Here is a 72089-nt window from a genome sequence, read left to right as displayed (position 1 = left end):
TCACAGGGTTCATATTTTATCTGAAATTGAGGCGCTGAAAAATTTGGTGCTGGGTGGGATTTCAATTCGAATCTCCTCTTTCGTGGTATGTGGCCCACATGGAACGATACCATTCGATCACTTCGTTGTTTTCCCCGAAATTGCACTCTCCCTTAGGTCTCCCCGAAAGGGGCATATGTGGGTTCCAATCATGATCCAGAACAAATGTATTCATCGATACGTTTCAAGCCCTAGCATATGCATATTGAACTACTAGTGATAAATAGTCTTCGTTTTCAATCTCTCTTCATGTGTTGTCAACAATAACGGTAGGGACCGCTATTCCTAGTCAAACATGGACACATAACACAACTGGTCAGCAAACAATTCGGGGATAGAAAACCACGACGGTAGGTGCCGAGTACGATTCCCAGTCAGGCAAGAAAATGGTATCCTCATTGCAAATTCGAATATCTCGCTGCCGGTGAAAAATTTCGCTTTTTAACATCTGATTTTATGACGTTAATACTCTGATCACATGCTGGGTTCGAGACAAAACTTTTAATCATGACACTTTGCTTTCAACACTTGCAAACTTGATTAGTTGAAATTATATTAAACGATTTTCGTGATTAGTTAAGGAGAAGAATGATAGGGGTCTTAACAGGACTCCAGGCAGAGCACAAAAGTTTTCAACATCAATTTGATAACTGATTCTGAAGAAAATTGTCGATATTGCATGCCTCTTCATGCCTCGTCACCAACGACGAGCCTTTCGTGTGAGCGAGTCTTGGTCAGGCACGAAAGCTTTGATTAGTTACAGTGGCTATATGTGCTTAGTTTCAATCCAGATAAAGAAAAGGAATGTTCGTCATGTCATTTAAAGCTAACACGTGTTGACAAACAATTGCCCCATCGTAAGTACAAAGAAATTACTGGTTGTGTGAAGTTAGTGTTCAGGTTTCTATAGAGCGCTTGCCGTTGTTATGAGCATTGTTTTTAACTCGTTAGTTCAACATACATTTTATGACAACCCTCTCGCATCATAATCGATGTTTCACAGATGGGGCTAAAACTTTTAATGAGCAAAAATACTTCGAATTGTCAGTGAACATTAGAAGTCAAGATATTATCTCAAAATTTCTTGCCCATAAAAATAGTTACTTGGCCTAAAGATTGCCGGAATGACTTAACTCAAATTCTAATATTTGTGGTAGTTATTTTTAAATGTCACTTACTGTAATAATAATTAGTTTACAAGCATTGAGGACTGTCTCACCTCCAACAACGGGTTTCCTAGTATTTGCAATAGCGAGATGTTGAATTACATCTTGACTAATTTCCTTACAGAACAATGTTTTCTAGTGACCTCTTGCGATATGCATTTTGTATAGTCACACGACTGTACTTTTCAGAGCTTAGAGGATCTGCAAAACAGCTGCGTTATGTAAGCTGCATTCAAATCAAGCGAAACGCAGTTCAGGTCGTTCGGATACTTTTGGATGTGGCAGTACCATTTTACACCCCTCCCCCCCCCCCCCCACCCCTACGAACAATGGAGCTTGCTGACGGTGGGGTAGCTTGCGTACCTCATCAATACAGATAGCCATACCACAGGTGCAATCACAACGGAGAGGTATCTGTTGAGCGGCCACACAAACATATTGTCCTTGAAGGGAGGTAGCAGCCTACACAGTAGTTGCAGGGGTAACAATCTAGATGCTTGACTGATCTGACCTTGTAACACCAACTAAAACGGCTTTGCTGTGCTGATGCTGTGAACGGCTGAAAGAAAGGGGAAACTTCAGTTCCTAATTTATTCAGAGGGTATAAAGCTCTACGAAATGATTAAATGATGATGGCGTCCACTTGCGTAATATATTCCGGAGCTAAAATAGACCCACATTCGGATCTCCGAGCGGGGACTACTCAGGAGCATCTCATCATAAGGAGAGACAAAACTGGCATTCTACGAAACGGACTTATGAATGTTAGATCTCATAATCGGGCAGGAAGGTTACAAAATTTAAAAAAGGGAAATTGATGGGCTGAAGTAAGATATAGTGCGAATTAGTGAGGTTAGATAGCAGGAGGAACAGGACTTCAGTTCAGAGGAATACAGTGTTATAAATACAAAATCAAATTTTGGTAATGCAAGAGTAGGTTTAATAATGAATAGGAAAGTATGAGCGCGGACAAGGTACTATGAACAGCATAGTGAACGCATCTATCATTCCCAGATAGACATGAAGCCCACACCTACTACAGTAGTGAAAGTTTACATGCCAACTAGCTCCACAGAAGATGAAGAGATTGGACAAATGTATGATGAGGTGAAAGAAATTATTCAGATAGCCAAAGTAGACGGAAATTTAATTGTGATCAAGGACTGGAATTCGAGAGCAGGAAAATGAAGAGCAGGAAAAATAATAGGTGACTATGGACTGGGAGAAATGACTGAAAGAGGAAGCCACCTGATAATATTTTGCACAGAGCATAGTTTAGTCATTGGTAACCCTTGGTTTAAGGACCATAAAAGAAGGTTGTATACGTGTAAGGGATCTGGATACATCGGCAGGTTTCAAACTGATTATATAATGCTAAGACAGACGCTTAGGAACTAGATCTTAAATTGTAAGACATTTCCAGGGGACCACGATTTATTGGTTATGAAGTGTAGATTAAACTGAATAAATAGGAAAAAGGTAGGAAAAATATGGAAATGGGACGAGGATAAGTTGAAAGCACCAGAGGTTACTGAGACTTTCGGTGGGAGCATTAGAGAACGATTGATTAGAATCGGGAAAGGGTATACAGTGGAAGACGAATGGGTACATCTACATCTACATCTACATTACTACTCTGCAATTCACATTTAAGTGCTTGGCACAGGGTTCATCGAACCACAATCATACTATCTCTCTACCCACACCTAAACCTTTCTGTTCGAGCTCTAATTTCTCTCATTTTATTTTGATGATCATTCCTACCTATGTGGGTTGGGCTCAACAAAATATTTTCGCATTCGGAAGAGAAAGTTGGTGACCGAAATTTCGTAAATAGATCTCGCCGCGACGAAAAAGTCTTTGCTTTAATGACTTCCATCCCAATTCGCGTATCATAGCTGCCACACTCTCTCCCATCTTACGTGATAATATAAAACGTGTCTCTTTAGTGGACTTGTTGCATCTTCTAAGTGTCCTGCAAATGAAACGCAACCTTTGCCTCGCCTTCCCCACAATATTATGTATGTGGTCTATCCAACTGAAGTTGTTCGTAATTTTAACACCCAGGTACTTAATTGAATTGACAGCCTTGAGAATTGTACTATTTATCGAGTAATCGAATTCCAACGGATTTCTCTTGGAACTCATGTGGATCACCTCACACTTTTCGTTATTTAGCGTCAACTGCCACCTTCCACACCATACAGCAATCATTTCTAAATCGCTTTGCAACTGATACTAGTCTTCGGATGACCTTACTAGACGGTAATTTACAGCATCATCTGCGAACAACCTAAGAGAACTGCTCAGATTGTCACCCAGGTCATTTATATAGATAGAGAACAGCAGAGGTCCCAGGACGCTTCCCTGGGGAAAACCTGATATCACTTCAGTTTTACTCGATGATTTGCCATCTGTTGCTACGAACTGCGACCTTCCTGACAGGAAATCACGAATCCAGTCGCACAACTGAGACAATACCCCATAGGCCCGCAGCTTGATTAGAAGTAGCTCTAAGAGATGAAATAGTAGATACATCAGAGGATCAAATAGGCAAAAAGACGAGGCCTAGTAGAAGTCCTTGGATAACCTAAGAGATAGTGAATTTAACTGATGAAACGAGAAAATATTAAAATGCAGCAAATGAAGCAAACAAGAGACAATAAAAACGCCCAAAAAAAAAATGCAAAATGACTTAGCAGGAATGACTGGAGGACAAATGTAAGGACTGAAAAGCATCTTTCACTAGGAGAAAGATAGGTATTGCCTACAGGAAAATCAAAGAGATGTTTGGGGAAACGAGGAGCAACTACATGAACATCAAGAGCTCAGGTGTAAAACGAGTTCTTAGCAACGAACGAAAAGCTGTAAGATGGAAGGGATATATTACGGGTCCAAACAAGGGAGATGTACCCGAAGGCAATATTGTAGAATGTTAGATGGATGTAGATGAAGGTGACAAGCGAGATATGAGAGAGCGAGAAGAATTTAACAGAGCTCCGAAACATCTGAGTCGAAACAATATTCTGTGAGTAGACGATAATCCTTCGGAACTGTTGATAGCCTTAGGAAAGCCAGCTGTGACAGAACTCTACCTTTTTGTGTGAAAGACGTATGAGACGAGCGCCATACCATCAAATTCCAAATAGAACATAATAATTTAGATTTCAAAGAAACCAGTTGATAACAGGAGTGAAAATTACCGAACTATGAGTTTAATAAGCCATGGGTGTAAGATACTAACTCGAATACTGTACAGAAGAATGCAAAAACTTCTAGAAGTTGACCTCGGGGAACATTAGTTATGATTTCACAATAATGTAAGATCTCCCGAGGTAGTACTGAACCTACGACTTACCTTAGAAGACAGGTGAAGAAAAGACAAACCTATGTTTATATCATTTGTAGACATACAGAAAGCTTTTGAGAGTGTTGACTGGAATACTCCTTTAGAAATACTGAAGGCTGCAGGGGTAAAATACAGGGAGCGAAATGCTATTTACAACTTATACAGAAATCAGACGCCAGCTATAAAAGTCGAGTGAAGTGAAAGGGGGAGCAGTGGTTGAGATGGGGGTGTGACAGGATTGTAGCCTATACCCGACGATATTCAATGGTAATGGAATGTAGTCGAATTAAATAAGGTGATGCTAAGGGAATTAGATCAGATAACGAGACACTTAAAGTAGTAGATGAATTTCACCATCTCGTGAGCAAAAAACTGATGATAGCCGAAGTAGAGACTATATGAAATGTAGTCTACTAATAGCAATAAAAGGATTTCTGAAGAAATTTGTGAACATTAAATGTATATTTAAGATGTAACGGATGGGAAGGGGGGGGGGATTACAGAAAAGATAAAAAGAATTTTGTATAATTTGCACAAAATTTGTTTTCAAAATCATTCGTTTTCATTCAGTGAGAAGTTTCTATTGGCAAGACTTTTCCTTATCCTTAACGGTCTCTCTCTGAGATTGGCTTTCTAGTAATTCGTGTTGAAACTGTCGCCCTCTAAATAAATTTTGCAATACGATCTGACCATGTACTGAGAAAATAGGATGTCGTTGAGTTATAATAAGAAAAATAACCAAGCCCAAATGAAACTGACTGCATTTAATCCACCACATATAGCATGGAACTCAACGCATTTGTGGAATTAAGGCCCTATATGGTAACACCACACCCAAAACGACAGTGAAAGCGACTGCTGCTGACCGTCTGATTGCGGCTCCCGCGCCTTCGGTTGACGCTCGCTGCAGCTCTGAAACCAGCCTACTCAGACTAAATTGCCCGTAAAACTCCTCTCTGTGAACTGTTCTGGTATCATACCGCGTGCGAGTGAGAAGAGCTGCTTGCCCACTGTTCACATAAAGACACAGTCTCACTAAAAGCACACCACAATAAGGATCATTTCAAAAGTCCACATGCTCTCAGAGCTTCTTAATTTCCCTACTCTGCTTACGGAGTGACGAATATACAGTTCCCTGAAATTAGCTGGTACATCTACTTGATAATCAATCGTAGTCTAGGTGCCGCTCTATTGTGCATAAGATGGTGCACAAAGGGACACATTCTCTTCATTCACGGAGAAGGCTCAGATCCAACTGCTCTTCATATAAAACTAACAGCTCCGCTATTGCAGCAGAAGACCACACTTCCTTGCCCACGTGCATGGCTCGTCTCTAAACGAGTGCCGCCTTCCTACTTCGAGTCAGCTTTCCGCCAGCCCTTGCCAGTCACTTGAGAGTGAACTGGAAATGCCCAGCAAAACTCCCACTCCTTCCTAGTTTTTTAGAAGAGTCAATGGCTGCTTGTTTCTTTTTCATTCTATCCTTTTAAATTCAAAGATGTAGACGTTGGACTGCTGCTGGACTGGAGCCGTTTGACTGCAACAGGCTTAGGATCCTACTCCACCTTCCACAAACTCTCACGGCCTGAGCCCGTATGAAAGTGTTCTGCTAGGAGATAGCTTTCAGCCGGAAGACCTTCGTCCCTTGCTATGCCTTTGACTCGGGAAACCTGCCGCCACTCTACGACGCCACAACAAGGTTCAGAATGGTTGAAACGGCTCTGAGCACTATGCGACTTAACTTCTGAGGTCATCAGTCGCCTAGAACTTAGAACTAATTAAACCTAACTAACCTAAGCACATCACACACATCCATGCCCGAGGCAGGATTCGAACCTGCGACCGTAGCGGTCGCTCGGCTCCAGACTATAGCGCCTAGATCCGCACGGCCACTCCGGCCGGCCACCAAAACAGGGAAGCCCATGTGAAAACGCTGTTCCGTCCCTGCCACGCACTGCGGAGAGACCCGCTTGTTCACAATGTCTGTCTTTGTTTCCTGTGACTTCTCAGTATAAACGTTATGCCGTATTCTGACTGCCAATTATCCCTTGAGAATGTAGTACAGTCGATAGTCGATTGGTAACGCCGGCCGGGGTGGCCGAGCGGTTCTAGGCGCTACAGTCTGGAACCGCGTGACAGCTACGGTCGCAGGTTCGAATCCTGCCTCGGGCATGGATGTGTGTGTTGTCCTCAGGTTTGTGAGGTTTAAGTAGTTCTAAGTTCTAGGGGACTGATGACCTCAGAAGTTAAGTCCCATAGTGCTCAGAGCAATTTTTTTTTTTTTTTTTTGGTAACGTCATCCTCATTGTCCGCACATGTTAATGTTATAAATAACTTGTAATTGATTTTTTTACCGCAGCTATCATTCACGTGCAATTCTAATTACTTCGTCTAAGACACCCAGGAAATGCGACGCCTTACAAAGTGTTAGGCAGTCTTTACTGAAGGTATTTGTCTGGAGTGTAGCTATTTATGAAAATAAAACGTGGATTATAAATAGTTCAGACAGCTTTCGAAACGTGTTGCTACAGAAGAATGCTGAAGATTGGATGGGTAGATCACGTAGTTAACGAGAATGTACTGAATAGAATTGGGGCGACAAGAAATTTGTGGCACCACTTGACCAAAAGAGGGGATCGGTTTATTGGACATATTCTGAGACATCAAGGAATCACCACTTTGGTATTAGAGTGAAATATGAAGTTTAGAAACTGCAGAGGGAGACCAAAAGAGGAATACAATAAGGAGATTTAGAAGGATGTATGTTACAGTAGTTATTCTGTGATGAAGAGGCTCTCACAGGATGGAGTAGCGTGGCATCAAACCAGTCTTCCGACTGAAGTCCACAACAACAAGAACAACAGTACCATAGGCACTGAGAATCTCTGGATGCTTGGCAAACGGACAAATACATTCTTTCTTCTGTCATAGCATTAAACAAACTGGACATTAAATTTCCGGGAATCACAGAGCGTGTGGGCACTAGTATTTGCCGGTGCCTGAGTACATGGTAGAGAGCGAACTTTACGACTGCAAGCGACATGAGACGAAATCAGTATAAATGAACAAAGATAAATATGTCTCAAAGAAAAGCATATGGCCAAAATAACTTTCACATAGACGTAAATGTCCACAAAATGGAGGTAACATTTGTAATAATGAATCGCTTTACGAAAGTTTCAAAGAATATATATAAACATTCGATCTACACGTCTGGTCCCGTTATTCGTTTACCGTAACGGGCAAAGCGCTGTGTAAATGTGACGGGATTGCTGCTATCCCAGGACTCGCAGAAGCTGAAAATCTATACGTTTGGACCACTGCCCATCGGGAGGCTGAATTACAAAAAATTAAGTTGCGGGCACGTGAAGCGGTGAGAAAAGTATGTGGCCGTAACGTAACAGTGAATTTGACAAATAGCAGATTTTTTAAAAACCCAGCGTCTGTGATCGAGCATATAATAAACGCTGAAGGTGGTCGGCTGTTCGCAAGCTATTGTGAGCATCCATGGAAACGGATTGAAAGACGGTGAAACGACGAGTGGGCGGAAAGGTTTCGACGTCCGCGCCTCATCACACATCGTGAAGACCGAATGATTAGCCGCTCAGTGTAGAACGGTAAGTGGCGATGTGAGGTAGACCTGAAGACGCAGTACAATGCTGACGCAAACATAAATGTTTCGGAGCTTACCATTTAACGCATATTGCTAAAGTGATGATCCGTTTCTGATGAATCCCGTGATGACTCAACGACATCGCCATTTACGACTGGAGACGTCATGGAATCATCGGAATTTGACTGTGATCTCACATTGACATCTTCTGTACCACACTATGACGTTACTAGGCGTCTGCGCATCAGTGTATGTGCCATAGAAATAATGTCGCCACCACACCCCGACTGTGTCTTAATATCATGGGAGTGGCGGGATGTGAGATTGAGGGGAAACTGACGTCTTTCGTACCATGGAGCGATCGTATCTCGTGTAGGGTGAATCTCATTATCTGGTCTGCTGTATCTCCACTGAAATGCGGATCATAGCTGCCTATGCCGTCGATAAGTCTCGTTGTGGTAATACCACTTCATGTGTTGAATGCTTGTAACAAGAAGGCACGCCGCAGGATATAGTTCGTGATAGGTGCTGCGAGAGATGCGGTATAAGGTGATGACCACTGGCAACATCACGTGCGACCTCGTCGGACTAACCATTTGGATGAGTGCCGTAACCTTGAAGACATCAGACGTGTAGAGGGGCCATATGGATCTCAGGACTTAAATTCCATTAAACACAGTTGAGTCACGCCACTTTAACCCTGCACTACGTATTACTACGGCATATGGAGTGCCTACGCCCAGCAATCGTATTACCACAGAGAATGATGGACGGCATGTTCGCCAGTAAGACGCCATGCTCTATTGCCATACAAGTACATCACAATCCATTTTATTTGTATTGGCAGCACAGTTTATTATAGGGAAGTTAGATTTGGTGCAATATTTCGGAGCGCACAAGTTACAGCCAGGTGCAGGCCGGATTGCAGTAAGATACGCTGACGAGCAGTTGCGAAACGGAATGGAGGCCACACGGGCCATCGAACCGCTGAAAACAGTAAACGCAACGGTTCGCATGTTGCAAGCTATAGAAAGAAGGGGCCAACTGGTGCAACCGTGGTGTGGGGCGTACGTGACCCGGAGCGATGTGTTAGCGAAACAGAGCCTCAAAGTCGAGTATAAACAGGTGTGGTTTTCTAATGAGATTCATTCAAGTGTGGCAGCTCTCCTGGATGGCGGGGCGTGTCACACCACCGGCGAAATACGGCAACATATGAGCAACAGCGTCTCAGTCCACGGCAGGTCGTTAGTTCGACCCTCTGAGGCCGACGTGGGGGCCGCAGCCAGCCAGGGCGGGCCACTCTTCGGCTCACTACCGCAGGCAGTCGTCTCGGCTCTTGACACACACCGGAGACTTACAAGGCGAGGGCCGCAGGTTCGGACACGGGAACAGGAGCGGTCGTTGCCGCCGCATTCCCAGCTACGCCAGCTGAGGAAGAAGCAGCAGCGCGGCCGGCCTATGGCTCCCAGCGGAGCAGTGCGGAGTCAACGGGGACGGTGGCTGCTGGGTCGGCTGCAAGGGCAGCCATCCTATCCTAACTGGAACTCTGCAGCTGGCGTACAAGGCCGGCTCGAAACAGTACGTTGCACAGGCCGCTGGGGTGCTATCTCAGCAATGCGGAGCCTGTGACGCGGACCCCAAGAAAACAGTATGTCAAAAGATTCCCTTCAGTCTCTGATGTAAAGGTTTTTCCTTCTCTAATGCTCCGCTTATGATATACATTTCTCCCCGAGATGTTCCCATTCGGCCGGCCGGAGTGGCCGTGCGGTTCTAGGCGCTACAGTCAGGAACCGAGCGACCGCTAAGGTCGCAGGTTCGAATCCTACCTCGAGCATGGATGTGTGTCATGTCCTTAGGTTAGTTAGGTTTAATTAGTTCTAAGTTCTAGGCGACTGATGACCTCAGAAGTTAAGTAGCATAGTGCTCAGAGCCATTTGAACCATTTTTTGTTCCCATTGTTGTTTACATCGTACGATTTTCGTTCATGGACTGTACGTGTTTAATACGAAATTCACCGATAAGAAACTTAATAACACGAGGTTGCCACCAAGCTATTTAGTGAGTTAGTTACTTCCAAATCTACCTCATATTACTGTGTGACTTCCCTTGATCGTTGACGTTTTCCAAATTACTGCCGCTTTAGTGCTTTACTTCTCTCCAGTTGGCAAAATTACGAAGTGGTACATCCTGAATGCCTGTTTAGAATTAGTAGGGGTAGACTTACCATCAACACCACATGCCTCATCATACAGACATACTTGGTCGTCTTTCATAATTTCCCACATTAAGTTTTAGTGGAAGAATAAAAGAAAGCTACTCTCCCAGCGAACTGCATTAATGCCATCAGACAGGATGCACTAGTAAAGAGCAGTTATAAAACTTTCGCTACTTGAGCCAGTGCAACGGTAAACTATTTACCTCAAGAGCACCCAATAACGTGAAGACTGCACGCAGCCGGATTTGCAATTTTAGCGGTGTACTGGTACGACGACGCAGGGTTGAAACGGATTGCATTTGCAGACAGTCAACATGAGTCTGGACAAGGCGCGCAGTGCTGTACTCGAACAGTTGTTTTATCAAAACAACAGAAATTGTGCTGATTCTCTTCACAAGTGTCGAAGCGCTGAGGGAATACGGAGAGGTCCTCTTTCCATACATGGTTTGAAGAACATGACTGGGAAGATCAAATTAACTGGCAATTTGGGAATTGCTGCTGGGAGAGGGCAGCAGCCAGTTGTTTCACAAACTGTTGGAGTTCTCATGGTCGTGAATACTTAATGCAGTATGCGATCTTCAAGCAGTGCACGAGCTTTCCTACAACAGGTCAACATTCTATAGTTCAGTATTCGAAAATTGTTTCGAACAATTATGAAATGGTTTCTCTAACGCGGTTCCATTATGTCATGGGTGCAAATGGTCGTCACAATGAACAACTTTTGTAGCGTGAACCTAAACATGCTATGCGATAAAGAAATGAAATGTTACCCTCCCATACGATAGTAAAAATATGTTTCTTTCAATGGTTTGTTTGTTATTTCTTGTATACGTGTCATTAGAAATGTTTCCACAAAGTTTCATCGTCCTCTATTCACTTCTTTTTTGATAGTGACCCTCTCATGTAGCGGAAATTTAATCATAACCACGCGGCTCCTTCAAATGTAGCACCAGGCATAATGAGACAGTACCAGCAGCCGCCGGCATTTAATATCTGTAGAACGAATAGAACCACAGACCTCACCATAGTGTATGACCAGTAACGTCGAACTTCGAACTACCAGGTTATATTTCGTCGTCAGCAGAACACTGTCTAATTCGGGGTAGTTCAGAAACACCTCCAATGCTTGAATCGACAACGTAAGCTGCGAAAACACGTCACTAGACTAATTTTTCAAAGAGCGCAAATCGGTAAAATTTACGTATTTTATGAACAATGAGAAAAAAATTATGTCTGTGTTGAGCGAACCCTCAACTTCCTTAAAAACATCGGTTAAAGCCACCACAATATGAGACTACAATTGAACTTGTGAAGGTTTGGTAGCTACTACTCTTAGATATCCTTGTGATTCGGAGGTCGGCTGGTTCACTTGACACGTAGCTGAAAGACGACGACAGCCTTTCTCAAGAATTTGAACATTTAGGGAACATCTCGCACGAGATTTAGTACTTCACTCGAGATTCCGTAAGTCCTCATCAAAAAACACGGGCGTTGGGGGGGGGGGGGGGGGGAAATCTTTGGAATCATGTGTGTGACATCCCCTTTGAACAGTACAAGCAATCTACTCGGAAACGCTGAAGATTACAAGCTTACGTACGTCTGATTGTAGGGCATTCCATGTCAGTGTATCGGCAAACACCAGGAGCAGTAGAGGTCAGTTACCGGAAGCAAAAATGCGAACCACACTTGGTACGACGATGCAGATCATGTTACGATCAACACTGCCTTTACCTTGATCACACTACGGTGTGCTGACATGCAGGGTCCATGGATTAAAGAAGTTTCCTCCAAACCCGTACACGTCCATCCGCTCGATGCAATTTGAAACGAGACTCGTCCGGCCAGGCAACATGTTTCCCGTCATCAACAGTCCTACGTCGGTATTGACGAGCCCAGGTGAGGCTTAAAGCCTTGTGTCGTGCTGTCATCAGGGGTATATGAGTGGATCTCCGGCTTCGAAAGCTCATATCAATGATGTTTCATTGAACGGTTCGAACGGTGACACTTGTTGATGGCCTATCTTTGAAATCTGCAGCAATTTTTCAGAAGGGTTGTGCTTCTGTCACCGTGAACGAATGTCTTGCGTCATCGTTGGTTCCGTTCTTGCGGGATCTTTTTCCGGCCTTAGCGATGTCGGAGATTTGATGTTTTACCTGATTTCTGATATTCAAGGTACATTCGTGAAATGGTCGTACGGGAAAATCCCCACTTTACCACTACCTCGGAGATGCTGTGTCCAATCCCTCGTGCACCGATTACAACATCACGTTCAAACTCACTTAAATCTTGATAACCTGGCATTGTAGCAGCAGTAACCGATCTAACAACTGCGGCCAGACACTTGTTGCCTTATATAGGTGCTGCTGACCGCAGCACCGTGTTCTCCCTATTTACATATCTCTGTATTTGAAAACGGATACTTACAGCTGTTTCTTTGGCGCTTCAGTGTATAAAGGTTGTTGTCATGCATTAGATACCACCTGGTATTTCATGTTTCACTATAATTATGAGACTGTTGTTTTTATAATTTTTTAACGCATCTGATTTCCCTGTTAAATACACTTCGCTTCTACTTTATTATTGTGCACACTGTAACTTTCACTGTTACTATTTTGCATGTTTTCTGTCTGTCAAAGGTGTTTGGTAAAGATATTCCGCCCTTTGCTTTGCTAATGATACATAATTCCTTCTTATATGGGCTATGTATTACTAATGTACTATCTTTGATGCTACTCTGGTGATGTGAACTTTTCCAGTGCTGTGTTCGTTTCGTTCTTCTGGACTATTTGACTTGAAGCATTGTGAGATACGTTCGATAGCATTTCAAGGACGCGTCACCATATTTGTTTGGGTGGTTCGCTGTGATGACCTTCATGCTGTATCACCTAAAAAGGTAAATTAGATCTGTTTTACCTTGTAAGTCTACGATGTAATTTTGTACCCACATTTCGTAGAGGTATGTAATTTTTTTTGTTAATGGTATATTTTTTCTAATTTTTTCAATTTCATTGTTGACGCACATTCATTACTGTTGGTCTATGACCAAAACGCGTGGATGATATATAAGTTGAACAAAACAGTTGATGGTTAAGATGCACTTTCTAAAGGCCCCATTAGGCTTTGAAATATTATGTCAAGAACACGCCACAATCTGCAGAATACCCAGCTGAACTCTATACATCAACAGCACTTGCCAAAAATAAGACCTTTCGTCCTGGTTCTTGTAGACATGTGCGTATAAGGCCAAGCAATTGTGCTGACCAAGCATGAAAGAAGTACAGTATTACTAAAGTTATCATACTCACTACATAAGTTTTTCTTGCATTTTGGTCAAAAAGTGCTTCGCTTTGATCGAGCAGCTTCGTGGCCCCGTAAGCTCCATGCTACGATTGAATGGGGATTATAAAAGTAACACCGAAATATGACTTGAACTGAAAATGCCCCTTCAGTCCGGGATCGCGCTGCTGCTGCGAGGGCAGATTCGAATCCTGCCTCGGGCATGGATGCGTGTGATGTCCTTAGGTTTGTTACGTTTACGTAGTTCTAAGTCTAGAGGACTGATGACCTTAGATGTTAAGTCCCATAGTGCTTGGAGCAATTTGAACCATTTGAAAATGTCCTCACATATACAATGTTTAAATTCACTAAATGAACTAGTGACGCTGTCTGACTGACTAATTTATAGAATATTACCTAGACAAAGAAGGCTTCGTTTGCGCAACGATTTATAATTGGCAATGCAAAAGAAAACTGATTTTCAAGAGCTTCATTAGTCGTCATCAACCTCTGACTTTTCCTGAGAAATGTGTGAGTAGCAGGTCTTACAGCTCAATGACGTGAAATGGACATGTTTGCCAATATTCTTATTAACAGTTTACAGATACAAGAAATCAAGTAATCACAGTTCATAGAATGACGAAGTGCGACCCTGCCAGCTACCACTCGGCACAAACTTGGTTAAACACCAAAGTGGAGACAACGAAATTAATTCATTTGAAAAGTATTTGAATATAAAGCCAAACGGTTATAACTAGAAAATAGTTAGCCGTGTTAGCACGTGCAACGTTTCTGCTCAGAAACAGCCGATACACAGCGTTTCAATACGTACCGTAATGAGACAGAGAAACTTATATATGCAGCGGAAAACATCGAATAGAGCCAATTATAAAGAGTGTGACGAAGTTAAATGTTTTACTTTTCGGACGAATTAACAATAAGCAAGTACTATACCATACACTGAATCCGATGCTCTTCACAAAGGCACAAAGACAATATATGCTTTAGAATCATGAAATTTTCGTTGAAATTCTTTACTGTAAACTCGTAATGCTGACCAAGAAAATAATTACACGTGAACAAACGATCTCTGTGAATGATTACCAAGTGTTCGTTACAACATCGCCATACCCCAAAAAGCGTACAGTGCCGCCAGACTGCCAATACAAGACATCCCATTGTCAAAAACTACTGTGTTTTTCAAATATGCTACTCGTGTTCTGCAGCGGTAACTAACCAACCGACTAAACCAGAATTTGGTGAGTTCTTCCTAAAAGTTTTATAAAACGCTTCAAAGCCGAACTATGCTGGTGGCAATTAATAAGCAGGTACAGGAACGAAGCTTTGCAGGAAACCTGCGGTACACAATATGCGAAATAACTTAATAGCGAAAGTTGTAAATGTAGTGGGCAACTTTCATCACGCTTACTTTGGTACTGAGAGTGGATTTGAAATGTGTTTTGCAGGAAGACCAGCAAATGGCCGTCAGAATCGATCCTATAACACTATACTAAAAGGACAAAATTTAACACAGAATTACAGTTCACAAAAAAACGAACACATAGTCCTTCTTAACCCAGAATGGAAGTATGACATCATGGCTTAAGTATAAATAGTTATACTGTCACAGAAGTAAGCCAAGAGACCAGCAAAATGTATTGCCACATACCACACTGAAGGCAATCATAAACAATTATCGCTCAGTGGTGAGATCTGAATTGGACAACTGACATTTAAATGCATGAGGTGCAACTACGAAGCACAAGGTAAATTTAATTATGGCTCATCAGTAATCTTTTAAAATAGCTGGCGATATTTACAATTCTTGGAGGACAACAACACAGAACAACGGCAAATACACATTGATGGAAAAAAATCGTAACACACAGCAGGAGTTGTGCAACATAAACGAAAGTTTGGTAGGCATGTTTCCACATCTCAAAGATAATGTCTAATCAAAATTGGCGCCAGTCATATAAGATTGGCGCTATTATTAGCATGCAAATCAGATTTGCTTTAAATACTCTCGTAAGCGTTAGTTACCTTTGAGACTGGACGTGGAGACGTGATGTTAGTCAAGAATGCCTTTAAGGTGACGAAGACGTCATTACAACAGCTCACTGAATAAGAACGAGGCCTTGGAATAGGGCTACGAGAAGCTAGATGTTCCTTCTGCGATACTGCAGAAAAACTTGGCAGGATTGTAGCCACTGTAAATAATTGCTGGCAGTAGTAGCCACTTGAATCCAAAGTCGCCAGAAGACCCAACTCCGGACGGCAATGTGGCTCTACGACAAAGAAGACCATTGTGTTCGGAATATGCCTGTGGCGAATCGCAGTGTATCTGCAGCAGCAATCTGAGCCGAAATTGCCACGGAAGTGACATAATGAATTGTTATAAGTCGGTTACTTCAAGTATAGCTCCAAGCCAGAAGCCATGTAGTGCGAATAGCACTGACCAGAAACCACCACCATTAGAGACGTCAGTAATGTCCCACAATAGATCATTCGAGAGCAATGTGGACATCATTTGCGTTTTGCGATGAAAGATGGTTCTACCTCTGTGCCAGTGACGGTTTTGTTTTGGCTAGAATGAGACCAGTTGGGGGCCTGCAACCAACCTGCCTATGTGCTAGACACACTGGACTTACAAAAATGGTTCACATGGCTCTGAGCACTATGGAACTTAACATCTGAGGTCATCAGTCTCCTAGAACTTAGAACTACTTAAACCTAACTAAACTAAGGACATCACACACATCCACGCCCGAGGCAGGATTAGAACCTGCGACCGTAGCGGTCGCGCGGTTCCAGACTGAAGCGCCTAGAACTGCTCGGCCACCCTGGCCAGCACTGGACTTACACCTGGAATTCTGGTATGAGATGCGATTTCGTATGACAACGAGAACACTCTCGTGGTTATTCCACGCACCCTTACTACAAATCTACACTTCGATATGGTGATTCGACCTGTTGTGCGGCCATTCATGAACAGGATTCCACGTGGTGTTTTTCAACAGGATGACGCTCGGCCGCATACCGCTGTTGCAACCCAACATACTATACAGAGTGTCGACGTTTTACCTCGCCTGCACAATCGCCAGATCTGTCTCCAATCGAGCACATATGGGACATTATCGCACGACAACTCCAACGTCATCCACAACTAGCGTTAACTCTACCTGTACAGACCCGCCAAGCGCTACAGGTTTGGAACTCCATCCCACAAACTGCAACAATGCACGGATGTTTGCTTGTTTGCGTTCAACGCTCTGGGACTACACTGTACAAACATTTCACATTTTCAATAGTCTATCTCGCGTTTACATTAACCAGTGGTGTTGCAATGTTAATAAGCTGTATATGTAATCCAGACAAATGTATTCCCAGAACTTAGTTACTCCATATTAATTGTTTTTGGTCGCTACAATTTTTTTTAACATCCTTGTCTGGTATTGGTCAGAAATAAGCTGCCAATTAAGCAAATGATTTAAATGGGTGAAATGTAACTATATCATATTATGATGAACATAATTGTGGCTCAGCAGTGAGCTATAAATTTATTAGGTGATTCTCAAATGCATGGAGTGCAACATCAAAGGAAGATAAATAAATATTTACAATAATAATAAACATGAAATAACACAAGGCATTGATGAGTACAAAGTTTTCATCACAAGCAACGTTTCTAATGGCTGTATCGTGGCTCGGCAGTCTCTGTAATAGCCGGTCAGAGTACTGTTTCCCATTTTATACGCATTATATAAAAATTAAAATCGATGACAATAATAAGATTCAAATACGCAACCCAATAATTTTGCAGGAAGTTCAAACATGATATAAGTCAAAATCAAAATATTACTAACAGGAACAGAATATGAGATATTAACATCATCCCCTACTGTGGCTCTAGGCTCTCTACAGATTTTCGTTCATGGGCTGTATTACAGAACGGAAAATGGAAACAATTAATGATATTGTCACAATATAGTCTCCTAAAAGAGCCACAATAAAGAAATCATGCAAATCTGTAATAATATGACAAGGCAAACCAAAATTTTTGCATAAGATCTGACCTAACAGCTAAACCGCAGTCGAGACCATTTGTGATGTTAATACTGAAACTGAGTACAATAGCCATTAATAATAAAAGTGAAATGTGTGCACATGCGTTCAACTCCTTGCTTCCATGACCTCCACCTTGGCTGATATCTTCAAAGGTAATTCACTTTCAGCTTTTCAGTCACCAACACGTATAACACAACGAATTTCTCTGTATAGTGATAGAGAATCGCAACTGATCTGAAGTCGCAAAATTGGTATAGTTTGGCGCAAACCCTGGCACATCAAACTTTACAGTGATTCTGGGACGCTGCGCTGTTGAGGGAGCACTGTGATTCCCCATTACACGAGACTAAAGAAAACTTTTGATGTCTTAAGTAGACTGAGTAATGACTGTAGTGGTAATCCAGTATACATCTGTCCAGGCGGCCGAACTAGGCTGCAGTGGATAGATCTATAGCCGGCACCCCTCTTTCTGCAGTCCGTTCAACATCACCTTTGCTGGAAAGTGTCTCTAGCTTCTGTTCTCAGTGAGTATCACTCTGCTCGGATTTGTCATGTGAGAAGTGCTCCTCCAGCACGAAAGCTGGCTCAAGTGGTCAAGTAACCAGCTTGTAAAGCAATTATGTGGGTACATCAAGTATAATTCCGAAAAGATGCAAATTGTAAGCTTCAAATACTACATCTTAGGTTCCTGAATGCAACACTTCCCACCAAAAAAGATGTGCCAGAGTCAACAAACTAGTGGATTTCAGCAAATTATGTTCACTTTTACTTCCTCTAATACAAATGGAGGCAACTTGCATACCTCTCCTCTTGCGAAGATGTCTCATAGCTCTCGTCAGATCGGTTTGCAGTCTGCCGGCTGCAAGCATCAGCGTGCAGGTAGTAAACAGTGTATAACGAGGTGGCTAATGGAAAGATTTCATTGCTAGTAAGATTGAAAATACGCAATAAATTTATACAACTTGAGTTTATTTCCATTTAAAGAACCAAAAGTTCAAGGAAAAGGTTCTCAGAGTCACTCTACGGTCATTATTAAAGCAGTCTTTCTGGATGCTAATTATTTCTAGAGTACCGCAAAAGTCGTAGTAAAACAATCCACATGACCATAGAATTCACACGAAATTCTCACAAAATAGCACAATAAGGTTATCCCAGGCCAAATTTTATAAATTGCTCCGAATTAATGCGAGATCACGTCTTACACACATATTCTCGTACTGCCTCCTCTCAAAACTATCACAGGAAGGTAGTGAGCGATCTTAACAATTGGCGTCTGCCCACTCAGGGTGAACCTGTGATTGGTCTGTAGTTTTCTCAAATTACTATCAACATTAACGGAAATTTGTATTTATTATTTATGTGTGGAATTAAAATTACTGAAATGCTTATTAACAAGTTGGCAGTGCAAGTAACATCAGAAGCACGGCTGGAGATGTTTATTACTATTTAAACAGTAAATATAAATGATGATAGCAGTGCTGATTCGTTCCAAGCATCACAGGTGAATTTCTGTTGTCTCTCTGGGTTCCAGCAAGATATACCTCCTGTCCACCCCACCGTTCTCACATTCTGAGACCATCCGTCGCGTGTCATAACGTGTGTGTTTCTTCCTCACTTACAGTTGTAACACTACGCTACTGCGTACGATACTTATTAAAGCCTGTACTATGGTAAGTTGACGGGCTTCTCCTTATAAGAAAGGATTTTGGTATATATGTTGACCGCGTGTACCAGAATGGAGGCAAAATCAGACTTTCACCCACTCAGTAACAACAATGATACGTCGAGCAAGCCTGAAGTGCAACTACACGTTATGACGGACAAGAAACAACACAGCAGATGCTACCAGTTTGTTAATAAAACGGTCGCCAGCCTAATTAGGCATTAACTGAGTTTCTTCCCTGTACAAGTCGCTGTACTTTCATACAAAACAACAAGTGATAACACTGCATAAGATGGTAACTTTTAGAACCAGAAAATTTACTGAACTAATAATTTCACTTTCTGTACTAATATGGACAAGCCATAAATACACAGCAATACACTATAATGTTTACTACAAACTTCGTACTGTCCATTGATCTGATTAAAATCGGGCATAGGTTACCCTAGAAATAGCACTTTCGAAACACACATACGATGTCAATTTTGAAAAAGGTAAAACACTAATAAATTTTGGTTTCATACTGACTTTAACTTTGCTGGTCAAATCAGTTCAGTACACTTCAGAATTTAAATGAATAGAAAAGAAAAAGGGGGGGGGGACACCCTGAAACTGTTATGATCACTGTACTGGAATTTTAATTATTGAGATCATGAAGCACTCAAGATTTACAATATATGATTTACTACTCTTCTTTTCTTATTTCCTGCTCATTTAATTACCATTTTATCTGCCTCAAATAATTAAACTTCATTACTAAACCAATTTCAACATTATCTTCCAACTTTGCCAGACCTATATATTCATTAACAACAAAGTTCTTTAAACATCATTCTAACATAGATAGGTCTGCAGGCAAGTATTATTAACATAAACTTCAAATCTTCATTTCGGGACACTCGGATTGCACAACATGTGGAAAGGACCCTGTCTAGGTTAGTGATGAGGATAATTAAATGATAGGACAGTTCTGGTAAAAGTTAAGTTGTTATTGAACAGTCAGGAACAAAAGTAACACTGGTCCACACGAATACAGTACTAAAAGTTTCAACCTGTTCGTGTCGATGCGGTGGTTGGCGGGCGGCGAGATGGCGAGGCGCAAAGCACACATACAATCACAGCTAGGGCTCTTGATGTATCGGCACTTTGCTTCTTCTTAGCGTGGCAATACTTTTCCATTTAGTGCCTATGGAATATAGCCATGCTGTATAGTCGTCGGAAATGGCACATCCGAGGCTCAATGAAATCACGTTTTCCAGGAGAGCCTCCTCGATCCAGAGCGTGTTTCTCAGACCGATGCCCAACTCCGACTACTACCGCTGAGCCCGTTATGCCGTGCCGCGCCCGTGTGCATTTTCCCGCGCTCGCCTAACATCCACCTTTTCACCGCTCCCTTACAGACAGGGTATTCAACAGAGGTTTTACATTCTACATATCCTAATACATTGCCTACGTGTGGACCAGGCGCACAATTACTACTTTAACATCATACAACAGTTTCAACATTTCTTACATTTCAATTTTGTTATAACATGGCTTGAAATTCGACATAAATATTAATATTCAAATCGAAAGTGGTTTATAGTTTCCTCAACACAATGACATGAAAAGAAAAAAGAAATGAAATCAGAACATCGCTTACACTAATTTATCGGAAATCAGAAGAAAAAATTATTATATGTACAGTTGTAGTTGTTACACATGCCCCTGTTTCCAGTAAATTTCACTAAGTGCAAATTTGATGGGAACACTAAATTTTACATTTATACAGTGGTTCTGAATCTTTATGTGAATGTCCCAAAAATTTTTATACCACCAACTTCTTTTTACTCACATTATATGGGTCTACACTTTTTTAACATATCAAGAACATTTACTTATCATTTACTTAAGTGCCTTTGGCACAGTCCAACCTCCTATCACAACATTATGTAAATAGCAAATTACTCATTTTTACTAAATTTCTCAAAGAAATAATTTCAAAATCTGGAACACAAACACTTAACTACAAAAGCAAATGCAAATATCTGTATACACTATATGACAATTTGTTGCTGCTTGCTTGAATGGCAGTCCATTTCCTTACTTACTAAAAAAAAAACACACACAATATTTCGAAAATTCACTAAATATGTTTGCTGCCTATTATTCAGGTTTGGGCAGTCCATTTCGCATCATTTTACCACATCACCTTTACCACACTTACAATTCTCCATTGACTATTTATCTGCCATCATTGGTGTTTGGTAGTCCTTCTTTTACTTGGCTTGCAGCATTTACCCTTTCTCTTCAGTCCTTTTCTCCATACATCTTTACATTTACAATACATTTGGTAATCTGAAACTCACATAAGTACATTAGCACACTGATATTGGTACACATATATTTACAAAGATTAGTTACATTAGGAATAAATTCGTTTCAGCATAAGATACAGCACATTTACTGCAAATTGCTTTTTGAGTGAACTTCAGCCTTCACTCCTAGGAACATACAGTTTCAGGTCCACAACATTTCTTACACCTAAAGGTTTTTTGGATTTTGGGTAGATCAGGTAGTAAGCATTATCGTGTGGAATGTTCTGTATTACATACAGCCCATTGTAAATATATTTAAATTTGGAAATTTCATCGTTCATTTCACTAGATTTTTCGTGGGTTTTTAAAAGAACATAACCCCAATTTTAAATTTTGAAACTTTCAGATTTTTATCATGTCTTTTAGATCTAAATTCAGCTTTTTGCTTTGCCCTTTTTCTGACTAAATCTTTCTTTTGACTCAGCCCCAAACTTGCACAAGGTGGAAACTCTAGTTTTTCTTCAATTAAACTTTTTACTCCTGCTGCCTAATAAAATTTCTTCCGGTGGGAACCCAGTAGTTTCATGATGCACTGTGTTCATGACGTTCTCAAAGTCTAATATAAATCTGCCCCAGACTCTAAATCATGCCCCTTCCTGTTTTTTTTTCCACAACGCACCTTGGTCGACTGTGACATCGTCCCAAGATACGTTCCTGACGTGCGAACCATTTATATCTGGCGGCTTTTTAGGCTTCTGGAGTTCAAAGTCTTTACTTACTTGAACTCGTTGCAAAATAAACACTGAGTCGTCCGGTGGCTCTTTCTTTCTTTGTTCAGTCTCAAAATCTGGATTTTGTTTTGAAACTTCGTCATCATAAGGTACTATATCGTAATTAGCTGTATTCCCATTATTTTCACTATTACCGAAATATTCGTCATCTGAACTATCGTCCGTATCCGACCATTCTAGATCGCTTTCAGGTTCTAACATAAAAGCTTTTCTGAGACAGGCACTAAGTTCTCCCTCTGCATTTTCGTCAGGCTTTAATTTTAATTCAATATCCTCTTTTGGCAAAACGACCTCATTATCAGCTTTATTCACATCCACTGTTACTTCATATTTAGTGTAATCCTTGTGGACTTCAAATACTTTTAGGTAATCACCTGCCTCATCCCCACGGTGCCTTTCGGTAGCAGCTTGTACTGTTGGCGGATCATTAACGGAAGTTACTTCCTCGCCTATGCTCAGGATTTCATCCTCCAATTCCTTCCTATCTTTAACCTTCGTCCTATAGGCAGCACGCGTACTTTGCGCGGCGCTATTTACTCTCTCCTCTTTAAATTCGGGCCACGTCACCTTATCGACGTCCCTACTATCTCCTTTTTCACTAATTAACCTCCTTGCCTCATACTCATTCTTAAAATCCTCCCACTCACATTGCTTGAGGCTCTTGTACAGATGGTCGATCTGCACACGCCAATTACTTACTTCCGTTAATTCATTCTCGCCATTTACTTCATTGCTAACACTGCTAACCGCACCTCTCTGTGTATCCACTGTTCCATCTACTATTTCCCTTTGCCACCAGAATTACCACTCGTAATGTATTCACCAGCTCTTACGGCTATGTTCGTAGCTAATGCTGCCGCATTGCTAGCGGCTTCTCTCTGAACAGCTGTTCTGCTAGGCTGGGCCATTGCCCTCTGATGCTCCACTCGCCTGTTAACATGTACTACTCTGCGCGGCAAAGGTGACTCATCGGCGCTCGCACCTGACGCTTGTTCCGCAACGCTTCCGTTTGACCCGCAACGTTCGCGGAAATCAGTTTCCTGCGTCGTTATTATTTTGCGCGGTGTACCCTCTACCTCGACCTGGATAACTTCCTCTTCCTCTACCTCTACCTCTCTGTATCATATTGACGCAAAACCCATCGCCGTCATTTCTCTTGTCATTATTACGGTTATTCCTGTTACTAAAATTTTGATGATTGGCACGACTTTCGCGCCAATGGTCTTCATCTTCGACCCTTTCGAGAAACGCTTGGAAGCTGCGATGATTGCTTCCCACGTATCTCTTCGAATCTTCTGGAAGCTTTTTATATAGCTCCAATATGATTTCCGAATCGGATCTTCTCCCTCTTAAATGCGTCAACTTCCGGTACCAATATTCGCAGAAATCTTTCAAAGAATTCCTGCCCCTGTTATCATGAAGCTTGGCCATGATAAACTCGCGTCATAAATGATCCTGTGTTTGTTCGGACCAATATTCTTCTGTAAACTTTTGCTTAAACTCTTCGAACGTCATTCTTTCGGTATTCAAATTAATTCCCCAGCGCTTAGCGTCACCTGCTAAGGCGCTAATTACTACGTTTATCTTCTCCTGACCAGACAAGTGTTCAGGAAACATTCTCTCGCAATTTTTGATGAAATCTAACGAATGCCATCCGTTATATTTCTTGGCGGGATCGAAGCGTTCCTCACCTTCTAACAGCTACGTAAGTGGTTTGCCATTATAGACCACACTAGGTCTATCATTAATTTTACTCTCAAGATCGAAAATTTTGCCTTGAATTTTAGAAGTATTTTGTTCACAATTTAGTACACATCCGGTAACTGTCTCACCTAAATCTCTTTCAGTGTCTGAAACTGCCTTCTTCAATTGTGAGATTCCGTGTTGACATTCGTTTACGATCTCAGTTTTAAGACCGAGAACTTTTTCGTCTACTTTTGTTTATACCAGAGGCTCTACTTTCTCTTGGATGTTGAGGATTTCAACGTCAAATCTACTGTTAATGTTGTCAATTTCCCCCTGCATAGTATCCATATTCTTGTTAATTGTGTCAATTTCAAATTTCATAGTATTTACTACAGATCTTAAATTACCCACTTTTTGTTCTACCTGTTCTATTTGTTTACTAATTTTAATTCCTTGTTCTTCGACCTGTGCTTTGAGCTGACCAACGTGTGTTTTAAGCTGATGGCTCTGTGTTTTAAGCTGCTCGTCAACGTGTGTTTTAAGCTGACTAACCTGATTACCGACTTGTTTCTGAAGCTGATCATTCTGTCCTGCAATTTGTTTGGTTAATTGTTCAAATAAATCGTTCATGCTTAAAATTTTCACACTGTTTTGTTCTACGGAATCTGTGTGTCCTGATCCTACTTGAAAAGTTTCTTTCAGTTCTTTCTTTATGTATGGTGAATCAAACATGTCTGTGGATTCATTCACATACCCACTATCATCTACAAAGTCACCCTCTACTTCGTGTTTTATCCCTTGCTGTGTTCGAGGCACTCTCGACATTTCAATCTGTTCGTTAACGTGTTCGTGATATTGTATGTACGCCAATTGCCTTCCGCTAACGCCATCTGTTATCTGGCCGCGTAAACTCCTGCTACTGCCATGCCCATCTTCCATTACGCTCGGCACATCTACCGTGTCTACTTTCCTGTCCATACTGAATGCAAATTACACCACACTACTATACTTGACGTTCACTGCTACACTCCTGGAAATGGAAAAAAGAACACGTTGACACCGCTGTGTCAGACCCACCATACTTGCTCCGGACACTGCGAGAGGGCTGTACAAGCAATGATCACACGCACGGCACAGCGGACACACCAGGAACCGCGGTGTTGGCCGTCGAATGGCGCTAGCTGCGCAGCATTTGTACACCGCCGCCGTCAGTGTCAGCCAGTTTGCCGTGGCATACGGAGCTCCATCGCAGTCTTTAACACTGGTAGCATGCCGCGACAGCGTGGACGTGAACCGTATGTGCAGTTGACGGACTTTGAGCGAGGGCGTATAGTGGGAATGCGGGAGGCCGGGTGGACGTACCGCCGAATTGCTCAACACGTGGGGCGTGTGGTCTCCACAGTACATCGATGTTGTCGCCAGCGGTCGGCGGAAGGTGCACGTGCCCGTCGACCTGGGACCGGACCGCAGCGACGCACGGATGCACGCCAAGACCGTAGGATCCTACGCAGTGCCGTAGGGGACCGCACCGCCACTTCCCAGCAAATTAGGGACACTGTTGCTCCTGGGGTATCGGCGAGGACCATTCGCAACCGTCTCCATGAAGCTGGGCTACGGTCCCGCACACCGTTAGGCCGTCTTCCGCTCACGCCCCAACATCGTGCAGCCCGCCTCCAGTGGTGTCGCGACAGGCGTGAATGGAGGGACGAATGGAGACGTGTCGTCTTCAGCGATGAGAGTCGCTTCTGCCTTGGTGCCAATGATGGTCGTATGCGTGTTTGGCGCCGTGCAGGTGAACGCCACAATCAGGACTGCATACGACCGAGGCACACAGGGCCAACACCCGGCATCATGGTGTGGGGAGCGATCTCCTACACTGGCCGTACACCACTGGTGATCGTCGAGGGGACACTGAATAGTGCACGGTACATCCAAACCGTCATCGAACCCATCGTTCTACCATTCCTAGACCGGCAAGGGAACTTGCTGTTCCAACAGGACAATGCACGTCCGCATGTATCCCGTGCCACCCAACGTGCTCTAGATGGTGTAAGTCAACTACCCTGGCTAGCAAGATCTCCGGATCTGTCCCCCATTGAGCATGTTTGGGACTGGATGAAGCGTCGTCTCACGCGGTCTGCACGTCCAGCACGAACGCTGGTCCAACTGAGGCGCCAAGTGGAAATGGCATGGCAAGCCGTTCCACAGGACTACATCCAGCATCTCTACGATCGTCTCCATGGGAGAACAGCAGCCTGCATTGCTGCTTAAGGTGGATATACACTGTACTGGTGCCGACATTGTGCATGCTCTGTTGCCTGTGTCTATGTGCCTGTGGTTCTGTCAGTGTGATCATGTGATGTATCTGACCCCAGGAATGTGTCAATAAAGTTTCCCCTTCCTGGGACAATGAATTCACGGTGTTCTTATTTCAATTTCCAGGAGTGTATTTACTTTACTAAATATTATTGCAATTCGTGCCACTGAGCATCCACTGTTCGGTATTCACATTAATTTGTGATCGACCACAACTGGATGTCCTGTCACCGGGAAGCCACTTGTAACACTACGCTACTGCGTATGATACTTGTTAAAGCCTGTACTATGGTAAGTTGACGGGCTTCACCTTATGAGAAAGGATTTTGGTATATATGTTGACCGCGTGTACCAGAATGGAGGCAAAATCAGATTTTCACCCACTCAGTAACAACAATGATACGTCGAGCAAGCCTGAAGTGCAACTACACGTTATGACGGACAAGAAACAACACAGCAGATGCTACCAATTTGTTAATAAAACGGTCGCCAGCCTATTTAGGCATTAACTGAGTTTCTTCCCTGTACAAGTCGCTGTGCTTTCATACAAAACAACACGTGATAGCACTGCATAAGATGGTAACTTTTAGAACCAGAAAATTTACTGAACTAATAATTTCACTTTCTGTACTAATATGGACAAGCCATAAATACACAGCAATAGACTATAATGTTTACTACAAACTTCGTACTGTCCATTGATCTGATTAAAATCGGGCATAGGTTACCCTAGAAATAGCACTTTCGAAACACACATACAATGTCAATTTTGAAAAAGGTAAAACACTAATAAATTTTGGTTTTATACTGACTTTAACTTTGCTAGTCAAATCAGTTCAGTACACTTCAGAATTTAAATGAATAGAAAATAAAAGGGGGGGGGGGACCCTGAAACTGTTATGATCACTGTACTGGGATTTAAATTATTCAGATCATGAAGCACTCAAGATTTACAATATATGATTTACTACTCTTTTTGTCTTATTTCCTGCTCATTTAATTACCATTTTATCTGCCTCAAGTAATTAAACTTCATTACTAAACCAATTTCAACATTATCTTCCAACTTTGCCAGACCTATATATTCATTAACAACAAAGTTCCTTAAATATCATTCTAACATAGATAGGTCTGCAGGTAAGTATTATTAACATAAACTTCAAATCTTCATTTCGGGACACTCGGATTGCACAACATGTGGAAAGGACCCTGTCTAGGTTAGTGATGAGGATAATTAAATGATAGGACAGTTCTGGTAAAAGTTAAGTTGTTATTGAACAGTCAGGAACAAAAGTAACACTGGTCCACACGAATACAGTACTAAAAGTTTCAACCTGTTCGTGTCGATGCGGTGGTTGGCGGGCGGCGAGATGGCGAGGCGCAAAGCACACATACAATCACAGCTATGGCTCTTGATGTATCGGCACTTTGCTTCTTCTTAGCGTGGCAATACTTTTCCATTTAGAGCCTATGGAATTTAGCCATGCTGTATAGTCGTCGGAAATGGCACATCCGAGGCTCAATGAAATCACGTTTTCCAGGAGAGCCTCCTCGATCCAGAGCGTGTTTCTCAGACCGATGCCCAACTCCGACTACTACCGCTGAGCCCGTTATGCCGTGCCGCGCCCGTGTGCATTTTCCCGCGCTCGCCAAACATCTACCTTTTCAACGCTCCCTTACAGACAGGGTATTCAACAGAGGTTTTACATTCTACATATCCTAATACATTGCCTACGTATGGACCAGGCACACAATTACTACTTTAACATCTTACAACAGTTTCAACATTTCTTACATTTCAATTTTGTTATAACATGGCATGAAATTCGACATATATATTAATATTCATATATTAATATTCACATCAACTCCGCTGTACCGGTCCCAAGCCCGGGGCCTCATTATGCAAGTGATGAGGAAGGAGGAGGGGGAGGAGTAACAACCTCCTTTAAAAAACCAGAGTTCACCTGGCCCGGGTGATAGTACTCTGTCAGGGCCCCTTTGCTAGGGTTACAGCGAAGACCTCAACGGTAGTGAAGGCGGAGAGAACGAATCTCGGTACGGTGGAACTAGCGGAAGAGGCACATAATACAATAAATCCACCTTGCGTCTGACTTGTAACAAGCGGCACTGTGGTCGGCGTCTGTTCACCAGAGGTGCGGCCGTAATACAAATTCTGGAACTAACCACTCCAGTCTTAACCACTGAGCTTTCCTGAGCTCAACCCTTTGATTCTAAGTACTATTATGGAGCGTTTTAGTAATTACAAAATTACCCCAGGTGGTAACAGATCCTCCGCCATCAGTGGCGCAACTAGTCTATCGGATTCTGGGGAGACTAGGCTGAAACGCTATATCCCAAACCAGAGGAAATCGAAGTCTTTTGACCGACTCATGCCCAAGGTCGAACCATTTTTTGGAACTATCAATATTAACTCTCTCTTGACACCAGGAAAACTCTATAAATTAGGAGACACACTAAAAGAACAAAATATCAAAATTTTAGCCCTGCAAGAAACAAGGTTGCCTGATGAGAATACCATGGATTTTGGAAACTACCGATTGTTTAAAAGTAAAACAGACAAAAGAATTCTTAAAAACACTCCGCATCTGGGTGTTGCATTCGCAATTTCGCAAGACATTCTTGGCTCCGTAATCGAAGTAAATCCAGTAAACAACAGACTAATGACAATTTCCATGAAATGTGCAAATAAAATGTACTGTTTAATTAACGCACACATGCCTATCAACCAGGAGAATAAAACAAATCCAGAAAAAGTAAATAAGTCATGGGAAGTGTCAGAGAATACAGTCTCCAAAATTCCTCAAAATTATGTAAAGATTTTAATGGGTGATTTTAATGCACAGTTAGGGAAAGAGAGAAAATTTAGAAAAACGGTCGGTGAATTCCCTGCACATAAATGGACCAATCAAAATGGAAAGAGGCTGGTAGAATTTTGCAGAAATTTCAATCTCAAAATTATGTCAAGTCATTTTAAGAAAAAACCTCCAAAACAAAAGACATGGCGATCACCTAACAAGGACATAGGTGAATTCCAAATTGACCATATTGCAATCTCGTATCCATGTCACAAAGAAATTTTAAATGTTCAAGTTCGTAAATGCGCCAATATTGACTCAGACCATTACTTAACCCGTGTGAAACTAAAGCTAAAACCCCAAAATTTCAACAAAAGGACACCATTAATCCCCAAATTTGACACCAGTAAAATCCAACCATCATTATTAGCAGACGAATTTGACAAAACAAGTGCACAAAATTGGGAACAACTCAAACACAAGATTATCAAAACAGCTCAAGATCAAATTCCTTTACGAAAACACAAGAAACATGCTTGGTGGAATGAAAACTGTGATCATGCAATCAAAGCCAGACAAGAGACATTTAAAGCATGGAATAGCAACAAGACAGAAGACACATATGATACATTCCTGACAACTAGAAAAGACACTTCAAAACTAATTAGACAAACAAAAAGACAATATGAGAATAGTCAACTCTTAGAAATTGAAGAAGATTTTCAGAAATACAACACCAGAAAATTTTATAAAACTTTTAAAACCAAAATAAAGGGGTACCAACCCCAGAATCTTTGCTTCAAGAAGGAAAATGGACAGTTGGCTCTTAACAACCAAGAAAATTGCAAAGAACTTTCTAAATATTTTAAGAATCTTCTAAATTGCCCCGAGCCCACAGAAAGATTTCCACCAAAAATTCCCCAACAATGCAATCCAGTTTCACTTGCACCAAATGAAGAGGAAATCATTAAAGAAATTCATAGGTTGATAAATAACAAAGCATCTGGTGAAGATGGAATTGTTGCAGAACTTTTAAAGGCAGCTGGTCCAAAAACCGTTAAAGAAATTACTTCAATCGTGCAAAACATTTGGCAAACTGAAAAAATTCCTGATGAATGGAAAACCGCCTTGATTCACCCACTTCATAAGAAGGGAGACAAAACTGATGTTAATAATTACAGAGGATTTTCTTTTCTTCCAGTCACATACAAAATCCTCTCTCAATGTCTTCTGAACCGAGCACAACAACAACTTGAATGGAAAATTGGCGAATATCAAGCAGGTTTCAGGCCAAATAGATCTGGCCCAGAACAGATTTTAGTCCTCAAACTAATTCTCAGACATCAAAAAATTTACAATAAAAAACTAGTTTGTACCTTTGTAGATTTTAGAAAGGCTTATGACTCAGTGGATCGTGAATCTCTTTTCCAAATTGTGAAAGAACAAGGCCTGGATCCTAAAACCACGGCAATTATCAGAGACACGCTAACTGGTACAAAATCAAAAGTAAAGTCAGAGGAGAAATTTCAGAATCCTTTGAAATAAAAACAGGCGTGAGGCAAGGTGATGGATTCTCTCCGTTGCTATTTAACTGCGTTCTAGAAAAAGTAATACAAGAGTGGCGCGAACGAAAATTGGAGTTCAAAATTGACCAACCAGTGAAATTAGGACGAACAAATATTCGAATAGACTGTTTGGCCTTTGCAGACGACTTGGTTATTCTAACGCAGGACATCCAAATTGCTCAGAAACAAATAGAAATTCTTAAAGAAACAGCAGAAAGAGTAGGTCTCCAAATCTCATTTGAAAAAAACACAGTATATGACTAGCAACAAACTGGAACCCAAACTTTTGGAAACTAAGTATGGAAAAATCAAAAGAGTTTCGCAATTCAAATATTTAGGTGAAACAATCTCAGAGACTGGTCTAGAAAAAATTGGAAATGAAATTCGTTGTCAAAAGATGGAGACAGCTTTTAGACTTACAAAAGACATCTACAACAAAAAACGTCTCTCGAGGTACTCTAAATTGAGACATTACAACACGGTCATAAAACCAGAGTGCCTTTATGGGGCTGAAACGCTAATTTTAAACAGAAAAAAGGACATTCAAGAAATCCAAAAAAGAGAAAGAAAAGTAATCAGAAAAATTCTAGGTCCAAAATATACTGAAGAAGGAACATACAGGCTAAGAGCAAATAGTGAAATTCAACAATACACCAGCATATATTCGGATATGAAAAAACGCAGATTAAAATTTTATGGGCATATTAAAAGAATGGATGCTACCAGACTAACTAAACAAGTAGTGGAATTCTACGAAAATCGAAGTAAAGCTAAATTTGAGACAATAAAATGGATTGCTGCTATAAAAGAGGACATGAAAGAGGCAGATATAAAACAAGATGAAATTCAAGACAGAAAATTATTTGGGCAAAAAATTCATGACTGGGTAGTTGGTCAAGCTGAAAAACCAAAGAAAACTGGAACCACATGGTCTGATGAAAGGAAAAGAGCTCATTCCGAGAGAATGAAAACAGTTTGGGCAGAGAGAAAGTCTAAAAGAAAATAACTGAATGCCCCGTGATTGTACTTCGCGTGGTCCAGTAGGGCCCAAACGTGAATAATAATAATATTCACATCGAAAGTGGTTTATAGTTTCCTCAACACAATGACATGAAAAGAAAAAAGAAATGAAATCAGAACATCGCTTACACTAATTTACCGAAAATCAGAAGAAAAAATTATTATATGTACAGTTGTAGTTGTTACACAGTGACATGAATCTTCCAGTACTAAATGTTAAAACGTTGTAACAAAAATATAACTAATGTAGGCGTAGATGTGATACGGTCTCGGAAACTGACATACGGCCGGGAGAGCGGTATGCCGGCCACATGCCCCTCCATATCCACATCCGATGACGCCTGTGGCCTCAGGATGATACGGCGGCCGGCGGTCCCGTTGAGCCTTCGAAGCCTGTTAGGGTGGATATTAGTTCAGTTTTAGTAGATGTGAAACGCCAAATAGCCCAAAACCAAGAAGTACTTCTAAGGTTTCTTGGCTTTGAAAAAGTTACAAAATTTGAAACATGTCACTAGTTACAGATTTACTAAGGCGTTATCTGCACTACTACATGACATTTTCCTACTATTTTGCTTTCATTATTTCAAAATTTCTTTAATTTTTAAGGCGCTCGTCCGTACTGTCGATATGCAACATACACATGTAACTAATTGTAAGAAAAATTTGGCTCTAGTAAGATAATGTTACAACTGTTTAGTAATCCTCTTTGTTCTCTCTCTTCTTGCAAATGCAGCAAAAAAACAATTTTCGTACTCAACCCTTACGACACCTCCACTCCACGTCCATCAGTTTATTTTCTGTTGTTACTTGCAGAGCCATATGTTGATTCATAGGCGCTTGTGTCTTTCAGGCGTTGTTGGCATCTATTTTCCACTCCTGATGATCTTGGTACACAAAACACGCTTTAAATAGTACAGATATTAAAGATATATAGTGTCACAATCCCCATAAAACAGAGACAACATTACAGTAATATTAATTGTATATATGATAAATAATCACAACACAATAACTTGAGTGCTAATCACACAATATTCACTTCTATTCCACAGAAAAGTAGATGCCTGTTATGCTTGAGTACATTACGTGTCCTCGTACGACTCGTCGCACACCACGCAGCTATGCGTCATCGGCATTCCGCCCTGTCAAATGCCACGGCTACGATGTTGCCGAAACAGCTGGTGGCTGGCAATTCGTCGTTCCACACATTGTTAGCCACGTCTCCAGTACTGCTCCTATCTACACAACTGGTTTTAACAGTCCATGCACTGTGCACTCGTTTTACAAAACCTCTCTCTTACTTCAAATACGTAATATATACACAATTCGAGGACCTGTCACAAGAAATTAGAAAAAAAAATTAAATGACCTCACAACAAACATTAAATTTAAGTACACTTCTAACAGTCTAAACAGCTACATTTGTTTCACCTACGTTTTTTCATTCTACTATGACACGACCAGAAGTTGTCATTTGAAAGTGTTATGCTCTTGAACCTAAATCCAAGGTCCATAGTCTTTCCAAAAAATACAGACTTCAGAAAACATTTTCTGCCTCTTTGTCAATGGTCACAGCATTGTTTTATGCTAATCATAACCTGTTATCTGACATAAATGATCGTTAATTATATCACTAATATTATACAGAGTGTACATAAAGTTGGGAACACTTTCAATTACTTATTGCACAAGAACCAAACATTGTACAGATATAATAATACGATACATATGTCATTTTGAAGAGAAACCCTGAAAGTTTTTTTTCATGTATACCGCCACAGCATAGTATGTTAATTTGCCGATAGTCAGCGCTAGTCGCAAACATGGCGAGTTCAGATGCGGAGCGAGCTTTCTGTGTGTTGGAGCTCGACAAAAACAAGTGTGCTACAACGGAAGTTTAGAATCAAGTATGGTAAGAAGCCACCAACAAGGAGGTCTGTTTACCACTGGCACAACAAAGTCGTTACCACGGGTTGCTTGTGCCCGGCAAGGAGAGGCAGACGTCCCAATGTGAGTGAAGTGAATGTGGAGCGCATACGAGAGACATTCGTAAGGAGTCCAAAGAAATCGGTACATCGTGCAACCCGTGAACACGAAATGGCTCTAATGGCCGTGTGGAAAGTGCTGCGACAGAAGCTGTCTATGAGACCATTCAAATTGGAGCTTCAACCACTCTGGGACGTCCGCTTCTCTTTGCCGGGCACAAGCAACCCGTGGTAACGAATTTGTTGTGCCAGTGATAAATTGCCTTCCTTGTTGATGGCTTCTTACTGTACTTGATTCTAAACATCCGTTGAACACTTGTTTTTGTAGAACTTCAACACACACAAAGCTCGCTCTGCACCTGAATTCGTCTAGCGCTAACTATCGACTAATTACCAAACTACGCTGTGGCGGTATACATGAAAAAAACTTTCATTGTTTCTCTTCAAAATGGCATATGTATGATATCTGTACAATGTTTGGTTCTTGTGCAATAAATAACTGAAAGTGTTCCAGGACTTTAGGAACACCCTGTATAAAAGTATGTGTTTCAGTCAACTAGCACAGTTTTTTTTTTCAGTTAGCAAACTAAATTAATTGCGACTGTAGAATAAAACATATATTTTTTGTTTTGTATTGGTCGCGGTTCGTCTTCACCCTTTAAGTGACTCTGTTCTTAAATTTTCATTTACAGCATCTACATCAGACATAAATTCTTTACCTTTATCTTCATTCTCTGCCATTTCATCGCCATATTCTTGAACATTATTGAAATCACGAATAAACTCTCCTACCGTTTCATCCTCAGTATTTAGCTAATTCTTTTCAGTACTCAAGTTTTTAAATATTAACAGTTTTTTCTAGTCTGTCAATTCACACATTATTTAAGTCATTTCAGTTTTAATTTCTTTACGAGTGTCTCCTAAACAGTGGATCACCAGATCCAATGGCTCATTAGATTCATCAGTCCCATTATTAGTTTGCTTTATCTCTTTATTAGTTTGGGTTAACTAATTGTCAGTTTGGTTTAACTAATTATTATTTTGTTCAGTGTTTATTTTCAATTCCCTAAAAAATTCTGTTGACCACTTCGTTTTTATTTTGCTATGAAAATCCCTTAACATGTGACTCTTTTCGAGTTATAAAAACTCAAACTCACGTTGTTTGTTAAGTTCCAACACCAATCTCATTGTTACAACTAATATAAGTCTCTGTATTCAATAAGAATTCCTTCATCACTAAGCTCTTGTTCCTCACGTACTTCAACATTTTCCTCATTTACTACACAATGACATTTACATTATCGTTAATATTATTAGTCAGCTCATTAAAGTTGCATTCATTATTATCAGTGTCTTGATTACTGAGCTTAACACCCATATTGTCATTAACAGGACTCATTTTGCCTTATCTGTTTTGGCAATAATTATATACAAAAAAATTATAAGTCTTAAAAACACTAACTCAGTTTTTCTAAAACTGTGAAAATATTTATTTTCTTTAACAAAAATATAAACCAACTTAACATAAATCATTCGAGATTAACACACGCACTCATTAGAACATCATCCAAGGCAATTATGATAAATAACACACAGATTCACGTATTGTCTCCTTTGAAAACTATCACACACTGGTAGTGAGCTGTCTTAACAGTTTGGCGTCTGCCCACTCTGGGTGCATATGTGATCGGTCTGTGATTATCGTAACTATCTACATTAACTGGAATTTGTGTTTATTCTTTATGTGAGGACTTAAAATTATTGAATTTTTTTAACAAACTGGCAGTGCAAGTAACACCACAAGCACGGCTGGAGATGCGTATTACCACTCAAACATTAAATATAAAGGATGACAGCTACGTTAATTCGCTCCAAGCGTCGCCGGTGAATTCCTGTTGTCTCTATAGGTTCCACAATGATACGCCTGCTACTCATCCCAATGCTCTTATGACCTGTGAAAATCTGTCTCGTGACAAAACGTGAATGCTTCTCGCTACCTTACATTGACATCAGCCTTCCTACACTGGATGGTAGCAATAAAAACGTAATGAAACGTAGCCCATAATGTGTCAGTACCTCAGTGTCCTTTCTTCAACAGTATATTACGATACCAACCTCACACACAACGAAGTTTACGATTCCATTTATTTTTCAACCATTTTTCGTGGAAAATTACAACTCTGATGTTAAATAAGGGAGTCTACGAGAGTGGTGTGTTGTATGAGATCACTGATTTAAAATTTCACTCTTTTTCAAGTTATATGGAATATTTTTGAAATTTTTTAGTATCTCTGATACTAAAGAAATTAATTATCCGGAAAATACTATTCGACTGTTTCGTCTCTCGGGAGCACGCAGCTTGCGTTTTGCAGGTTTTGGTCAAGGAGATTCCATTTCAAAGTTATGTTTAAAAATATATATTTATATAATTTCCATTCCTTTTGTTTATTTCCAGTGTAATGCTATCTTCATAACTGTTAAAGTAAGCATACGGAAAAACATATGCAAGACTTATTTTACTTATGTGTTTCTTTAGGAAAGACGTTGACATTAGTGCTACAAAAATGTATTTCTGGTGCTTTGAACCAAAGAGTTGTGCTATCTTCTTAAAGTTTGTCATGTAGCAGAGCCTTTTTTTAGCTCTGTAGGAGAACAGTCGATATTAAGAAGCGGAGTTTCATTTTTTGTATGATTACTCCGAACTCTCTGTGTAACATGAGTGTCAGTTTTGACAAGTTCTACGCACGTTAATGAAATATGGAACTGAAACGCATGGTAGTCTCATTAATTTGGAAACAATGTTTATTTAAATGTGACTCTCTTTAGCGAATTTCATAAAATGGAAAACGTGAAGTTGGCTGCTTAAATTGTTGTATTTGGAAATAAACCACAATGTCTTTCCAATGTGAATTAATATCTACACTGGTTCTTTACAAATCCAGACCACAATAATCACTCCCAAGTTGTATTAAGACGACGAGCTGAGCCACAGGTACTTAGGAAAGCCAAGGACAATATGAAAAGTAAGTTTGGTTAATTCAGCAACCGTTATTGAAACTGATGCTCTACACGGCTGCTTTCCATCCCATTCCGGATGGCAGCGCTGATAACGAATTAAAAATTCGATTAAATTATCATAATATAATATTTTAATGGCGTGAGAGGACGGTACTGTTAGAAGGCGGGAGTGAGGCACTAACGACACAAGCTGACACAGATGCCAATTTTCCTGTGTGTTCACGGGCCTGCGTTCTCGTGATCTCCTCTATTGCTAGTTTTGACATGAAAACGTATACAACCAGTCAGTAATAGTGTAAGAAAATGACCGCACTGGAATCATCTTCAATGGAAAACCTTTCTATTCCTATAATGAGAGTGACTGTCGATGACAACTCAACGAACATAAACATTATTCTAACGCAGTTTTTTCCCATAGAATCGAAATTGTGACTCAACTTCAGGTGGCCAGCCTTACAAGAACTCAGTAAATAGCCTATATAAAGCCACAAAACAAAACTATTCGCACGAGAAATTGCTAAGTACAGCATCGTGAATTCTCGGCATGTGCAGCCACGTCACAAATTGTGGCATGACTTTCGTCCAGTTGATGCCGTTCTTGGCTTATAGCGCCAGTATATTTTCGTATCAGCGAACACAACATTGAAAATTAATATCAGTTAGACACTATACACGGAAGTATAAGATGTCGACATCGAATCCGAAGTATGTAGTGATATAACACGTAGAAAAAGTTGAGGCCCGAAACCTGTGTTGTATCGCCGTTGAACCAGCTCACAGTCAGAGGGTGTGATCGTAAATCGTTCAATCAGACTCAGTGCCCCCATCTGCCCAACATACGTTTTGTTCCTTTTGAAGTAGATGCCAACGGCTTTTCTATGTTATAACAGTGGTCCTTATTATTTGCAGATTTTAAGCGATCTATCGTAGAACAAGTTAACCAAATTTTATAGCAAAACTAAAAAAACATTAAACATAATTTATCCGAGTTACTGTAAGAGCATTCGTCTTATAGGAGTCACTGGATACTGTTTTATCTTTGACGAAGCGCGTATTTCAAATGGGTAAGTAAATATTAGAATAATAATTCATTTCTTTGCCACGAATAAACAACGACTTTCTCTCGAATTATGAGCTCAAATTGAAACGCAAATGTCAACAAAAACCTCTTTGTGTTTTTATTCGGAAACGCTGTCACTCTCGGTTTTGAAAACAATTAGTTCCGAATCAGTTGCCAGAGAGAAATTTTTATGTGCATGTATAAAACTAGTCAAAGAAGGAGTAGAAATAACTGGAAAGCAAAAGCAGTAGGAAAAAAATTAAGATGAAACTGAGTAAGAGAGAATAAATGTTCGACGATGAGGTCATAAATTTTGGTCTTGAAGTAAAATTGCAAATACGCTGCGAAAAATAGGTTCATCTATTCAGCGTAATGGGTGTGAGTAAGTAGTTTAAATTCTGACGGACAATGTCTATTATATCAGACGTAAATAATGACCCGAAAACGGTACGCAGATACTAAATTGCACGGCATTCCAACTGACACGACTAGCGTAGAATATGTTATTCCAATGGAAATAATAGTTCGATTCCACCTATTTTGCGAGGAAAATAGAACTCATTGTTTTCAGTGGTCTTCGAATATATAAATAATTGCAGACGCCAGATCACAAAATTCACTTCGCTTTGCTTTACTGTATTTATTTTATTTGAGATAGTGACTATATGTGTTATCATTTGATATTATTATTATTATATTACTTATATGTCACTATGATTACCGAAAATGCTTATGAACACCGAAGAAAAGTATTTATTATTTGAGAGTTCGTTAATAGGAGACATCTAGACTCTGGCTAAAGTGGTGCTCGGCTCTGTTGGGGAGTATCAGAACTCAGTTCTCATAACGGCTGAGCCGTAGAGCAGTGTCAAAAGAAGCATTACGTAGGTGGTCACTGTCGAGAAACGTGGATTTTATAAATTTTTTATCCCAAGTTCTTTGAGTGTATGTCCTTGTAGTACTTCGAAATATGAAGTTGAGTAGCTGTTGCAACACTGTTCGTAAGACTGTTCTCTTCACAAAGTACTCTTCCATTCGCAATAATGAACTGACCTTCAAACCGACGAGCGTGACTATGACGCTATGTTTCTAGCGCAAGATAGCTTATGCCTCATATGCGATACAGCGGGCATCCTAACACGCAATATTGTCGCATACGGGGACACGCTGTCTCATATTACGATAACTTGCTACCCTAATCGGCTAGTTGCATTCAGATTCATATTATTCCCGAGCCGTCTGACAATTTTGTGAGCTTTTTGAAGCCATTTGGTAACAGTCATGTTGTGTTAATACACGATGGGCATCATATCACGTTTGTGTGATAGACAACGCAAGAGATCATCTATTGATCACCCGACTCAACACATAAAATGCAGTATGATGTGTGGTGCTCGTTGGTTCACTTAAAACATAGTGTCCTTAAGAAATAGAAACCGAAGCGATTGGTAGCCTCATTTTTGATTATAACGTTACTTGTAGCGAGCTGTGTGAGGACAATAACAAGGGAAGTACCCTAGCGGCATTTGGAAAACTGGGCTCTCCCCGTGTAACAGGCATATACTTAGAGACAATGACTTTACAAAATACCAGGCGTTTCAAATACAAGATGCAAACAACGGTGTAAATGTGCATATAAATTATATCCGGCCATCCCCCAAAATCAGCAAACCATATCCAGAGCCACCAGCTCCTACAAATCACCACGTTCTGAATCTGTTAAGCAGCCGACATCGTCTCCATACAGAGAAGGTTTGAAACAATTCAAAGAGAAGATAGCTGCAACGGAATGAGTAGAGACGGAAGCGAACTTTGGTTCTTGAAAACTAAAAGGAGATGAACAAAAAAAACATAATCTTCCAGTCAGTAGGAATCTGATACAAATTTAACTGTTAATAATTAATACTGCATGAAGATAAACGCAACATGTACGTATTTTGCAGTGATCACTTTTCTGAAGAGTGACGTAGCGAAATGGGCATATTGCGTGGAATGCTATCCTTGAGCTCCCAAAGAATGTTAACTGAAATAGAGCTTTTGTATGTATTCGTTCCACTTCTTTTACATAGAAAACGTAGAGATTGTTGTAGAGGCAGCAAGAAGAGAATATTATTGTTTTAGGGTTTACTTGTTCCTATATTGGTCACTTTTAAGTGTTTTCTCTGATTGTCTCATGTTACGGCACCATTTCTTCACTTGTTTATGCTCTTTCTTAAATTTGTATGTCTTAATCATTAAGACTACTATTACTTCACATATATATGTTATACATACATACATATATATATATATATATATATATATATATATATATATATATCCAATTAACAAATATATACGTATATTAAATGTTGTAATATGGAGTAAGGAGAGATAAGGAAAGTTTCATATCACGCACAAGGCTAGTATGAGGTACACGCATCAATTACTGGGCTCATCCGAAGAGGTATGGAGACGGACAGAATCTGGAAATATGTGTTATCCTTTGCGAGACTCTCCCATGTGTGCAACATAAGGTTGGTCAGTTGTGCATAGTGCCAGTGTCTGTCAGTGAAAGTTCATGTGATGTTTCATTCTGGCCCAAAAATTTTCGAAGGTTTCAAGTCCAGCGATCGAACTGATCACTGAATTACGTCGACGTCACCCTGTTGCGAAAACCATTGCTGGACGATTTGACTTGTGTGACTTGTGAGTGGTCCTGCTAGAACTCTGTCAGTTCTTTGGGACAGCCTGTTCTCACAATGGTCACCATAGCATGTTTCATGATGTGCACGTACTGATCCGCGTCGAGATGACCAATAATTTCGATGTACAGTCCCGGCTCTATCTAACGAAACTCTGACGCGTCAAAACGCGAATGTTACGGTCCGTACTACGGGTGTGGATCACAGAGGGAACTTCCAGTACCGCAGCGGACGGTAAACGGAGCGGCAGCGTTACTGAAGATGGCAGCGAGGGGGCGCGGACTGCAGAGAGAACGCCTGCAACCGCAGGTGGAGGGGTAAGGCCACAGACATATATATTGGACCAGGTCCACTCGATGAGCAGTCTTAGGTCGCATCCAATGAAGGTTACGAGCTACGTTACCGAAATATCGTGCAAGCACGACACTGATATTTGGCAGAACACCCGACAACCCAAGATGCCATTTGATCGCAGGGAAAGCCTGAAGAGTTACATCCCGTAAGTGGTTGTGAACAGTTCGTGACTTTCCAGGTAAACTGATCTCATTTTTCAGTTGGAAGCCGATTACAAACAGACGTTCCATACAGCTGTCAATTTCTTGTTGAGGCACCGCCACCTTTCGTAACACGGCCCCCGAAGCAGGCCATCATCCGTCCCTCGCGGTAGCACTTTCTATACATCTGGGGAAAGAGAAGTTGCACAGTGAATCTCTCATACAGAACGAATCTTAGGATGCTAGCTCCCATGTCCTGTGTATGGTGATATATCCTGGCAATAAAGTCATAAACTTATCTGTGGCGCAATTTATTACCATTTTCAGCATACTTCGGCTTGAAACACATCACCAAAGAATACAAAATAAAACACAAAATGTGGTGCCGAGAATGAGCGGACCCTAAATATTTATTTGGAATTCCAAATTCGCAAAATCTGGCACGCGGTTACCATGTAACTATACAGATTTACTCTTATTTGTATATCTGATGCACAAGCATATCGGTGTTTCAGACAGATAAAAGTGCTATACGTAATTATATCCAGTCACAGATAATCAGAGTTACCTATACGTAATATTGTTACAGTAAGAAGAGAACAATTTCATTGCTAAAAGTGCGTTACGTATGGCGCTTGGTTCAAATGACTCTGAGCACTATGGGACTTAACATCTGTGGTCATCAGTCCCCTAGAACTACTTAAACCTAACTAACCTAAGGACATCACACACATCCATGCCCGAGGCAGGATTCGAACCTGCGACCGTAGCAGTCGCGCGGTTCCGGACTGAGCGCCTAGAACCGCTAGACAACCGCGGCCGTATGGTGCTGCCGTCGGTGCCAACGCATGTTACATTACCACTGGTACGAGCTCTACAATACCGATGGTACACGGGCTTTTCAAGACATGGCAACAGTCTTGTTTTGTCGATTCTGTGTGAGATTTACAGCCATTCACAAAGTACATCTTTGAATTCAAGTAAGTACGCTAAATTTCATATACCTTCGGATCCTCGGTTTTGCTCAAGAACTTTCCATCGTTCCTCTCTCCGGACGTTAATACATACACTATCCCTCTCTGCACTACACCCTGGCCACTGACTTGTACCAAAACGTTACACTAAACCACTAACAATAATACTACATTGCTACTTCAGAGGATATAGACTAGATGCTCTCTGACTCTCCACCATTTTCCCGTACATATGATGCTAACCGCTGTCATGCTAAATACTCTTGTATTTTACTTGGAAAAAGCGAAAAATATTCTGTATTTTTCATAACATCATATACATACTCCCCCCCCCCAAAAAAAATCTTTTCTTCTTGCGTACTGCACAGAGAAAAGAAATGAAAATATTCCATATGTAAAATGCTATACTTTGAAACTCCTATTTAAGGTTGTCGCAAAAGGGTGACTCAGTTTCAGTAGTATATTACGACAGTGCAGTTCAGATTTTTTACAACAAATGAAAGTGTAACTAACCTAATTTTTCTTGCAAGTCATCTCTATGTGCACCTTTAGTTATACGGCGCAAATCCTATCTAAAATTTAATTCATCTCACACTCTGGATTAATGAAAGCAGCAGCCTATTCAGTTCTGTGTATCAACTCTGGCAAATAATAGGTAGTGGTGGAAACTAGATACGATCTTTTATGAAGCCCCAAAGGAAAAGAATCGCGTACCACAACGTCTCGTGGACGTAGAGGAAAGCGGAAAAGAGGTCTAGCGTGTTGACCGTAATACCAGTCCAGCAGTCAGGGACTTAAAGGTTCAGCCGCTCTTGTGCAAAGTGATGAAAACGCACTCGGGGAACATAACTTATTGTGCCGGACAAGTGTAGGAATACACTAAGCCCTACTGACGTTACGACGTATCTTACAAGAGGACATCACCAACGTGACCTCATATTTTAAGGAGAAGAAAACCCACTTGTGAAATATCAGCCCCAGGAATCGATCTCTCGTGAAAATTTTGGCAATAACAAACACAGTACGCAATTATCACTTTCTGAAAGTGCAGTATTTAAGCTTTCGTGCTTAGCGATTGAATTACAGTGAAGTAACACATTTGTGAACTAATTTTTCCACATTTGTAAGTTGCTCTGTTCACTGCGTCAAAGTGAGCAGTTCCTAACGTGTTGCTGATGCCACACAGCTTTTTGTCTTGTGATCCACAAATGCAGTCCATATGAATGAAACGATTGAGACTCTTATTAAATAAGTAGCGTAGCGCTATCTGATTATTAACATTACTGTCACACGTTTTCTTTTTTTTATTCGAAAGCTAGCACTGCTGAAGTAAACGAAATCTGTAGGATATGCGCTATTATTCAACATGAATGGCACTATGAAACTGTAAATCGAAAATCACGAATTTCATTTCATAATAATTTTTCACTTCTTTAGTTTCAATATTATTAGTTTCAATATTATTAGTTTCATTTCATAATTCTTCACTTCTTTGGGATTATTCACTCTGATTTCGAGGCACATATCGCCAGAGCATCACCACGATAATTTTGTTAAAAGAATCTTAAACTTACATGTGCTTAAGGTTGACATAGCACACACCCACATTAGTAAATACGTTTAGCGTACAGTAATACTGGATGTCGAACAAAATTTCAAAACAAGTAGGGCAGATTTGTTCACATCCTCCCTCGACATCAACATGCCACAGATAGGAGGGTTCCGGCTGTAGCTCGGCTGCATAGCACATCACTCGCAGGCATTAGGCGGCTGTAGTGGGCTGGAGCGAGTAACAAACATCCGGTGCGCACCAAAGTTTCAAAGCTGTAGATAAGGAAGGCAGTGACTACCTACTGTCAGAATAATGGCCCAAATTTCACGCGGATCGATTCCTAGGCCTAATATCTTGCACGTTTGTGATTCTTCCTTGTTAGAAGATCGACTGAATAAATGAATATCTACGTTTGTACCATCTTTTGATTTGGAGGAAGCTTAGGAGAACCTTCGCTATAATATAGCCATTCAGATTCTCAAGGTAGCGAGTATAACACAAGGAGCGAAAGATGTCTACAATGTGCGCACACACGAGACCGTCGTTACAAAAGTGGGAAGCCTGAAAGCATGATAAAGACTCAGAAGGGAGCGATAAAGGATCGTCCTTTCTCTTCTAGTTTATTAATCGTGTACATTCAAAACCCAATAGAGAGTACTAGGGAGAAATTCGGCGAGGGAAATAATGTTCAGAGTATAGAAAGAAAAACTTTGCGGCTCGAGGATGATATTGTAATTCTGTCAGAGACATAAAAGGCCTTGGAGGAGCAGTTGAACTTAATGGATTGTGTTTTGAAATAATGTTGTTAGACGACCATAATGAAAAGTCAGTCAACGGTAATGGAATACAGTCGAATTACATAAGGTGCTGCTGACAGAATTAAGTTAGTAAATTATACACTAAAAAGGATCGACGATTTTTGCTGTTTAATCCCCACTTTACTTATAGTAAGAAAATTGTTGACAGAAAATATAAATTGAAGTATTGAGAATTTTTGCTGACGGTATTTCTAATAAGTTTAACCTTGTCTGACAGAATAACTTGGATGATAATTAGGTCAGACAAGAAGAGAATGGCAGTCACTGAAATGGGGAGCTTCAAAGTAATGCTGAATAACAAATGGGTAGACGATGTAACTAATATCAAAGTATTGCAATGTTGGAGAAAAAAAGAAACTTCTGCTACAGTTACACCAAAAGGAAGCATCGACCGAAAAAACACATCCAGGCTTCTAGGAATAGTCAGTCTGGAAATTCAATATTTCGAGATCATCAATGCCAAGAGGGTTCCAAGAATATCAAATTTCATGCATTTTCTCTCACTACGGCCAACGCAGCGGCTAACAACCTTCACTTAACGTCCGAGAGCAACAGTGTTACCGTAGAATCGTCGGTGTTAACAGCAAAGCAACACTGCACGAAGAAATCGAAGGAATTGTGGTGGGATGTAGTACAGTGCAGTGAAATTTTTCGTCAGTCGGCTATGGCACTAGATACCCTTTGCTAACAGCAGGGCGTCGTCTGCATCGCCTCTCGAGGGCTTGTGACAATATTGGTTGCACCCTATACTACTAGAAAACCGTTGCCCTCTCAGATGGGTCTCGATTTCAGTTGGGAAGAGTTCGAGTGTGGCCATAGAGCCAAGTTATTAGCAAAGCACGGTGCATACTGACGTTGGTTCCACAACAATGTGAGCTGTGTTTACATGGAATGGACTGGATCCTCTGGTCCTACTGAACAGATCACTGACTGGAAATTGTTATGTTCGGCTACTTGGAGACCATGTGTTCATGGACTACATATTCCCAAAAAACGATAGAGTTTTGATGGATGACAATGTGATATGTTACTGGGCCACAATTGTTAATCACTGGTATGAAGAACATTCTGGACAGTTCGAGCGAATGATTTGGCCAATTGGATCACCCAATACAGAACGTAAATGAGAGGTCAATTTGTGCATGTAACCATGCAATTATGGACGGCTACAGAGGCAGCATTTCTCAAAGTTTCTGCAGGACACTCCCCACGATTTTTGAATCCATGCCATGTCGGGTTCGTGCACTACGCTGGGCCAAATGAGGTACCTTTGTGGTATTATTATAAAGATATTACGACGCGGATGTTCTACTGCTGGTTTCTAAAAGTGTTATACAAGGGTGCAAGTGATATTTGTTTGCTGTGTGCTGCTTAATGGAATCCTTAATGAAAAAGAGAACATACCACTATCCACCTTCAGCTGAAACATACATGCGAAAATCCGCTGTATCTGCCTATAGATGTTCATACAAATTCTCAAAACGTCTTGTGAATAGTAATGAAGATGAAAGGATCCCAATGGTTTTAAATATATTGCGAGGAAAGGAATGTTTACCTACGTGCTTTAACGGCAAGTCCTCATTATGAGACATTTTCAAAGATGCAAATCTAATTGCACTATGCTTTAAATCATTATTTCATAACATAATTAGTTCCCAAATTTGCAAGTTTCGAAAATTCCACCATACGCATCTGTTCACATTAACGCTCGTGTGGGAAAAACGGGCAGTCTGGTGCTATCGCCAGATTGACATTAAACATCAAGACTCTATTTCGAGCGATCGGTCGGTTGCAAAGGATCGTGCAGCTATTGTGCAAATTAAGAAGATTTTTTTTCTTTGCGTGCTGTTGTAGTCCATACTCGTAAGCACAAAAACTTTTCACCCAGTTGGCGTACACAAAAGTCAACATTTTTCACGCTTACTGATCAATCGTTTTACTGTGAGATACAAAATATGGGACACACCTTGATTATCTTATTGCTACTAGTCACACAGTGGATAAAATCTGTATCTCCCTTTTCGTTTCGTGGCTACAAGCCTCCACGCACGTCGTTTATTACTGTTCTGTCTTTTCCATGTAGTGATGGTCCATTTTTCTCCTCGCTATGAGTAACGAGCTTGATATGTACATAAACTTGTATTTACTGTTCGTTGACTAATACATTATGCACTTTGTACCATTTCCATGTGTTTCACATTCGTTGGTCATGCTATAGTTAGATAGCTGCAGAATAATTCTCCCTCATGGTTGGAGTCAGCTCCCCATCTCTCACCTGTTGAATCTTTGGATGAATTTCTGCTGGCGACAAACCATCCAAAACAATGGATATGAAGGAACTAAAAGAGTATAACTATCTTGAAAACAGTTCTACGTGTCTAATTATCATATTAGGTTAATACTGTTATATAACACTGAGCAACATACACCATTAAAGCGTAAATTTTATTTTAGTGGTATAAAAGCTACAACTGATGTAGGTTACGAAATCCTGCTTGTGTCCGTCTACCTGCGATGCACGAATGTGAAAGCCTGTGTATTTTACTGGCTATTAAAACCACATCACTCTTTACACGAAATGATACGTAATGAAGGCGACAATAACGAATTAAGCCGGTTTTATCTGAAACAGAGCTGATGCAACACACTGTGGTTAAAGATTTCCACCGACGTCTCTTAAATTTAATCCTCATTTCAAAGCGCAGGTTATTTCCTTTTAAAAGTCATTATTTTCTTCTAACATTCAAGCCACCTGTTGCAAGAAATTTGGAGGCCAATATAAAAGAGAGCGCATGAAGATCTCACTTGGTTGTTACCTAGATTATCTGAGAGATGGAGCTGGCGTCTTCGCTACAAGGGCGACCTCTACTATCAGCCGTAGGCTCGTTCGTCAGCAGCCTAATGCCTCATTTGTCCACAACATCACAAAGCCAGCAGTGACTCGCGTCATTCTCGAGCTGCCCATTGTGTGGAGAAGACGTGAGTTCTTGTTTAGTGCAGGGAACTCTTTTTTTATTTTCTATCTGTCTACAGACATGGATTTTTTCTCTTTTTTGCTAAGTATCTTTGGTAAGTACCATTTCTCAACGAATAATTTCTTTCTACTACTCCAATTTTGATTTGAGCTTCAAAATTATTGGTTGATTTACACAGTCTATGAAATGTTTTGAATCGATTCCTCAGACTATATTGGCTTATATCAGCTTCTCAAACCAATTTTCGTATGTAATGAATGAATTGGGTCGTTGTGAAGGTGTTTTACTATCGATATAATTTAGTAACCTTTGTGACAGGATCAGTGATAGCAGGCTCAGAATAAATCTTCTAAAAATATAACACTGAGACAACTTTTTAAAAGCTATGCATATGATGAACACGTTGATAGCTTAAACAAATATTTTTCGTCGTTTTAATATAGCTGAATGGTCATAACTAAATGCAGTCAGCTCACATACAGGATATGACAGTTTACGGTCCCCTATTACGAACAATGATCTTCTTTACAGTTTGTATTTATTGATACAGTAATATTGTGACAAATTGTTAAGAAAGTGAAAACCGTTACCCGATTTTAATTTTGTGTGGGTGCTTACAGACTTCTTTCTATTTCAGTTTTTACAGCTGTACTTAAGGAACCTACCACAAATTCTGGGAATTTCACAACCGTCGTTCCTGGATATGAGCTGCCTGATCGTCAATTTGAGTAAGTACTACATAGCATGTTCTTACCCTTTATGGTTGTTCTAGTATGTTCATATGAATGTTACTCAGTTTTGGACAGGAATGAATGGACTTTGAGATTAAGTGAATTGAATCCTTAAGTGTACACGATAGATTCTAAGCAAAGGCCTCTCTAAGGGCCGAGAAATAGCTATATATTTATGAGGTATAATAATCATGTAGCATTTTATTTTATCTATGAATTGGCTTTTGGCTAATAAGCAATACCAGCTAGCAAGTTACAACCTCCTTTTACATATCGATCAGTGTTTAATGTTACAATTTTTTTCTAATTTTATAACACCAGATATGAGTTATGTTTACTACTGTACATGAAGTCATTACTATTATTTGTTTATGTTTTGTGCTAGGACAATTATACATCACGATTGTTACTTCTGTTTGTTACTGATTTTATCTGCCTAATTTGAAATGAATTGCACATCAAATTATAGTTAATAGTTACAGAGGAACTATTTCTTAAAAGAAACAAAACTGATAGCTGTGTACATACTACATATAACAAAAACGCTGTAAAGCTAAGCATAGTCATACACTTCACTTCCTGCCATCTTAATTGACAAGCTGGTATGGGTGGTCCAGTACATGGGATACGCTTTACAAGAGTTTCTCATGGTTTTGTGCACTGATTGTAACATATACCTCTTTATACTCTCAAACAGAGACAACGCTACTAGGTTTGACAGTCATGAGGGTGATATATAGTTGTAGCTGCCTCTATGACACTACTCTTATGTCTACATTGTTCAACATTACATAGAAGTATCCAAGTTTTCTACTACTGTAGGATCATTTTACAGCTACATTCCATTTTATATAGAATGTTATAATACCACTCGATAAGGAAATTCATTTCCTAATTAATAATTTCTCTTATCTGATTTGAAAATTATCATTATGTCAACACTGTTATTTGTTTAATACATTTTAGTAGCTATAGTGATGTTTAGTTTCTCTGTCGTTGAAGTTAGCTAATTTCGCTCAAACATTACTAATAATTTTACTTTTCTGGGTTTCAGGAATGTTGCAGTCTTCAGTCAAGTATCGAAAGCATCACAAACTGTAGATAATCCCGCAGTATCTGCTGACATGGGGGACTTCACTGAAAAGTATGATGAACTTGATTTGACCAAGGAGACTACAGTTATTCAGACCACTAACACACTGAGATCTGAAGTGGAAACTGTGGAGCATATCCAAATGTATGCCACAGACACATTTGTTGCTGGAATGGGACACCTCAAACAAGGTTATGATGAGTACAGAGTGACAGCAGAACAAGCTGAAATGGGCACACTTACCCCTCAATCAGAGCGCAATTCAACAGTAGGGAATGACACATCAGTATTACATATGGAAAACATGCCGTTATGTGTGTCTACCACTGTTCTCCAATTAACCACAATCATGATAATATTCCTCGGTGCTGCTCTAATCTCAGCATCCATCTGGAGAATGTGGAGCTACTATTTTAGATTCCTCTCTATTGACTGTAGTATTAAATACACAATGCAGTACAGTAATGGAGAATTTTTTATTGTCGAAATACATGATACAGTTACTGTTTAGAATGCTTAAAATTCCCCCTCCACACACTTCTCCATGACACACCCAGAAACAAACATCTCCTCTCCTCTGCTCCACCACACTTAGTTTTTGATCCCTTCTCATCTTTTACCCTTCTGCCCCTATCCTTACTTTCTGACTGATTCATTACTGCATTTGTAAAGACATGCACGTACCCCCCCTGAACACACACAAAAATATACGAAATTCGAAAATCCTCTTCAGTCAACAATAGTGTCATAGTGGATACATTTATGTTCAATTTCTTTGATCCTTGTTTCACAGAGAACAATTGTACTTCTGAAATCTGCATTCTACTACCTAAATTAGGTGTATGTGAAGTGAATTATGATGTGAAGAGTGCAATTTCCTGGTGGTATCACATGAGCTCCTAGTATTCTGTCTAGTCAATGTTACCACCTGCACTTTTGTAAATTACCCTTGTCTAGTTTATGAAAACGGTGAATATAGCTAAACTAACAATTTCAGGTGAATATGAGATTGTCTCATAACGTGTTTCACAAAGCAAATGACTGTTTGACAAAAGTGCTGAATATACAGTTTTGTCAATGTTATCACTTTTAATTTTATGTTGAGTGTAAACAAATTTTGTGTACTTACAGTTGTAAAATTTAGATTATATATCAGTATTATAATGTAGTATATTTTACTAATAGCTTTAGTGGAACATGATAACGTTTACAGTATCTTTTATAAAATGAAAGATTGTTTTATAACAGCACGAAGCTAGGTTACCTCTTTTGCTTTGATATTTAATGTATACAACATTTGTGTAGTTACAGTTATGAATTTGTAGTGGTTCTATACGAAAATAAATAGCTTTTGAATAATTTCTGTTGACTTAAATTTCAATATCTGCCTTCTGCATGCTGTTGTGATCTGACAGCAATATTTATTAATTGTGTTGCCATCCCTTATGCGTTTTAACAGAAGAGACTTTAATGAAGAAATGGAACCATAGAAACACCTGCCTAAGCACTGTCAGCAAAATAATAATTTAATCATCTATCCTGAAATGTAGATACATGCTGCAGCTGTTTCTTTTAATGCATTGGAAATGATGTAAGTAACATTCACTTTATTGATTTGCATATATAATAATTTACTTATAAAATAATTCTCACAATTAATTATTATATTTCTTTAACATCTGCTGTTATTTATATTACAGTTTGATGTTAGTGATGACGATACTCCATGAACTGTCTCTCTAAGGCTTAATTTTCTATTTCTCGTAGGATGTCCAATCCTTTAACTGAAAGAGAAATGTTGAACTTCTGTAACTTCACTTAAACTTAATTTTATGATAATAATAGCTAAGCAAAGAGATCACACATTGTTTCAGGTGACCCAATTAGATAAAATTTTTTTGATTACTGCACATCAATAACCAAAAATGAAAATGGAATGACAGCTGAAAATTCATTCCAGTTGTAGATAATGCGTATACTACAGTTTGTGTACTGCAGTTTATGTGATTTAACCTGTATGATAGTATTAGCTTTAGTAAGTGATGTTTGAATAAATAAATTGTTAATTTCATGGGGCAAAGCATACAGATCCTGAACGCAAGATTATCAGACTACCATTTTATTCAAATATTATGATGTAATTAACCGAAAGGTAATATTGATAAAACTATATTACTAAGAGCACAAAGCTGTCTTAGAAGTTTTATACTGAGCAAACTTATGCTGAATGCTGCTTGCAGTAACTCTTATGTAGGTAGACGTATTTTCTATGATCTCCACTAATCTGGAACTATTCTCTGGGATTTGCAAAGAACATTTGTAACTGAGAAAAGAAAATGATATTAATTTGTGAGGTATCTCTTTTCACAAAGAATATCTGTAACCGAGAAAAGAAAATGAGGTTAATTTGTGAGGTATTATACTGAGCTTGTACAATTTGCTGTTTAGCAATGTGGGAAAGTTAACTGTTCAAAAACGGAAACTCTTGTGCAACATTTTGCGTTAACTGGTAGAGACTTATTGAATGGGAGCTCTAGGTTTAACCACACCCACTCCAGAAACACAAATGTCATTCATCTCTTCGATGACATATTAATTTCTAAGGTTAGACCTACTGTTGTGCATTAGTGAAAAACGTGAACTATAGACATAATGAAGTAAAGAAGGTACCCCTTCTTGCAAGCACACAATGTTGTTCGTTTTGTATAATTCGCGAATATGTTCCACCGAATTTGCGTTATCATCAGTACAATTTCTCTTTTATTCTTTCTCTTTTTTTCGTTTTACTTTAAGGTTATCTTGTGTCTGCCATTAGAAGGCAGCAATAATTCTAAATTAGCACGGAATGTCATCATGGCTTTGGGTGACGTGTTCTAAACTGCATTTATTATTTACTTGCTAAATGTATTGTTATAACTTCTATGTTTAAAGTAACGTTTCCTCATAAGGATTTGAAAATTCGGGATGTTATTTCCTTTCTGTGACTTAATCCACTTCGCACTGAGGATTTACATTCGAGCCACAACCAATGAAGCAACATTCATAAATTGGCAATGATTATTAGATAAATTATTTTTAAACGCAAAAATAATAACAACAACACATATATCAGGCAAGTACCAAATAAGATCTACTCAGGGCGGGTGAGGTGTAGCAGTGATGATATGCTCTATTAACACAGACTTGCTGCTGAATTTTGTTGCCAACCACAGGACATTACGCAAAAATTGAAAGAATACAGAAAAAAATCAGTTCGAGGTGAAACAGCAGAGGCTAAAAATCTTTGGAACCTAAGCAAATTGAAGGATATTGTGTTCTATCAACAGGCGGACTATCCTTAATTCATTATTATTATCTGCAAGCACAGGAACATAGTTTAAAACTCCAATTGGATAAAAAAAGTGAAGTACAAAGTATTTATTTTTGAATGTCCATTTCGTTGAGAGTCTCCCTTGAAGTAGAAATCTTTCCTTTAGCTGTATCGTAATTAAGAGTTTCTCACTCAAACGCATTATTATAAGCATATATCTTGTTCAAAAATGTTGCTTCAAAAAATACATTCTGCTATGAAATGTCACGGATTGCGAGGCCGCTCCCGCCAGAGGCTCGAGTCCTCCCTTGGGCATGGGTGTGTGTGTTGTTCTTAGCATAAATTAGTTTAAGTAGTGCATAATTCTAGTTACCGATGACCTCAGCAGTTTGGTCCCTTCGTAATTCACATGTACTTGAATATTCTTTGTGGTATGTGTGGAAATTGAAAAATTATTATTCTAGTGCTACTAAATGAATGGGAAGAGACTATGACCATATATCTCCCTGTTCTCCATTCACACGTAGTGTTTGTCCGTCAAAAATGGAACAACACCGTCAGGCGAAATAAGAGCCAGGTGTCGCAACACCATATTCCTGATAATTTCCATGGCGAAATTTCGGGCTAATGTACAATTCAGAGGTATTATGTCTGTGCACCATAATTAAAAGTCGAGATCTCGAATGTCATGAGTTTTATACAAAGATGTGATACTTTTATTTGTCAACAAAAACACTTAACAAAGCAGGCCGCCGCTTTGTTAGCAGTAGACTAGCGTCGGACTGGTATACATTAATACAAAAGTACAGGTAGAAATTGGGGTCGTCTAATGGTTCCAGTTTTCCCCCCTCACTTCAGGTAAACGACGATATTGACATGCGTCTCTAATATCTGCAACTGTTATGTGTGCCAGTGATATAACATTCATGACGTGTTTGCCGGCCGCGGTGGCCTTGCGGTTCTAGGCGCTGCAGTCCGGAACGGCAGGACTGCTACGGTCGTAGGTTCGAATCCTGCCTCGGGCATGGATGTGTGTGATGTCCTTAGGATAGTTAGGTTTAAGTAGTTCTAAGTTCTAGGGGACTGATGACCTAAGATGTTAAGTCCCATAGTGCTCAGAGCTATTTGAACCATTCATGACGTGTTTACTAGAAAGTCCCAGAAACAAACAGAAACTAACTACATACAGAGGCTTCAGACACATTAATCTGTATGAACTTGTAAGTGAGGTGCTAGAAATAGTTTGTGGGACCATTTCTGTTTCCCTATCAGACCTAAACGGAAAATTTCATGGATTTATTAACAAAAATACTCAATTGTAAGACGAACAAGCTCCCCTACACACCGGAAAAAAACTAGAAGCAAGCCTGTCCTTGGCTAACTGATGAACTGCAGAGCTGCTGCACAGCGGGCATAGAAACCACGCCCTACACCTGAACGGCTGTCATCGGCCCGATGGTCAACGTTCGTTATTGCCAGTACGTTTAAATAACGAGTATTATCGATACCCTTCTAACTGCGAGTGCAGGGAAAACGAAGTACTTGACAGAAATAGAAGTTAGCAGGGCAACAGCGTTTGAGGTTTGAACATACAAAAACGCTGCAGATTGTGTATTAACCTCGCAAACACAACAAAAAAAAGTTTAACTCTGATTTTTCTTTGACAATAATAAAAGTCAAGCACGTGGTTGTTGACGCTGTTGTAAGGTGTCACAAAAGGGGACCGTAACAGAGACGTGCATTTACTCTATTTGGAACAGCATTACCTCGTAGGTTTGTTTTTTCTCCTGTCGCAATACATGCCACACAGTATTTGTTAGTATTTTGAGTTGAAAGTGCCTTCGCTCCTATTTGGAAAATTTTAAAATACTTGAAGGAATGTTTGAGTTTTTAGACAGTGTGTTACTTATGGCAACTCGGACTCGCAATGATTTTGAAACAAGCTTATAATTCTAATAATGCAACTGGCGGAGAAAATCTCTTCGTCTTGTGCAGCTCTTTGGGCTATAAGTAGCATTAGTCACTAATGAACTGATACCTAGATCATCAAAATCTCTTTCTACTCGTGCAAAATAGTGCATGTAATACTTGCGGAATAGCTTGTTGCTACCCAACCGCCGTCTCGTACAGTCTGAGTAGTATCAGACGAGCGTATTCTCGGAGTAGTATCCGAACAGCGATAGAATTACTAAAGTAATACATTTAATCGGAGATGATGATTTTTGGGGAGCGTTCTTCTACGTGACATGCCTCTCAGGCAGCCCTCTAGTGACATATGCTTTCGGGCGCGCCTACAGCTTATCTGGCACGCCCCATCCACTTAACATGCACCTCGGTTCTCGTGAGTCACATTTGATTTACTCGGGTTTGAAATTAAGTGAAAACAAACTAACTGCGACAGAGGAACCTGACTGATTAGGTAGTATCTTGGCTTACGTCATTTAGATTACTATTAAAAACTTATTCTTATCCTGAGTGGTTAAAAAGTCCATGTATATTTATCTTTCTTGTGGTAACTCCATTTGCTGCATAGCAGACTAGTACGGAGATACACGTTTGACATAGTCGTTCCACACGATTTTTAAGCTGACAGAAGTGTCTAGCTACGCGAAGATTCTTCACAAACAATCGAGAAATTTTCTGTGTCCCCGTGTGACTGCCGCACATGTACGACTTGTGCCTGCGTTATTTTCTCACACTCCTTCTCTTGGCAAGTAATCGTCTTCCATAAATAACTTCCTGAAGTCCGCTGCCTAATATCATCTGAAGTGCCTCCGTTATCTTAATTGAAATACAACACAAATAGTGAATTCACGTCATCTTATGGGCGACACGAAATGCTTCTCATTAAATTTAGATGAAGCCTCTGAGTTATTACTATTATTACCAAATGCAAGCTAAAAGAAAAACAGCGAAAGATACATCTATACACTACTGCGTAGTGTAGTTGGTACGTTACAATTTATTCACAAAATGCTGCCCGTACGTTTGAACCATACGTGTGTTAATAGTACTTAGCTCACGAGCATATACAGTGAAAATATTTGTATTTGTTTCATGCGTTAACCTAATCTTTTCTTTTTTCTATTGCAGATCTGCAGATGGCCACTGAAGGCCGAAACCTGTTGCAATTGTGTCATAAAAAAGTTACTTGCTTCAAAAATTAAAAGAATTTATAATAAGTCAATCTCCATCTCAATAAATGAATGTAATTTTTCCTAAATATATGCCATGTTACACATGGAGCTCAACAAATCTTTTGTAAACAAGAAGTAGTCAGCAGTATTCAAGATTCGTTAAGTCTATCAAAAATATTAAAAATTATTATACATACTTCTTTCCATTTTATCCAGTTTAACGTTAAATGACTATTAGCAGTTCTGGTAGACGCAACAACTCCTGCCTTTTCATTAACAATATTTAATCTGTAACTCTTTTACATCTTCATGAACAGTTTTCTTCAGAGTGTCTAAGTGCTTTTGGTAGAGTAGTTTTAATGAAAAAACTGTTGTTCCGTAATACTAACTGAATGGAAAGGTTCAATAGTTTGAACGTGGCTTCTATATTCAGGGCTTATTCTATTTCTTCATTTTCCTTTCTTAAATTGACAATGGGTGCTCTCAGTGGGTATTGCTCAGAAACGGCATCAATTATCAAAATCTTATTTATTTTCCAGCCTTTTCTACATCCAGCTTCAGCTGTAGTTCTCATGATCATAGCTGCAACCATACCTTACTTTTGGATCTGGTAGACTTCGAGTCGTGAATGACCAGACAGTAAGCCATTGTATGTTTTGGAAATGGTTCATTACAACTATTTCATTTTTCATACTGACGACCAAGGTATTCAGTTTTGATCTTAATATGAACAAGAAACAAACGGGACTTTCCTGGAACTTAATATGGTTCCTTGATGAATTCACTCTTTTACTTAAATCCGACATCACCATATTCTTGATATAGATTTCAAATGTTTTTGCAGTATTTTTCGTGTCAAAATTGACTGCAAAGTTCCCTGCTTAAAATTTAGATCAATTTGCAAACATATTCTAATCTAATATGTTTACTTTATCAAAATTACTTGAAAAGCGGAAACAATGTTTCTTTTTGACTGAGACGTCAACAATACATTCTTGGCAATTTAAAGAGCTGTATTAAACTTAATTTTCCATATCGATGTATTAATTTTTGGCGTAATACTTCAAATCACACTCTACTGATGAAATTCTATAGTCGGAGTAAAGTCATTTTCTGAAGTAGCATAAGTTAAAATTCGTTGGTGTTCAGAAAACTTAACGTGCAAGTTTTCCCGGTACATTTTGTCCAGTTCAATTTTTGCTTGATGTGTGCACTATCTGTGACAATGACCTGAACATTTTGTCTATCTGCTGGTTAGAGTTAAACTCACGGTGCTCCGAATGTTGAGGTGCAAGCTCTACACATCGCATGACCCTGAAACCTCGTGGGTATATATAATGTTAAAAAAAATAGTTCTCATTTCTCACACTAGGTAAAATATAGCGCTGCAATCAGTCATAATGTGGTAATGGAGCAAGGAAAGCGGAGCAATAATGAAACACATGAAAACGATGGTTCTGTTATGTTTATTAGAATACGGTCACAAGTTACCATATGTGTTCAGCGTGGTCTCCCGCCTCAATAACATACTACATCAGTGACACAGTATGGTCGACAGCTAGTCGCAGCATATCCGGTGTAATCTGCACTATATGTCACTGTATGCTACTTTTCAGATCAGGAATAGCCTGCATTAGTCCACAATAGGAACGATCTTTAAGGTATCCCCACAACCAAAAATCACATGGATTTGGCCAAGGGAATGCGGAAGGGCACACATGTTGACATTGCCAATTGGTGATAAGGGCGTTATCCAAGGTTTCTCGAACTAAAACTCTCTCACTTGGCAAGCGACCTGTCGTGTAGTGCCCTCTTTCATGAAAACAGGTGTGTAGACAGCGATGCAGTCTCTCAATCATGGAACCACGTGTTGCACGAAGAGGTCCCTATAACGTGTAGCTATCACTGTACACCAATAAAGTCCACAAGGTAGCATCCCCTTGAAGGAAAAACGACTGATAATGAAAGAGCATGTGAAACCACCCCACAAGCACATAAACTGAGAGCAATGCATGTTCCTGCACAACATGTTAGCCACTAGTCACTTGAATCAGCAGTTGTCTTGTGACAGCCAGAGCGACAGCACCAGCAGCAGCGAGTACTGTTTGTATAAAGCGTTTTTGTACTTATTTGCTGCGCTTAGCTTTTAAATAGTTTTTCTGGGAAAACCTAGCGTAGTTTTCGCGTCTCGTATTTCAGTGAGTGTTTCTTGACTATCAGAGTAGCTCACCAGAAGATTATCTTGGGAATTTGTCACCGTATAGAGTAGGGTAAACATAGTCATGTGTAGGGACTGTGGTTGTTGTGAGCGGACGCAAGGAGAATTGGCCACTCTTCGGGGGCAGGTGGAGGCTTTGTCTGTTAGGCTCATCGAGCTCGAGGCGCAGGCGTCGGCTCGTAGTGGCGTTGGGGCAACTGTGGTGAGACCTATGCCTACTTCGGTGGCCTTGGAATCACATGGAACCCCTGATGTCGCTGCGTCTTCCGGCAGTGAGCATCTTACCGGTCAGCCATCACTCCAGGGTGAATGGCGGACAGTGGTGGGCTCGCGCGTGCCTGGCCGAAAGGCGAAGGTGGGATCTGGCCGCGTGGCGGCTGCCTTACCCCTTTCCAACAGGTACGGGGTGCTTCCTAGTGGTGATGACATCGTTTCCGAGCCACCACAGGATGCCTCGCCTGTTGGGCCAGTGGCCGATTCTCCGGCAAGGTCCCGACAGTCACAGAGGGCGGGCCTATTAGTTATAGGGAGCTCCAACGTTAGGCGGGTTATGGAGCCCCTCAGGAAAATAGCGGGTAGGTCGGGGAAGAATGCCAGTGTGCACTCGGTGTGCTTGCCGGGGGGTCTCGTCCGTAATGTGGAGGAGGCCCTTCCGGCAGCTATTGAACGCACTGGGTGTGACCGGCTGCAGATAGTAGCACATGTCGGAACGAATGATGCCTGCCGCTTGGGTTCTGAGGCCATCCTTGGTTCCTTCCGGCGGCTGGCTGATTTGGTGAAGACAACCAGCATCGCACGCGGAGTGCAAGCTGAGCTTAATATCTGCAGCATAGTGCCCAGAGTCGATCGCGGTCCTCTGGTTTGGAGCCGTGTGGAGGGTCTAAACCAGAGGCTCAGACGACTCTGCGACTGTAATGGTTGCAAATTCATCGACCTCCGTTATTGGGTGGAGAACTGTAGGGCCCCCCTAGACAGGTCAGGCGTGCACTACACACCGGAAGCAGCTACTAGGGTAGCAGAGTACGTGTGGCGTGCACACGGGGGTTTTTTAGGTTAGAGGGACCCCCCCCTTGGGCGAAACGATAAAATACCTGACGGCTTACCAGAGAGGACATTATCATCGTTGATAAAGAACGTCCGTCCTCAGAGACCAAAAACAGGAAAAGTTAACGTAATATTGGTAAACTGCAGGAGTATCCAGGGCAAGGTTCCTGAATTAGTATCTCTTATTGAAGGAAATAGTGCGCATATAGTATTAGGAACGGAAAGTTGGTTAAAACCGGAAGTGAACAGTAACGAAATCCTAGACACAGAATGGAATATATACCGCAAGGATAGGATAAACGCCAATGGTGGAGGAGTATTTATAGCAGTAAAGAATTCAATAATATCCAGTGAAGTTATTAGCGAATGCGAATGTGAAATAATCTGGGTTAAGTTAAGTATCAAAGGTGGGTCAGATATGATAGTCGGATGCTTCTATAGTATGGCAACTTGATTTCTGCATGTGACGTAGGAAGCGTTGTCCGAGACGGAGTCGGCAGCTATGCCCCACATGCGATGGTATTATCACCTGTTATGCCCTCTTATGCTACGTGTAGAACTGCTTCGTGGTTCTGCTTTTTATAGCTGCCAATACATTCCGAAGCTGGATATCCTAAATATACTAACATGAAAAGACACAGGGAGTCATCAGCTGATGAGATCTGAAAACTAGATTCCTTTCACCTGTGAATGAGCAGCTGAATGAAGCCGAGTAGTACTCATCGGATATCTTTATCATCAAGGACTTCTTCGATGTGTTCAAACGCATTGTCTACCCCTACTCAGAGCCCTCCACCCACTGCTGCTCCACTGATGGCAATTAATCTCACTTCTAATTCAGGAATGTTGCTTCTGAATACTTCTCAAGCTGACTATTGTATTTCTTGGCGAAACTGCACCGTTGCAGAGGTACTCTCCTCGCTTCATTAATTTCTAGCAAATGTTTGGAAACATACCACTTGAACAAAGTGGTCTTACTAAAACAAGATTATCAGAGTGGCATTTTAACGTTACCGAAACACTTTCATTGGATTGCTTTATTACAATGAGATTTTCTCACCAGGAGACGTTTCAAAGAATGTTTGCTGCTTTCTAAAAGTAGCTGATCTCATTTACTCCAAAAAGGGGAAGCGATCTGGACTCATTCTGTAGAATCCCTAGAATTTCCACTTGTGATGGGAGAGCTCATTAGAAAGCAAATTACGTCTGATATTTATAACATGGTATGGGAACATCCAGTATTTCATTGTTTTGCTTCTTCAGCTGTAAATAATGCACACACACAATAATATCACTCTTCAAATGAGCTACTGATTGCAGCTGATAATGAAACATAAACGTGATTCGAGCTGTCTTGTTGCTTCTTACACATGGAGTCACACTGCGTGTCTTATCACATACTGTTTAGCTCCGTGGGAACATGAGAGTCGCACCGATAAAAATTGTATCTCACAAACTCCATTGCAATCTGTTGTAATTAGTAAGGCAACAGGGTTTCTACTCCCCTTTTGATACATAATTCATATGGAAATAAATTAAATTCTGTCAACCGATTGATTTATGACCTTAACCTACTGTTTTGCTAATTTGGCTTATGTCTGTCTGAGGGTTGATTTATGACTGCCTGGGTATAGTTCGTCCTTGCGAAAATGCTACCCACCTATCCCCCTCCACCTCACTCCCCTCTCGAACCCTCCTAAGTTCCCCATCCCTGTCACCGGAGTTACTCAAACACCCCTCTCCCAATCTATTAATTTGTTTGGTTGATTAAGTAAATCGATAAATTAATTGACATCTCCGCCGGTGGTAGATCCGCCAGCCCGCCGCTTACCCTCCCCCATCGGGAAAATGGCGGGTAAAAGACTCAATGTGTGCTGGAGAGAAAAGATTGTATGACAGGAAATTCTAATCAGTGTCAATTACATAGCAAAGGTTATACCGTTTATTGATAAAATTCAGTTCGCAAAGTTTTATCCCTGTTTTATTGGGTGGGAAAAGCTAAACATTCTCTGCTGTTTCAGAAAATCCAGGTCTTGTAAAATACGTACCAAAGATGTAATTGAATAGATCGCTTTTTTCCGTTCGTGCAAGTAATACCATCACGAAATCGTCATCATCATAATTCACTATATGTAGTTACAGTGTTAAAAATCGTTCGATCTCGTCATCGTACAGACCGTAGGGCAGACGCGTCCTCCGTTTCCTGTATTCCCGCGCCCGCAGATCGGGATAGAGGCCGTACTACACCCGCTTGGGCCCACGGCTGCTGTCGGCTAATGCACCGTCATCCGCTTCTTGTACTACCATGCACACAGGTAGGGAGAGAGGCGCACAGACAAGAAGTCGCGCTAATCTCCGAACAAAACGCCAGATGATGGCAGTCGGTTGCGTCGGAATTCAGCGTGTAAGAGGTGACAGGAAGCACTAGCTTTCCGCTGCCACAAACATCAGACGTGATGTCCTGCTCTGATTACAGTACGACAGACTGGTAGTGTAAATAACATATTACGAAAGAAATGTCTGCTTCCCATAGTGCTCAGAAACCTTGTGGCCAGGCCAGCGGACAACTAGCACACGCTCCTTGCCTGTCAAGCATCATCGATAGGAATTGATTATTGATGATCACATCAGATAGAGTGATATGGTCCATCCACATGTGTATAGAGAGACAAAAGCAAATCAAGCAATAACATTTCAGAAATACACGACATATATCAGGGGTCTTGTACGCAGAGATGTTTGAGAACACAAGAAAACTCCTCCACGCACTGCCTGTAACCCACACGGTCTGAAGGCAGCCACACACATTCAGTAATACATCAATCACTATTCACCCATATAGGCAGCGCGTCGAGCATCGCCAACTGGACAGTTCAACGACCGCAGAGCAGAATTTGGTGTCATTTTCAAATGTGATACCTGGGAAATCACCTCTACTCTCTGTAAAACGTTTATATCCTGTTTGTTCGTGTGTGAAACAACTTGTCCAACCCTGTCGAGCAAGGTATACCTGAATTCTGCAGTCAGACTGTTTCGCGCCAAATTAGTGGCACAGATTGAGTCTATATGAACTCTACCCTCACCACCGCCAGTCTCATTGAAATATCGTTCGCAGTTGTCTCAGGTCATCTTCTGGGTCACGCGTGCTTCCAGTTTTTATTTGTAAAAATGAAGTGTGTCAACAACATCGGCGGCAATAACAGTGGCGAGAAACACCTGAGGCAATGGGAATTACCTGGTAAGTTAATATTCAGATCAGCAACTGTGGCTTTTTCTTCCACTAACAATTTCGTAGTATTAAGCACATTTCGTCTTATTGTTTCATCATACATCCAGGTACTTTTGGATGAAATGAATGCCGAGATGCACCAGTGGCAGCAACCGCTTCCTAAGTAGTTTTTTTAGTTGTTGTTGATTACGTAATATGCTGGTGTTATTTAGTGATCAGTCAGTGAGTTCTTGCTGTTGTACATGATTTCGAACATCAAAAACGATAACTGAAACTTTTTCACTAAGAATTACGCAGTATTGAATACATGCAGTCTTATTGTTTCAGTACATATTTAACAAGTAATCGGTGAGCTGGTTGCTGAAAGCCAGCAACAGCAGCATCAGAACTGTAACTACTGTACATATATTTCTGTTCTTCCTAGTACTATGTATATGTAATACGTTCTGTTTTACAAGAATTTCATCGTATATGTAATATGGTGCATATTCTCTGTTGTTATAGACGATTTTCTGGTAGAAGGTTAGGTTAGGTTAGTGTTGTTTAACGTCCCGTCGACAACGAGGTCATTAGAGACGGAGCGCTAGCTCGGGTTAGGGAAGGATGGGGAAGGAAATCGGCCGTGCCCTTTGAAAGGAACCATCCCAGCATTTGCCTGAAACGATTTAGGGAAATCACGGGAAACCTAAATCAGGATGACTGGAGACGGGATTGAACCGTCGTCCTCCCGAATGCGAGTCCAGTGTGCTAACCACTGCGCCACCTCGCTCGGTTCTGGTAGAAGAAGAGGAACACGGAGAGATATGTGTCAAGGACAAGAAGAAGCAATCGCAGATGTCCTGTAAATATATACTCTAAAAAGAAATTTTCCTCATTGTCCTTTGTGTATGTCTACGTGATAATTATTAAACAATTTGAATATATGGTTTTACGTGATATAACTGAGATGAACATATAGCTCTTCCCCAATTCAGGCGAGGACGAAATGCCACAATGGGTGGAGGAGATTGAGGAAGACCATCATCAGTATGAGGAGATGCTGGATGACATGAGACAGATGCAAAGGAGCCACAGCAACATAGATAACATATACTTACTCTGCTTAAATATAATCTGTATTCTTTCTTTCCTTGCAGCAGTAACAGCAGCTTGCGATGTATGGCACGTCATACTTAACTGTGTTCGTTACTCTCTCTCTCTACAACACCACCATTCAAGCAATACGCCAAGCCGCGGGTACCGGGGGCAATAAAGCGGGGCCCGGTGAGGCATGCCTCGCCAGCAACGGCTGCTCGCACTGGCCCGATACGGCAGAATCTTACTCTCCTCCTCCACGAAGTTGTCCTTGCCGATCTCACAAGGTATCACACAAACTGCTCAACAACTCACCACAAGCAGCATTTTCATCTAGTTGTAGCAGTATTAGTAATAGAGATGATGCTGTGGCTACTGACAGCTCCCTCTCCCATCCTCTTAGTGATGGACACCAGGTCAGTGACACCATACCGCAGTTAGAATACTCTTTGATTGTGGATGCCTTTGAGGAGCACGTCTCATTCACTAGAATCGAGCAGCGGGCGGGAGGGTACCGCAATACTGATGGGGTTCTAAGAGCGTGCCTTCCCATTGTAGAAACAGAGCACCTCAAGGTTTGTAATGACACACTGTATTCCGCCATTAAATGCAATGCAGTGCTGTACATCGAACTGCCGCACCTCCCCAGAGTTGCCTCTGGCACTGAAAAGGTAAGTCTTCATTATCTTATTGGCGACAATGGTGTGATAACCTTGAGCACATCAATCACCGTGTGTTATCGTGAGTCTACCTTGAGAGCTATACTGGCCCGATATCCTGAGATGGAATAAGGGGATAAGCTAAAGCACTCAGGCAAATACTACACCTGGACATCCATGCACATGTCTATGATCCAATAAATGTCATGTCCAGCTTCCTAAGGAAACAGAAGACAAGAAATCCTGTAATAATGTCGAAAATAAAAACGACCAGGCTTATTTGCATTGTCGGTTCTGGCTTGCGAAAGAAATTACACTTACTGAGATCATCATGAGCGTCGTGGTGTATTCCAGACGCCTAAAAATACTACATCTCCAGCGGGTATAGCTCTGACGGCATCGAGTTCACCGTTAAGCTCGAGAGCATACCTAAATTTCAGGCATGTTTATGGCCTGTATAAACTCACGTCCGATGAGCAGAACAAGCATATAGTAGTCGGTCCCCTCCATTTCTCAAAATTTGACAGTGTGCGTAAGATGCATGTAAATATGCTCTTATACTCTGATGAGAAAAATGCGGATAAAGGTGTTTATCATTGTGTTTGGACCAAAAACATGTCCCAACTCATTTCCTCTCAACTTAGTAACTAAACGTGTGAAAAGCAAGTTTGCTTATGGTGTCTGAATTATTTTTCCTCAAACAAATAATCAGCAAAGCATCAAGTAGACCGTGATTCCTAGCACCCGGTATGTATTATTATACCTGCTAAGAATTACATATTCATAAATTTTCAAAATGCACACCGGCAGTAGCAATGCCCGTCTTCCCACTGTGAAGGTGACCCTACAGTCTCACACACTATCTTTTCAGAAAAACACGTACCACATGAGGCAAGGTATAGAATTTAATCATTCTATTATTCAACTCTTAACCGTTAAAAATCTAATGTCGGGGATAACACTGCAGTTTGGCTTCTAACGCAGCTTGAAAAACTCTCGTGGGTGGTTAATAAGCTTTACAGCTGCAACATTCCCATGCCTCAACCGAAGGAGAAAGAAGATTTGAATAATAACGCGGTTGACTGTCATATTTATGGGCTGACTTTAGATTGAAATGATGGAACTCCTCATGGGGACCACTGTTATTTTAGTGGGACGTTCCGTAGCGCAGCTTACAATACGTGTAACTTGAACAACCAGTTACCCAGATACATGCCCGTTTTCTTCCATAATTTAAGCAGGTATGACACTCGCTTTCTTGTTGACCACTTGGCAGAATTCGTTAAGGAGAAAGATCAGATCGATGTCCTACATGGGAGCGTTGAGAAACATCTTTCGTTCTCCAAACAAATTACGCCAAGAATTACGCTCTACTTCCTTGACTCGCTACGTTTTTTGCAGACCCGTTGAAATTCCACCTCGGTAAGATATGCTGTATTTCCCGATGAGGAAAAGTTCCAAATAACGAAGGGGTTTAAAAAAAATAGTTCAAATGGCTCTAAGCACTATCGATCTTAATATCTGAGGTCATCAGTCCCCTAGACTTAGAACTACTTAAACCTAATTTAACCTAAGGACAGCATCACATCCATGCCCGAGGCAGGATTCAAACCTGCGACCGTAGCAGCGGCGCAGTTCCAGACTGAAGGGACTAGAACCGCTCGGTCACAGCGGACGTTTGGGGTTTTCTTCATACAAATTCTGGACAATGTGCAAAACTCAAAGAAACCTGGGTGCCCGACGTAACTGCGTTCTCCATCAACCTTACAGGCGATGCCACAAGGGACACAGAGTACGAGTTTGCCGTAAGTGTCTACATTTTAGGAGCGTACGAACTACTTTACATGAACAAAGACGTTGGCTTGCTTGCAGACGTTTTCCACAATTTCCGGAGTCTAAGCATACCTTTCATTATCTGGATCCCGCCTTTTATTACACGGCACCTTGATTGTCTTGGAACGCAATGTTCAAGAAAGCGAAATGCAGAGTTGAATTATTGACTGATGCTAACATGCTTCTTTTTTTCGAGATAGGGATCCAGGGGGGATTTTGCTAATGTGTCCACAGGGACGCCAGTAGAAATAATCCACGGATGGGTGACAGGTTCACCGCATCCCTTTAATCGAGATACATCACGTATTTGGATGTAAATAACTTATAGAGGCACGCCATGCAACAACCAGTTCAGATTTGGAAGTTTCGATGGATGTCGGAAGATAAATATCAGCGATTAGGCAGAAAAAATCACGACGACTTAGTCAGATATATGCTGTGTGATGGAGGTAGACGTCACGTACCCTACTAGTCTGCATGATGCGCTTTCCGATTTGCCGCTGTGTCCAGAGCAACTATTTCCGTGAAGAGGCAACACCGCAAAACTGATGACAGGGCTGGGGAATAAGCGGAGATGAATTATTCACTATCCTAATCTCCAGCAGTGCCTCAAGTAGGGGATGGTGCTGGTTAGTATCACTTGAGTTATTTCCTTCAAACTGTCCTCCTGGGCCGTGCGGTTAAAGGCGCTGTAGTCTGGAACCGCAAGACCGCTACGGTCGCAGGTTCGAATCCTGCCTCGGGCATGGATGTTTGTGATGTCCTTAGGTTAGTTAGGTTTAACTAGTTCTAAGTTCTAGGGGACTAATGACCTCAGCAGTTGAGTCCCATAGTGCTCAGAGCCATTTTGTCCTCCTGGTTGAAGGACTATATTGATTTGAATGTGACACTGAGGGCTTCCGTGAGGTTTCACTTTGAGGAAGACTTTTATAAATTAATTAATAAATTAATTTTCAGCAAAACAATGTAGAATCTTGGGAAACGACATGAAATTTTGATTAGAAATGAATGGAATGGACGCTATGGCGTATGAAAATGGATTGTAAGACACCGCAAAACTATTTTCACACTTCTTCATCTGAGTCGATGGACAACAGGACACCCGTAGAATACCCGATTTGGAATAGCAGCGAACTTGAAGATTCGACGCAGCTATGAGATCTTCTCCTTCCCCTTTACGAAGATAATAGTACGCATGTGGTGGAATAATCGAAGCGATCTCACCATATTTATAGGGTATCCCAGGATCATTCCAGTGAATTCCTTGGTAGAAATGTGATAACCACTATGGATTCTTCTGTGTTTTAGGACAATTTACATCCTGAAAAGAAATCGGTAATACAATAATTGCTGAGGATGTCTCTATTATTTAGGCATCTTCTGTGTACACGTCGAGTGCAAAAACCTAAATACCAACTATCTACAATCATCATCACATAAACCGTGAGCATCGGCAGTGATGTTCACACCTTGAGATACCATTGTGAAATGCTATGGGTATGATTCAACCCCGGTTCATTGATAAAGACGCTGGACAGCACCGGTGAGTGGGCAGTAATTAATAACACAGTCGCGCAGAACCAGAGCATACGCTGCATTGTGTTTTAGAAAATACGCCGAAGGTTCAGATTCAATTCGTACATCTACAGGTCCAGATTTAATTATCTCGTTCTGTTGTGAGCAAAGTATTGCGGTGACTAGCGCCAGCTCCTTGAATTTTCGCTAACTGAGTAGACATACTTCCTCTTCACAATCTGAAGCATGCAACCTCACATACATGTCATATGCTAGACTATAGATTTTCATTCCACTACGGGTGCATACTATCATATGGGTACAGTTCAGCGTTCAGATAGACTCAGGCAATAGGTGAGCTGCAATTACCAAATTTGGTGGACTAATTTGATATTTGTCTGAAACGCAAATATGATGAACCTGGGATCTCCATCTGAGTGATGGTTTTAATACACCACGACAGTCTGCTTTCAGTTGGTAGCACTGCGTACTGGAAAACTTCCGATGAACAGAAAGTTAAAGGTAGAAATACACTGGCATTCAGAACTTTTAAAAGCTTCAAACGCTACTCATCCGATTCTGTGATTTGTGGCATTTTTCATATTATTTTAGTGATGGTGGTCTCGTTCTCCTCTTGAGCCCCATGAATGTGTAAAATTTTTTCCGTTGCTATCTGTACTAGAGTAAGTTCCTGTTTAGCATTAAGAACAATTTGCCGCATGTCCTCAAAGTATCCCATAAACAATTCTGTTCTATCCGCTGGCTCGTCAATGAATCTACCAGCATTTTCTAAATCACTTAAATCCGAGGGACAAGCAGAGACATACGTTTTAAGAGTTGATGTTATGCCTACATTGCGTCTACGGTCGATCTTCGTTAAGTTCATATCGTATGTAATGAAACAAGAGTGCTAAAGCATTACGTGTAAGGTTCGATGCTTCTTAAGCTGCACGAACCCTTTTCGGAAATGATTCCTCATGATGTATGTAACTCTTGTATCGGAGGGTTAAACAGTCCAGGTGTTCGATGTCAATCCTAATTTAATCGTTCTTGTTAAATGTGGTTTATAGATAAGATTATGCGAGAAGTATCCCTGGCGTATAATAGGATACACCTGTCATATTCCATCGTGCTAGTTATATGGAACGACGTCATAGCGTGGCTTCAGACCCATTTTTTTAATAAACTCTTAGTTTGTACGTGTTATCACCTTGAATTTCTGTTGGGAAGTGCAGCGCTGAGCGTTGTAGCCGTACAATGATTTCCTCGCCGCGAAAATTGACAAGTTGATTATCCCCGGACGACAATACGCAGCTCCATATAGTCGAAAACTGAACTGTTACTGGCAGGTAAACAGCGTTGGTAGGGGTCACGATCTTATACCCTGTTCCCACTGATGGGAACAATCGGTAAATTGTATGAACCGATATGTAGTTGAGGTAAGAGATTGTGGTAATGTTACCCTCGACACGGAATATACGCACAGCTTCGTGTATCCGCTGACTAGTCGGATCTGTAGGATTTATTAGGATCCCTCTTCAAAACCGGTCTTTTGTGCAACCCAATAGCCTTCCTATTGATCCTTTCTTGTTAAAGTCAATCGTGGCTCTTGTTGTCTGAATTTTAGATTTGAGTGTGCTGATTATTGCTTCTAGTGTAATCCCATTCGGGGCCCGTTTTAAAACATCATTTAAATGATCAGTATTGTATGTAACAGGTTCTTTATTTCACACTTACTTTACCACCATTAATTTCCAGATGAAGTTTATTGTTAGCCTTTGTGATATTCGGAACGCTGTTGTACGTCTCCAATCCAAACAGCGCAATAATCCACTCCCTATTGCTCAAATCAAAAGCTGGGAAGTACGTAATTCGCAAGTAATACTGACGATCTGTCTTATAAAGTCAGAGTATACGACATTGCATCTGAACATGGACTGACGGGACGATGCTTAATGCATCTCCTTGCATCCATGCTTGTTCGTAAACGTTAGGAGGAACACGATGCGCATATACCCACATAAGTATGTATTAAAGGCTTAGTAACGATGAAAATTGTGGAACACTTGTCTTCTATCGGTGAAGTGTCGTTGTCACTCTTTTGGCTTTTTCTGGTCTCCAAATGAGTCGAAGTAGGAGACATTATTTGTATTTTTCTTAACATACACCACTGAGTGGATTCCTGGTCCCTCGGCAACATCTAAATCCACAATTTCTCATTCTCCAGATTTCCCCATAGTCTTCGGTAATGTATCCCGCCAAAACACACCACGGAATTTTGGAATGCTGAACTTTTTCCTTACTTACTTCACCTGATCTGTATTTGTAAATGGTCTGACCGTTGGGAAACTAACAGACTTTGTTGTTTATTTATGAAGAGACCTAGTATTTTCTTGTATGGTTTCAGGTGCGGCCCTTTTACGATAGCTGCTTCTTCCATCATGCGATTATGTGTACTTGCTCCCACTAGCTGCTCCTGGGATTTCTTCACTGTCCTGGCTATAGCCATAGCACCATCAGCCAGTAAACCAATCGTAGATAAGCCTGCAAGGTTACGATTCGGGAAGGGGATAATCCCACATGATGTCTTGGGTGTCTAAGGAACCCGGAGTGCTTTAAATGGTCCTTTATGCTTTAGAGCACTTTTAGCTGCGTACATCGCTGTCAGATTACAGTTTCTTAAACACCCCTGATCTAGCTACTTAATCTTGATGGCTCTCTTCTTCTTCCTCAGTGCACGACGTGCAGCATTCATATCTTGCTTGAAAGTCACACACAAGCCCAACTTATTTTCGCCACACATCGTTTTATCAACTACAAATGATACAATGCACTGTCCTTTTCCAGTATCCTTTGCACGTACTGCCTTGGCTTTATCAGTTAAAATTCGATCTGTGTCATGACATCCTGGGAGATCTTGTTTTTTGTATGCAACGTAGTGTTCCAAACACGCCTCGTCAAGCAGGTTAACCGCTTATCACCACGAGACGAACGTCTTTGAAGCTTTGCGCCAGGACCACAGTAATTATACCCTGGAATGTGAAATCTGACAGGAAGTCTGCCGAGAATACCACCACGTCCTATAACGCATCTCCTATCACGCATGTTTAGCTGCTGTGCTGGTTGTGCTCTGTGCACCCGATTACATAGCAATTAGTCAGCGTCAGACCATCTGTTTTGTGTAGCAGGAAAACCAAGTATTTTAACTAGTGCTCTATTCCCTACCCATCTTATGACACGCTCTGTGAGAAACAGATTTGGTTCTGAGCTCTTCTGCCGGCCGGTGTGGCCGAGCAGTTCTAGGCGCTTCAGTCTGGAACCGCGCGACCGCTACGGTAACTGGTGCGAATCCTGCCTCGGTCATGGATGTGTGTGATGTCCTTAGGTTAGTTAGGTAAATAGTTCTAAGTTCTAGGTGACTGATGACCTCAGATGTTAAGTCCCATAGCTGTCAGAGCGACTTTTTTTCTGAGCTCTTCTGCATTTCCTCAGTGTAAAAGCTACAAATGGGCTTCATCATATCAACAAAAAAAGCTGAGACATTATTTACAGTATTTCCCGAATAATTGTTTCTTGTATGCACTAAATTTCGCATGAACTTCTCTCAAACTGATGGGTGTTCCATTACCTTATTCTTTTGACACCATATTGATACACTGTTGTTCATCATCTGCATTTAGACTACATTTATGGAGATAGTTCACGATGTCATTATACACAGTTTGATAGTTTGAACACACGGCAGCCCACATTTCAGTCTTTCCAGCACAAGTAATAGCACCATCTGTAGGCCGAGCAAGTTTGTAGCGGTGAAATGTTGCAGATATATGTATCGACCTCCAGATCTCACCATGAGTAGCACACCATTGTACAGTGACGCTACCGATAGCGTCAGACCAGCACAGTAATTGTCCGGAGATGGAGAATACTCGGAGGTGATCTTTCGGTTGATGCAATGTTCTCCACGAGACACTTCATACTATTTCAACTCCGTAAACTGCACATTGATAACTCTTGATGCATTTTCAATCTCTAATACAACATGCCAGTCACTGTTGAATGCCACGTCTATACCGATATTTAATCACTTTGAACCATTAGCTTTTAAATTGTAAGTTGAAATGAAAGACAGTAGAGCACTGGGAAGAATTAGCTGTTTCTCATTCAACAAGTCTCTGTCCTTCAGTAACATTTGAATGTTCTGCGATGTTGCGTATATTGGAGACCAGTGCTGACCCTCACAGCGTGGTGTAGAGCCCTCAGCATTGTTCTTCTGATAGTTGGGGACTTGCTGGGTGTCTAAATCAATGAGTGGGACAGATAATAGCAACTCGTGGTCCTGCTCCAACATGCTGGTCAGGTTCGCTACAGAATCCTACGGAACAGCTACTGCTGCTGGTGATGACACGCCAGAGGCCTCTGAACAAAGAAGAAGGAACAATAAGCATCCACACACAATGACATGGCGTTGAACAAAGAAAAGCAGTTTGACAAAGAAGAGGAAAAACTCCTACATGCGGTTATAGTAACAACGACATGTAATGAACACTTACTTTTACGCTTCTTCAGCGATGTAGAGGCAAATGAGGATCTCAGCTGATGTTCGCACTTCATGGTTATTTTTCATACGAAGACAAACTATAACTGGGTATAGTGGTCTACTGCATTTGCTTTATATTCTCTACGTCACTATTGCGTGACAGAAACTAAACAGTCAATTAATTTATTGACTACAGCAGTGTTTCTGGATCGACTGCAGGTTAGGCATTTGCTTTCGAAGCAGTTCTCGTATGCACCTGTATC

At 40.7% G+C, this 72089-nt stretch overlaps 1 protein-coding gene across 1 annotated transcript; it reads left to right on the top strand.

Moving 5' to 3' along the window:
- The first annotated feature begins 47442 nt into the window (after nucleotides 1-47442).
- On the top strand, nucleotides 47443-50997 carry LOC124556160. The gene is made up of 4 exons (XM_047130170.1): nucleotides 47443-47537; nucleotides 48081-48171; nucleotides 49229-49535; nucleotides 50968-50997. The coding sequence occupies exons 1-4, from the start codon at nucleotides 47504-47506 to the stop codon at nucleotides 50995-50997; spliced, it is 462 nt and encodes a 153-aa protein (XP_046986126.1). The 5' UTR covers nucleotides 47443-47503.
- Nucleotides 50998-72089: the final 21092 nt, after the last annotated feature.

This window comes from Schistocerca americana, chromosome X (assembly GCF_021461395.2).
Source record: "Schistocerca americana isolate TAMUIC-IGC-003095 chromosome X, iqSchAmer2.1, whole genome shotgun sequence".
Classification (NCBI taxonomy): Eukaryota; Metazoa; Arthropoda; class Insecta; order Orthoptera; family Acrididae; genus Schistocerca; species Schistocerca americana.
Note: the sequence above shows the minus strand (reverse complement) of the source record. Positions and strands in the feature narration are given on the sequence as shown.

Coding starts and splice junctions, on each gene's coding strand:
- LOC124556160 (XM_047130170.1), top strand. CDS start 47,504: ATGGATTTTTTCTCTTTTTTGCTAAGTATCTTTG. Junction 48,172..49,228: donor CTGCCTGATCGTCAATTTGA/GTAAGTACTACA, acceptor TCTGGGTTTCAG/GAATGTTGCAGTCTTCAGTC. Junction 49,536..50,967: donor AATCAGAGCGCAATTCAACA/GTAGGGAATGAC, acceptor TTTATATTACAG/TTTGATGTTAGTGATGACGA.